The sequence below is a fragment of the Hordeum vulgare genome, chromosome 1H, assembly GCF_904849725.1.
Source record: "Hordeum vulgare subsp. vulgare chromosome 1H, MorexV3_pseudomolecules_assembly, whole genome shotgun sequence".
NCBI classification, from domain to species: domain Eukaryota; kingdom Viridiplantae; phylum Streptophyta; class Magnoliopsida; order Poales; family Poaceae; genus Hordeum; species Hordeum vulgare.
Window position 1 is genome coordinate 473604516 of NC_058518.1, and position 71501 is coordinate 473676016.

A 71501-nucleotide genomic window follows, 5' to 3' on the forward strand; every position below is an offset into this window, starting at 1 on the left:
ACTTTGACGAACTCTATTTGATCTTGTTGTTGCAACTATGTCTAACTCACAAACAGAATTTCAGCAACATCACAAGCAAACCACATAATCAAATGACATCTAGGTCTCACGGTAAACTCATATCAATGGCATAATCAACTAGCGAGCAAATAATAATAAGCCTCAAACGTCAACACTTCAATCAAAACAACATGAAGCAGTACGAATAGATGGTATCTCGCTAGCTCTTTCTGAGACCGCAAAACATAAATGCAGAGCACCTTCAAAGACCAAGGGCTAACTAAACATTGTAATTCAAGGCAATGAAGATCCAGTCATAGTCACACTCAACACAGTTAAAAGCAAAGCATAAAAATGACAGAGGTGCTCTCTAATTGGTGATTTGTAAGAAGAGGATGACTCAACAGGAACATAAATAGACATGCCCTTCATAGAGGGAAGCATTGATTTGTAGAGGTGCCAGAGCTCAAGCTTTTAAAACAGAGATAATAATTTTGGGTGGCATGCTTTCATTGTCAATGCAATGACTAAGAGTTCTCAACATCTTCCACGCTACACATGCTATAGGCGGTTCCCAAACAGAAAAGTAAAGTTTTGACTTCCCCACCACTAATCAATCACACTCCACGGCTAGCCGAATCCTCGGGTACCGTCCAAACCAACATCAATCCTGGGGGAGTTTTGTTTGTAATTATCTCTTCGATTTGAGCATGGAACTGGGAATTCCAATTACCGACCCCTTTCTCGTGAATGATAGTGAATAAACACATATCGATGATAACACGCCTAGCACGGAAGATACTGATAGCCCCCTGTCACCACATGAGCGGTTCGGACATGCAAAACAAATTATTTCTTGAAGGTTTAGAGAGTGGCACATGCAAATTTACTTGGAACGGCAGGTAGATACCGCACATAGGTAGGTATGGTGGACTCATATGGCACAATTTTGGGTTTATGGAAGTGGTTGCACAAGCAGTATTCCCACTTAGTACAAGTGAAGGCTAGCAAAAGACTCAGAAGCGACCAACTAGAGAGCGAAAACAGTCATCAAAATGCATTGAGATTAAATAACATTGAGTGCAAGCATGAGTAGGACATAAATCACCATGAACATGAATATCATACAGGCTATGTTGATTTTGTTTCAACTACATGTGTGAACATGCGCCAAGTCAAGCCACTTGAATCATTCAAAGGAGGATACCATCCTATCATACTACATCATAGCCATCTCAACATTTATGTTGGCAACCAAGGCAAACCATTATAAGCTCCTAGCTAAGTAAGCATGGCATAAGCAACTATGATCTCTAAGTTGTCATTGCAAACATGTTTCTCTCACAACAAAGCTGAATCAGGCATGATGAGCTTGTCATATTTACAAAAACAAAATAGATCGAGTTCATACCAGCTTTTCCAGGCTCAGTCACTTCATCATATATCGTCATTATTGCCTTTCACTTGCACGACCGAACGATGTGAACAATAATAAGCGTGCTCGTGCATTGGACTATGCTGGAATCTGCAGGCAAACACAAAGGAGAAGACAAAGTAATATGACTCTTTGAAAGCTAAACATGTATGCATGCAAGAGCCACTAAACATTGTAACCAATATCTTCTACCTTGACCCAAAGAAAAAGAAAACTATCTACACGTGAAATCTCCAAACAAGCAAAAAGAAGAAGAAAAGAAAATATTTTTGGTTTTTTCTCAAACTAGACAGACACACGAGAATAAAATGAGAAAAAGAAAATAAACTAGCATGGATGATAGAGTGGCAAAGTGTGAACACCGGCTAACAAAGTGAAAGAATAAGCAAGAATGTAAAGTCGGAGAGAACACGTACTCCCTCAAGCTTAGGCTTTTGGCCTAAGTTGGTCTACTCTCAAGGAGGGAAATAACCAGCTCCGGGGTACTCCGGAGTGGACTGAGGATGCCATTGTTGTGTGAGCTCCTCTGGCTCCCACTGATAAACTGGCGTCTGGTACTCGACTGGTGGCTCGGGCACGGGCACCTGTGGTTGGGCTAAGCCCCAATATGCGTAGATGTCCGAGGGCATAATAATGTATCTGCCTGCATGAAGATTGAACAAAGAAGGAGCAGGGAAAGTAATAGTCTCACGAGTACCCTGACTAAACACCAGGTTATAAATCATCCTTCTACTTATATCTCTATCAAGAAAGTCATGGCGAACCATGCTATCGTAATCTAGATATCTCTCGGGAAGAAGAATCTCTTCTTCCTCCTCCAGTCTAATGGGTATCTCAAAGTGTCTGGCAAGACGGGTAGCATAGATACCTCCATAGACGACACCTTTAGAACGATTCAGGTTCAACCGTTGAGCTACTATAGCGCCCAAGCTATAAGTTTTATCGTTATAAAGGGCTTCGTGCAATACCGCAAGATCTGGGGAACTAAGTGACCCAGCTTTCCCACGACCAATCAAACATTTTCCCACAAATAATGAGAAGTACCGAAGCACGGGAAAATAAATGCTAGTAGCTCTAGCGCAAGACACTCCTCTCTCCTCTCCTACAACAATTGTACCGATAAAAGCTTCCAAGTCCCGTGGACGAGGTTCATGAATAACCCCAACATAAGGTAATTTGCAAACATTACAAAAATCTTGGAGTGACATGCGCTGGGGGACATCATAAAGTTTAAACTCAACCATAGGAGGATTCTTCCTCGGATGGAAGTTAAAGCTTTGTACGAAGATATTAGTGAGGAGGAGGTATTGCGAACACTTATCTTCAACGAAGGCGGTAAGGCCTGCGTTCTCCACCAAGTGATAAAAGTCCTCATAAATTCCAGTTGCGCGTAAGAACGCGTCGCTTGGCCATTCGCACGCGCGAACTTCTGTGACTCGAGGGACCGGATACTTGGCCTTCTTCTCAGTCCCATCATCCTTGGGGTCATGGCTCGAAGAGCCTCTCAAGAACCTCCTCATCTTTTCCCTTTTCTATCTCTGAAATTTTCTGAAATTTTTAGTGATTCTAAGGAAAAGTGAATAAGGCTCAACGAAACTTGTAGCAACTACTCCCACAAGTGCCTAGAGACCATATGACGCATCAAAACTACTTGGGACCAGCTAGAATCAGCATGCAAAGCTCAAGAACACGGTCACCAAGGCAGCAAAAATACGCGGAGTATAAGACACTAGAGCAAAAACTAATTGGACCAATGGAGGAGTCACTTACCAAGGAGTAATTTCCCCAAAACAGTTCGGAGAACGGTGATTTGAGCAAAGAGAACGAAAATCCCAGCAAGAGGAGCAAGAACAAGGGTTTGAGCTGCGAAACGATTTTTTCTAGAGGTAGGAGAAGCAGATGAGAGCAAGAATGAGTGGAGGGGGTGCCTGTGGGACCCACAAGCCTGGGTGGCGCGGCCAGGGGGGTGCCCGTGCCCCTAGGGCTTGTGGCCCACTGGTGTGGCCCCCAGACAGACTCTTTGTCCCAGTAATTTTCAAATATTCCAGAAAAAATGATACTAGATTTTCACAGCGTTCGGAGAACTTTTATTTTCGGGGTATTTTTCCACCGGACGCTAAGACAGAAAACAGGGAAAACTAAACTAAATCTATCATTTTTCTTCTAAGCAACCTAAAGTGAAAGCTTGGAACAGAGGTTTGTGACTCCTCGATTCATGGTCATCGAAAGAAATCCGTCAATGGGGTTGATCAAGCCTCCTCGACAAAAAATTTCCGAATCGCAAAAGAGAACGGAGAATTTTTGAAAAGTCACTAGGTCACCTCAATGGGGATGTGTATCTCCCCAACAAACAAATCATACTTCATCTTGACACGAGGAATAGGGCATTCAAAGCTCCCAATAAGAATCAATGAAGTTTTTTCGATAGCATTGATGCAATGTACTCGATATTGTTTCTTCGGAAAGTGCACTGTGTGCTCATTACCGTTGACATGGAAAGTGACATTGCCTTTGTTGCAATCTATAACAGCCCCTGCAGTGTTTAAAAAGGGTCTTCCGAGGATGACAGCCATGGCATCGTCCTCGGGAATATCCAAGATAACAAAGTCTGTTAAGATAGTGGTGTTAGCAACTACAACAGGCACATCCTCGCAAATGCCGATAGGGAAAGCAGTTGACTTGTCGGCCATTTGCAGAGAAATTTCAGTGGGTGCCAACTTATCCAGTTCAAGTCTACGATAAAGAGAGAGAGGCATAACACTAACACCGGCTCCAAGGTCGCATAAAGCAATTCTAACATAGTTTCCTTTAATGGAGCAAGGTATAGTGGGCACACCGGGATCACCTAGTTTCTTAGGAGTCCCACCCTTGAAAGTGTAATTGGCAAGCATGGCGGAGATCTCAAGATCAGGTATCCTCCTCTTATTGGTCACAATATCTTTCATGTACTTAGCATACGAAGACATTTTGAGCATATCCGTCAAACGCATCTGCAGAAAGACATGTCTGATAATTTCAACGAAGCGCTCAAAATCCTCATCATCCCTTTTCTTGGATGGTTTGGGAGGAAAGGGCATAGGTTTCTGAACCCATGGTTCCCTTTCTTTACCATGCTTCCTAGCAGCGAAGTCATTCTTATCGTATCTCTTATTCTTAGGTTGTGGGCTATCAAGATCAACAGTAGGTTCAATCTCCACATCCTTTTCATTGCTAGGTTGAGCATCTTCATGAACATCAGTATTGATATTATCATTAGGCTCATGTTCATCACCAGATTGTGTCTCAGCATCAGAGATAGAGGCCTCGTTTGGACTCTCAGGGGTAGCAGCAATAGGGTTGCTAGCGTGCATGTTCCAATCATCTTTCTCCTTCTTTCTAGGATGACTAGGTGCATCAGTGCTAACTCCTTGAGACTCTTGTTCAACTCTCTTCGGATGACCCTCAGGATACAGAGGTTCCCGGGTCATTCTACCGCCTCTAGTAACGACTCTGACGGAATTGTCATTCAACTCGTTGAGCAAGTCATTTTGAACTTTAAGTACTTGTTCTACCTGAGTAGTGACCATAGAGGCATGTTTACTCAGAAGTTTAAGATCATTGACATTTCTGTCCACACAAGCACTTAAATGACTAAGCACACGAGCATTCTTTCCCAATTGTCTGCTAACATAATCATTGAACTTTGTTGTTTGGCAACAAAGTTATCAAATTCATCCAGGCATAAGCTAGCAGGTTTATCAAAAGGAATATCACTCTCATCAAACCTACGCAGAGAATTTACTTCTACTACCTGTATCGGGTTATCGAGGCCATGGATCTCTTCGATAGGTGGTAGATTTTTGACATCTTCAGATTTAATGCCTTTCTCTCGCATAGATTTCTTGGCTTCTTGCATATCTTCAGGACTGAGGAAAATAATACCTCTTTTCTTCGGAGTTGGCTTAGGAGGTGGTTCGGGAATAGTCCAAGCATTCTCATTGCACAAGATGTTATTCAGTAGAATCTCAGCTTGTTCTACGGTTCGTTCCCTAAAAACACAACCAGCACAACTATCTAGGTGGTCTTTTGAAGCATTGGTAAGTCCATTATAGAAGATATCAAGTATCTCATTCTTCTCAAGAGGGTGCTCAGGCAAAGCATTCAGTAGCTGGATGAGCCTCCTCCAAGCTTGTGGGAGACTCTCTTCGTCAGCTTGAGCAAAGTTGTATATTTCCTGCAAGGCAGCTTGCTTCTTATGGGCAGGGAAATATTTTTTAGAGAAGTAGTAGACCATATCATGGGGGCTACGCACACATCCAGGAGCAAGAGAAGTGAACCAGGTCTTAGCATCATCCTTTAGCGAGAAAGGAAACAACTTGAGCATATAGTAGTGGCGAATCTTTTCCTCACTAGTGAATAGGGTGGCTATATCGTGCAGTTTGGTTAGATGGGCTACAACCATTTCAGACTCATAACCGTGAAAAGGATCAGATTCGACCAGAGTGATTAACTCAGGGTCGACACAGAATTCATAATCCTTATCGGTCACAAAGATAGGCGAAGTAGCAAACTTCAAGTCGTATTTCATCCTAGCGTTCAGAGATTTTTCTTTCCACTTGCGCAGAAGTTTCTCAACATCATAGCTATCCTTACACGCAAGAAAGTCCTCAGCTATCTCTCCCTCCATAACATAGCGCGTATCAGGCATAACAGGCAATTAAGGCATAGTAGCAGGTTCTACTTCAATAGTATCAGTAGTTTCAGAAGCATCATCACATCTAGCAGCAGCTCTAGCAATATGTGCATCAAGGGCACCAAGTGGCAAAGCAGTATCATACATAGTATCATCAGGCATAGTATCAAGCATATCATCATTAGGCATAGTATCAAGCATAGCATCATCAGGCATAGTATCAAGCATAGCATCATGGACAGCAGAAGTACCATCATCAAGCACAGGCGACATATCAAGATTTCTAGCAGGAGGCGAAGTCGCAAACTTACTCAAAACTGAAGGTGAATCAAGTGCAGAGCTAGATGGCAGTTCCTTACCTCTCCTCGTAGTGGAAGGTAGGATTTTAGTTCTTGGATCTTTCGGATTCCTCATAGTGATCAACAGACGTCAATCCCAAGTGACTCGGAGAATATAGCTGTGCTTCCCCGGCAACGGCGCCAGAGAAAGCCTTTATGTCCCACAAGCGCATGGGATCGCAACAGTTTTCGAGGGTAGAGTATTCAACCCAAATTTATTGATTCGACTCAAGGGGAAGCGAAAGAATATTCTCAAGTGTTAGCAGTTGAGTTGTCAATTCAACCACACCTGAAAGATTAGTGTCTGCAAGCAAAATATCAGTAGCAAGGTAGTATGATAGCAACGGCGCCAGAAAAAGCCTTGGTTGACGGGATGTTAGTACCGCTTACCTAGCCTAGGCAACGGCGCCAACAAAGTCTTGCAACAAGTAACAGCGGAGTAGTAAGGAACAGTAGTAGCAGCAGCAGCAAAGTAATAAGTAACAGCAGTAGTGACAACAACACCAAAGTAACAAGTAACAGCAGTAGTGAGAGCAGCAGCAAACTGGCCCAATCCCTCTTGTAGCAAGGGACAAGCCTAGGCAAAGTAACGTAGCGAGTACCAGTAGTAAAAGACTCGTAGGCAGTGGATTGGTGATGGATGAGTATTACGGATGTGATTCATCATGTCACAACTATAACACAGAGAGATATGTGGCTAGCTCCCTGTTAGAGCATATATCTCCATATGTGGTTTTGGTAATTGATGACAATTCCTATGGAATAATGGTTGCCTTAAGTTATATTTATAGGATTTGTCCATAGGCACTTCTTGAAGTCCATCTGTTGGGTTCAAGGAGTTTATATGATGACCAAGGTGGTATTCAAGGTATTATCCAAATAATGGTCATAGAGACAAAAGGTTGATCAAGATCGTCAGACAAATAGTAAATCAAGATGATCAACACACAAAGCTACAAGATGTACCGAGAGGGATCAAGTGATCCCATGGTATGGTAAGCATTGTCGAGTACGTATTTGTGTACTAACCCATGGTATTTGTGAGAGTTTTATGTGGGGGTTAGGTGTGTTTCCATGGGCTTGCGTCTAGAGGAAGATCTCATACAACCCATGAAGGATGACGTCGAGTGGTGATCGTCATCAAGATTGCGGTGTGCAAGTTCAAGTGGATCAGCACGAAGATATCATGCTTGAAGCTTGCCGTCCATTGTGGTGGCAATGGACTTGTGAAGATATGCTGAAGGGTGGCTCACCCATAGTGAGTATGGGGGAGCAATCAACTAGTCTTCATCAAGCCAACGCAATCAAGAAAGGTGGTCCATCTTGAGGAAGCCAAGATCATCATCATCTAGCTCAAGAGGACGAGGTGCAAGGTATAGGTTTGCCCTTGATAGGTTTTCTGTTTAGGATAGATTGTTGTACTGTCAAGGGGGGCTCTCAAGTGAGTAGCTTGATCGTATCGTTCATTGAGAGCTCAAACCATTTGCATCCTTGCATCATACTTCTTGGTTCTTGTTTGGTGTTTCTCTTTGTGAGTTTTAGAGCTTATAGTCATCTTCATGACAAGCTCGAGTTCATTGAAAACGGAGTCCATATGCATGTACTATGATGTTTTCGATGTTGGAGTTTTTTCTGGTTCTTCATTCATAGAGGACTCACATCTCTATATCATTGGCATTTTCATATCTGCATGGTCTTAAGATTTCATCTTGAATCCAACATTTTGCCTGTTTGGATAGCTCTTGTCGTCCTGAATCCAACAAGCTTGGGTTTGCTCGATTCGGAGCTCGTATGCGAAAGTTATGGTTGTTTCAGTGGCGAGCGGTAGTATCGCTGGCCCTAGCGGTAGTACTGCTAGAGTTGGCGGTAGTACCGCCCCTGGTCAGCGGTAGTACCGCTCCAGGACTTTAGTACCGTCATCTTTGCAGCTGTACTACGTCAGACTTTTTGCAAGACTTTCTTGGCGGTGGTTGGCCCGGTAGTATCTTTGCGCTACCATGGGCTCAGCGGTAGTACCGCTGCAGCCAGCGGTAGTACCGCTGGGCTCATGCTGTAAGTGGGGGTAACGGTCTGATTCCTTCCCCCACTATATAAAGGGGGTCTTCTTCCCCCTTGGCCTTATCTATCCGTTGAGCTCTTGTTCTACCTCCATTGTTGACATTCTTAGAGCTTGCTTACTCTCAATCCCTCCAATGATTCTTGCTTGTTCTTGAGGGAAAAGAGAGAGGAGATCTAGATCCACATCTCCACCAATCACTTTCTCCTCTATGTGAGGGAAACCCCTTGGATCTAGATCTTGGAGTTCTTTGTGAGCTCCTTGTTCTTCCTCTCATATTTCTCCATAGCTTTCGTTGTTGTGGAGGGATTTGAGTGTGAGGGACTTGACCACTTCGTGTGTTCTTGCCATTGCATTAGTTGCATCGGTTTGAGTTCTCCACGGTGATACGTGGAAGTGAAGTTTGAGAAGCTTATTACCTTTGGTACTTAGTATCCTAAATATTGTTCTTCGTGGATGCTTTGGCGTCCTAGAAGCTTGGTGGTGTCTTGGAGCTCAAGCATTGTGGTGTAAAGCTCCGGGAAAGTGTCGGGGTCTCCAATTAGGTTGTGGAGATTGCCCCGAGCAATTTGTACGGATACCGGTAACCGCCCCCAAGGGTTGCCACGTGTACGGGTTCGGTGACCGCCCCCAAAGGTTGCCATTTGTACGGGTTCGGTGACTGCCCTCAAGGGTCCCTCAGTGGAATCACGGCATCTTGCATTGTGCGAGGGCGTGAGGAGATTACGGTGGCCTTAGTGGCATCTTGGAGAGCATTGTGCCTCCACACCGCTCCAACGGAGATTAGCATCCGCAAGGGTGTGAACTTCAGGATGCATCATCGTCTCCGCGTGCCTCGGTTATCTCTTACCCGAACCTTTTACTTATGCACTTTACTTTGTGATAGCCATATTGTCTCTTGTCATATATCTTGCTATCACTTAGTTGTTTATCTTGCTTAGCATAAGTTGTTGGTGCACATAGGTCAGCCTAGTTGTTTTAGGTTTTGTGCTTGACATATTAAACATTAGTTTTATTCCGCATTTGTTCAAGCCTAAACCTTAATTATTTTAAAGCGCCTATTCACCCCTGCTACTGCAGCAAAAGACCTTCCAACGGCGCCAGAAATAGGAGTGTTGATTGATACTCCTCAGCAACGGCACCAGGAATCCTTCAGCTGCGGCTACGCCTTAAGGGACTTCCTAGGCAAGTATGCAAAGGATTTCCCCCGTGGCCTTGGAGCCTTGCGTTGGTGTTCCCTCGAAGCGGAAAGGGTGATGTAGCGTAGCGGTGGTAAGTACTTCCCTCAGTTTAAGAACCAAGGTATCAATCCAGTGGAGGAGTATCTCAAGATCCTGCACCAACACAAAAACTTGCTCCCAACGCTATGAAGGGGTTATCAATCCCTTATAGATTGTTTGCCAAGTGAGAACTGAAAGCACGAAAGTAACAAAGCAAAGTAAAAGCGGAGGTGTAAACGACGGATGTGAATAGACCCGGGGGCCGTAGTGTTTACTAGTGGCTTCTCTCATGAAAGCAAATAGACGGTGGGTGAACAAATTACTGTCGAGCAATTGATAGAACTGTGCAAAGTCGTGACAATATCTATGCAATGATTGTTTCTATAGGCATCACGTCCGAAACAAGTAGACCGATACTTTCTGCATCTACTACTATTACTCCACACGTCGACCGCTATCCAGCATGCATCTAGTGTATTAAGTCCATAAGACCAGAGTAACGCCTTAAGAAAGATGACATGATGTAGAGGGATAATCTCAAACCAATATTAAAACCCCCATCTTTTTACCCTTGATGGCAACTACTTGATGTGTGCCTTGTTGCCCCTACTGTCATTAGGAAAGGTCACCACATGGTAGAACCCAAAACCAAGCACTTCTCCCATTGCAAGAATCATAGATCTAGTTGGTCAAACAAAACCCAAGACTCGGAGAGACTTACAAGGATATCAAATCATGCATATAAGAAATCAGCAGAGACTCAAATATATATCATAGATAATCTGATCACAAATCCACAATTCATCGGATCTCGACAAACACACCGCCTAAGAAGATTACATCGAATAGATCTCCATGAAGATCATGGAGAACTTTGTATTGAAGATCCAAGAGAGAGAAGAAGCCATCTAGCTACTAACTACGGACCCGTATGTCTGAAGTGAACTACTCATGAGTCATTGGAGGGGCGATGATGATGATGAAGAAGCCCCCAACTCCAAAGTCCCCTCCGGCAGGGTGCCGAGAAGGGTCTCCAGATGAGATCTCACGGACACGGAAGCTTGTGGCGGCGGAAAAGTATTTTCGAGGCTCCCCTGATTTTTTGCGGAATATTTGGGAATTTATAGGCCAAAAACCTAGGTTAGGGGGCGGCCAGGGAGGCCACAAGCCTGCCCACCGCCGCCTCCCCCTGGTGGCGGAGTGGGGGCTTGTGGGCTCCCTGGAGCCCACCTGGCTTGGCCCAAAAGCCCCCTGGTCTTCTTCCGTTCGGGAAAAATCATTTCGGGGTTTTTCTTTCGTTTGGACTCCGTTCCAAAATCAGATCTGAAAAGAGTCAAAAACACGGAAAAAACAGGAACTGGCACTTGGCACTGAATTAATAAGTTAATACCAAAAAAGATATAAAAGGTACATAAAACAACCAAAGAAGACAAGATAACAGCGTGAAACCATCAAAAATTATAGATACGTTTGAGACGTATCACCCCCCCTCTAGGCGACATCCACGTCCTTTCACTGTCGTTCGTCAATCTAATGTAGGCATGTATTCTGTATGTAGTCATACGTGCTTAGGGAAAAGAACTTGCATGACATCTATTGTCCATCTCTCCCGTAGCAGCGGGGTCCTAATGGAAACTACAGGATATTAAGGTTCTCCTTTTAATAAAGAACCGAACCAACGCATTAACACGCGGTGAATACATGAAATCCTCATACTATGGTCATCTCCGCGAGTAGTTCCGACTATTGTCACTCCGGGGTTGCCGGGTCATAACACATAGTAGGTGACTACAACTTGCAAGATAGGATCTAAAACACACATATATTGGCGACAACATAATAGGTTCAGATCTGAAATCATGTCACTCGGGCCCTAGTGACAAGCATTAAACATAGCCAAGTAGTAGCAACATCAATCTAGAACATAGTGGATACTAGGGATCAATCCCCGTCAAGAACTAACTCGATTACATGATAGATCTCATCCAATTCATCACCGTCCAGCAATTCTACGATGAGATTACTCACGAACGATGAAGAGCATCATGGAATTGTCGATGGAGAAAGGTTGATAATGACGATGGCGACGATTTCCCCTCACCGGAGCCCGAAACGGACTCCAGATCTGCCCTCCAGATGAAGAACAGGATGTGGCGGCGCCTCCGTATCGCAAAACGTGATGAAACCTTCTCTCTGATTTTTTTTCTAGGCGAAACGAAAGATATAGAGCTGAGATTGGGGGCGGTGGTGCCACGTGGGTGTTGGGGAACGTCGCATGGAAAACAAAAATTTTCCAACGCGCACGAAGACCTATCATGGTGATGTCCATCTACGAGAGGGGATTTCCGATCTACGTACCCTTGTAGATCGCACAACATAAGCGTTAAGAAACGCGGTTGATGTAGTGGAACGTCCTCACGTCCCTCGATCCGCCCCGCGAACCGTCCCACGAACCGTCCCGTGATCCGTCCCACGATCCGCTCCGATCTAGTGCCGAACGGACGACACCTCCGCGTTCAGCACACGTACAGCTCGACGATGATCTTGGCCTTCTTGATCCAACAAGAGAGACGGAGAGGTAGATGAGTTCTCCGGCAGCGTGACGGCGCTCCGGAGGTTGGTGGTGATCTAATCTCAGCCGGGCTCCGCCCGAGCTCCGCAGAAACGCGATCTAGAGGAAAAATCGTGGAGGTATGTGGTCGGGCTGCCGTGGCAAAAGTTGTCTCAAATCAGCCTTAAAACCTCACTATATATAGGAGGGAAGGGAGGGAAGGAGGCAGGCTCAAAACCTAAAGGTTTGACCGAAATTGATAGTGAAGTAGTATTCCATCTTCCCATTTGAAAACTCTTTTCACCTTGTGTTATTTCCTTCTCAAACCTTATGGGCCTTAGTGAAAACTTATTCCAATGCACTAGGGGCTGGTTTATCTCTTCCTTATCATGGATTTGGACTCTATTCTCATCAAACTCTTGTGGCATTACGTGTCAAGAGAGATAACACATAATAATTTGACCGGTACGAAAGGAAGACATGCAAGGGAAATGTACAAAAAGGCTCGTGCCGGTGTGATATTTGTTTTAGGATAAGCGATGTTTATCCTTGTAGTAACAAGCCTGTGATTCCGTGTTAAGGCTTGCTTCAATTATTGCGGCTGTGTTTAACTAGCCACAAAAGAGGAAAGAAAAAGGTGAAGTCAGCCATCCAGAGCTCACGCGGAAAGCAGCGCTACGCTGCGGTGCGCACACCGCACACACTGGCAAAAAGCACGGAGCTTTCGCCTCCGCCTCCGTCTCCAATCCGCCATAGACAGTCACAGTCACAGAGCCCTCCCTCCCCGCCTCCATCGTTTCCCCACGTCTCGCCTCCAGAGCTTTCCCCCCTCCCTCCCTTTTCCTTTCCACCTCCCCCCGAAACCTTCCCACTCTCAGGGCCTAAAAAAAATCCAAGCCAACAGCACCAGCACAGGAGAGGAGAGGCGAGGGAGGGGGGGAGACAGCGACAGCCCCGCGGCGCCGGCCGCCGGGGCGCCCACCGGGCCGCGGGCCGCCAGCGCATGGCATCGTCGCGGGTGATGGCCGCGTCGTCGCAGCCGCCGCCGTCCGGCACCTCCGATCTCGCGCGCTTCAGGAGCGCCAGCGGCATCGGATCCATGAACATGGACGACATCCTCCGCAACATATACGGCGAGGCGCCCCCGTCCGGCGCCGGGGACCCCGCCCCCGCGCCGGAGCCCGCCGCCCGCCGGACGGCCGAGGAGGTCTGGAAGGAGATCTCGGCCACCGGGGGCCTCTCCGCCCCCGCTCCCGCTCCTCCCCCCGCCGGCGGCGGGGGCGGCGAAGCGGGCGGCGCCGCCGTCATGACCCTGGAGGATTTCCTGGCCAGGGAGGATGACGGCATGGTTACCGCCGTGGAGGGGAACATGGCGGTAGGGTTCCCCGATGTGGGGGCGGGCGTGGCGGGAGGGCGGCGACGAGGTGGCGGCGCCGGCGGAAGGGCGAGGAAGAGGGCCCTGATGGACCCCATGGACCGCGCGGCCACGCAGCGGCAGAAGCGCATGATCAAGAACCGCGAATCTGCGGCCAGGTCCAGGGAGAGGAAGCAGGTTACGCCAAATGTCTCATGGGGGGACAATTTTGATGCATTTTGCACCGGTTTGACCTTTGTCTCAGTTGCACAATTGAGTGTGAAATTTGACGCTTTCATTTGGTTTCGGATGTAGGCTTACATCGCAGAACTGGAGGCACAGGTCACACAGCTTGAGGAGGAACATGCCGAACTGCTTAGAGAACAGGTATGTTTCTTGTTCTACCTTGGTTTGGAATGGAAGTTATGGATTCTGGGTATTGACTATTGAGTATGCATACCATGACACTATGAGCCTATGATTACCTTCAAGCGTTTGATGGCCGAACAGTCAGTTAGCTTCATTAAGATTGAGCATGTGGGTGCACTGTGATTATGGAACTAGGTCAACTAGGGCAATGTATGATTGATATATCTATGATCATTTTAAAATGGTTATATTTACAATCACATAATTCCTCGGTCCGAAATTACTTGTCACAGAAATAGATACAAATGGATGTATCTAGAACTAAAATACATCTAGATACATCCATTCCTATGACAAGTATTTCCGGACGGAGGGAGTACCAAATATGTCAGCTCTTTCACATAAGTATAGCAAGCTATTATATATTTTCTATTTTCTGTTCTTAGTTTTTGAGGAATGCGTATGAATTATGATAGTAAGCGATAGATACCTTAAAAAGGGTGTTTAGTCTTTCGTCACCATTGCATCATAGACCTGATCTGGTTTCTTTGCTTGTTGCCGCATTATGAATTATGAAGTGGTACATGTTTCCATGGGGCAACTGGGTTTGGCAGTGAGGTGTATTTTCTGGGTTTGACACTTTTTTTTAGTGCCAAGAGTTATATTGCAGCCCATATCTTTGCTCATTGGTTCATCTGTCATGGTTTGGGCTTTTTACTCATGTCAATGTCATACTGTCATCACCAGGATAACCCACCAAAGTTATGTGTCAAAGTATCTTGGAAAAATTATACTGGAGACTAATTACCTCTTTCATGCACCTGGCTGTCTGTATGTGCCTTCATCTTTAACTGTTGGTTGTACGACCGACCTTCTGCTGAATTGTTTCTATTATTATTCTGTTGCAGGAGGAGCAAAACGAGAAGAGGCTTAATGAGGTAGGTTCTTGGCAAAACATTATTGCTTACAAAACATGTTTAGACTTAGCAAGTTACTTTAACATATATGGATGACTGTGTCAAGTATATTTTCGTAGATTTCATTACTCCCTATCTTTGTTCCCCCTGTTTGCCCAGAGATATGTACAAGAGTATTTTCTTTTAAAGATGGTCTGCCCAAAATTTGGAAAGTATTTCACCCTGGAACACTTGTCAAGTTGAAGCATTATATGTTGTCACCTGTGCTTGGTGCCTATAGGCAGATAACGATAACAACATTAGCCCTACATCCTCTATACACATTAAAATCCATGTGCACAAAGGCCTTTCAATAATGGATTCGTGCATGAATTGGTCAAATTGTATTTCCCATGTCTCTACTACCAAGAATCATATCATTTTTTTGCTATCATAGCTTAAGGCTCTTTGATTCAAAGCATTCCCAGTGAATTTTGGAGGATTCTAATCCTTACGGATTATTTCTATGTGGGTTGTTTCATTCGCAAGATTGCAAACCATATGATTTTTCCTTTAGGATTCATTTGTACTAGAAGTCATAGAAGAATTTGCATCCACTCCAACCAGTTGGAAAGAATCCTATGTTTTTCCTATGGACAATTAAAAATCCACACAAATCCTGTAGGATTGAAGATGTCATGGCACTATAATCTTGCATTTTCCTCATCCCTACTTTCTGGAAATCCTGCGAATAGGAAAGGCCCTAATTTGCTGCTCGGCAATCCAAACATGGAGTGACAGTTGCTTTTCAACATCATTTATTAGAAGTATTTTGTGTTTATGCAGCTCAAGGAACAGGCATTTCAAGTTGTCGTGAGGAAAAAACCATCGCAGGATCTTAGGAGGACCAATTCGATGGAATGGTAGAAAGTAACCACAGTCCGCAAGCTCTGTTGTTATTCCCTTACAGTTACAGAATTTCTTCTTTTGCTTTCTGTTTACCCTAGTCGTCGGAAGCAGTAAGACCTGTTAGGTGAAGGACTCTAGCTCAAAAGAAGAAGAGATGTAGACAAAGGTTCTGTGCGTGGTCGGAGAGTTCACGCCATTCAGGATCGGTGTGTGGTCAGCTATTTAATTTTGCTGTCATTGTGGCTCGTATGTATGTACAAACCAGAATAAGCATGCTTGCATAAAACTTAGACTAGAGTTGCCTCAGTTACAAAGACATTTGAAGAGACCTTTTTTTTTCTTCTTCTTTTGAAACTGACATTTGAAGAGACTTGAGCAGCCAGCCAAAGCTGTTTGTTTGTGTTCAGTTTGCATCATTTATAGTTTCTTCGCCACATTCCAATGGAAAATCATCCGTGTGCAGATTTTGAGCCCGCTGCATATGGACAGTATCATATTGGTGACGACGCCTCGTTACAGTTTGAAAATCATCAGTTCATAGTATCTTATTGGCTACTGTATTTCGTTGGGCCTATGCATGCCAATTGTCAAACAGTAGGCCCCGTCTCCATGAAGAAGCATCGGTTGGTGATAGCGCAAACATTATTATTGTGAAAATGTTACAAATGGCTAGATGCAGAATGGCATGCAGGAGTAAAATGTAAGCAGCTCAACAAAAGCAATGGAAAAGAAGACGATGAAGAATCAGCGAAATGCGCTAACATGAACATTCTCGTCTTGCATTGCAGTTGCAGTCTAGATCCACAAGCTTCTCCAACATATGTAGATGGCTTATCTACCCAACAAGAAACCCTGCAATGCACAGTAAAATGCATGAACTGCGAGCTACAAAATGACTAGTACAACACGCTGGTATAATGGACGGTCAGATGGCTTGTGACGGCGGGGTGGCACTTGGATGTGAAATTAGCTACAGCACGCTGGTGGCTTGTGAGAAGGGTTCTCGTCCGCTCCCTCCCTCTGCGTTGGTACAAAAGTGACATCCATCCAATCAGTAACAACAGCTCGTACCAATCACTGCATCCAAATAAAAAAAAATGGCTGACTCTTGAAGCTCTCAGAAATACGGCTCCTGACTTTGTTCACGCTGTCCACAAGAGAAAAAAACATCTCAGTCAAAGATAGATTGATTATCTGGAGGAAACTGGATGAGAAGCTTACAAAATAGTCCCTCGGTCCTAAAATTTTTGTCTTAGGTTTGTCTAGCCATATTTTAATATTTAGATACATCTATTCCTAGACAAACCTAAGACGAGAATTTTGGAACGGAGGGAGTACTATATCAACACCCAAGCTTCGGCTGATGATTTACTTACAATCAGGGAACTGGCAGAGGGCATTCGGTCTGTTAGGCCACGAGCGAGATACCATCTCATGGAAGCTTTTTCTGCCAAGCCTATTTACACTGCCAGCTCTCCCTGCCTACACACTGCACGCTTCATTTACCACAGCCCAAACATCGCGCTGAAGAAAGTCCGAAGGCAAAGCGCGATTCTTCATTTGGCTGGCTGCTCCTGCACAACAGATTATGGACTGCTTGACAGGCTCTGTCGGAGGAGGTGGCCCCATGATCCTGCCTGCGCGCCCTCTTCATCAGGATGCAACAATAATTCGATTTAATATCAAATTCAGATACGGTCTGAATTTATCTCGTCGTCTAAATCGAACCGCAAGGATAAACATGATGTTACAATTCCTGAATTTGTAACTGGAAAGCATGTCCTGTTTAACAGACTGCTGGAAAACCAACATGTGGCTGCGGCATTCAAGGATGGCACAGGAGGATGCTCTTGATAGATGCTGCAGAGCCGTCGGGACAGCCGAGGAGACAGCCATAGAATAGTGATTTGGTGAAGATGTGAATCTAATGCAGCCAATAAGTATGACCATTCACAATACAACACAGCAAACGAGCTAACAAACACAGGGACCCAAACATGTCTGATCACATTATGCCCACCTGCACTTTGCATCTTAGCAGGAAACGCATCAATTCTATTTGGGAAAAGATATGGTAATAAAGTTATAAACATCTTGTTTTCTCAAAGATTCTGATTCAACGAGGCTTGTGACTCATCAACAGGATCTGAACAAGCATGAAAGCAATAGAAATGACACGCACTCGGATACAGGGGATAGCGCGCCACGGATAGCACAATATTTGATCCGGCATCCATTATCTCTCAAACCCACCACAACGGGCAGCACTCGGTAAAGTGAAGCGACGTTAGTGACCTAGTGTCTGTCAATCAATCATCAGGCAAATGGAAGCAGAGAAGCAGAGCAGGCATGCAGTCGAGTCCACCATTGTGCATTATACAATAATATACTGCAATAAAAGACAAGGTATGTATACTGATGGGGATGTAAGCGGCGCACCGTTTAAGCCACTCAAGCCTACTTATTATCGATCTAACAGTTCAAGAAAGTTTTTTTTTCTGGGATAATAAACTACCGAGCTAGCAAAAAAAAAGGGTTTTGCGGCGCCATTTACATCCCTATATACTGATCGTTTTATAGCACGCCCATGCAAAGATGGCCCTCAGATCTCAAAAAGGCATGCATTTCATCACATGTTAATGCGGCAGAGGCTTCAATGCTGTGACTGGGTTTATCTCAAATGGATCGCTAAAAAACCCGCATAGCACAACCATTGCAATGACAACCACAGAAGAAGCGACAACAAGCACAAAGAATGAATGAAAGAAAGAAAAGAGTGGAAGCAGAGAGATGATCCTTCCAAATGAGCAGCAGGTTCATCTGTCAGTTTTCACCCGATTCCCATTTTCCCGGAGCATGCTCCAGCGCCTAGAACAGAAAAGCCAACACCGCCATTAGCCATTCCAAGAGCTTAGACCTTGCAAATGCAAAGGGCAGACGCATATAAGGACAACTTAAGTCATCTATTCTTCAGTTAACTGATCATCATGGGGCCAATGGTAAATCCAAGCAAGAGAAAATATACTAACAGTGCAGTGCAAAAACACCGATAGTCATTTCAGGCCAGGCTCCTGCTTGAGAAAAAAGCCATTTTACACAAAGGCCCGGCCCGGCCCGGCCCGAAATCCATCTTTTTAGTCTATTCAGGCCAGGCTCAGACCTGAATATTTGATTTTTTGGCCCAGGACGGGCCGGGCTCGAGCTTGGGATTTTCAATTCGGGCTTTCTCAAGCCTGGCCCAGGGCATGCCCAGGTTTAGTCCATAGTGAAATCTCTAAAAAGGCTTATATTTAGGAACAGAGGAAGTAACACATCAAATATGGGTGTGGCTGATTCAGTGATATCGAAAATTATCTTACCAATAACTAGCCTAGATATTGGCAAAGACAGGCAGGCAGTGCACGCATGCCCGGATGAACTGTTCCACACATTGCGAAGTGGCATTCCACCATTGCGCATACATGTGCAAGCTGTCCGTTTGACAGTGAGCCCGCGCAAAAAGTTTGATTCAGATGAAAGTACCGAGAATTATGTATTACAACATGGCCCTCAGATTTCAGTTTCATCATAGGCTAATGCAGCGGGCCCCAAAGCTGGCACTGGGGCGTGTCTGGGTGGGCATAGACTATAGAGGACACAAGACGACGATGGCAAAGATGACGGCGACGACGACAGCGGTGTCACCAGAGTGACACATGAGCCGGAAGGGAAGGAAGGAGAGGTAGCACCAGCAGTATGGGCCGGCAAAAAGTCAGTGGCAAAGCTTCAGCTGAAGCAACAGCTAAGCCAAGAGCCAAGACACATGCCTCAGCGCCCAGAACAGAGAAGACAGTGCTGCATTAGCCATTTCAGGGGCTTCAACTTTGCGAATGCAACGGCTGGCCCTGTTTGGAGATCAGAACTAAGCCGATCCATCCATGCATTGATGCATGCAGGGGAGGGGGGGTCATCATAATCATCATTGGGCCAAGTGCAAATCCAAGTAACAAGCAAAATATATAGCAGTAAATGTGCTGCAAAATAAACCAAGAAAACAAAACTATACCAAGATCGATCAGATCAAATAGCCAAAGCGAAGGCAAACAACAACAACAAAAGGTACTAGAAACATAACAAACAAATTAAAGAACAAACCTGACGATGACCAAATGAAACAAGCAAATTCACAAAAGTGAAGAAACCAAATGGTAATAATGCAAAAAAGTCTTATATCATGCGTGTGCGTGTGCGTGTGCGCGCGCGCGCGCGTGTGTGTGTGTGTGTGTGTGAGAGAGAGAGAGAGAGAGAGAGAGGGAGAGAAGGAATGCTCCCTCACCCAAAATAATGCTCCCGTCCCATGATATAAGACTTTTTTGCAAGCTAACATAGCTTGCAAAAACATCTTATATTGTGGGGCGGAGGGAGTACTAACTTGGAACCACTAATAAACACTAGAGTGAAAACAACAATGCTTTGGCCAAACCTTCACCCTGGTACAGGGCTACCACTTCGAGATTGGAACTCAAATGCAAGCTGTTTTACAACAGTAATTGCTCGTGATAAATCATGAAATACCAAAGATTTTCCTCTGCTGAGGTTAAAAGCAAAATAAGCTAAGAAGTTACTGCAAAAGTAATGAAAAATCAACAGAGCAAACTTAATCATAATCAGATGAAATCACAGCAAATGCACAAAAATAAAATCTGAACATAAGAGACAGCAATACTAGTGAAGTCCCCATCAAGCCAACACAGACGGATCTGGAGAGAAGAAGCTGAAAATAAATATATCCATGCAAATTTTGCCGGTAATTAGTGTACGGTATGAAAAAGAAACAGCATGCCCTCAGGTGCCATAGATGTAGCATTCATTGATGGCACAAGATATTATCTCCCTTTTGTCCATAAGGCATGCTGTTGCATGCATCCATGCACACACACACACACACACACACAGAGGGAGGGAGGGAGAGGGGGTGAGAAGAGGATCATGTCCAAGTGCCATCTCTACATTTTCAGTTTTCATCTTTTGGCAATCCATTATAGAATCCAACACTTCTATGATTCTATCCACCATCCAGAACAAAATGAATCATCGCGATTCTGTCAAAATAGAAATTAAGCGCAAGCTACGGGCCGTGATTGGGATATTAATTGGGTCAAGGTGTAAATGAGGTTTAGCAAAGAGACATAAGGAAAAAAACAAAACAGATAACAAAGCAGAAAGAAAATCAAGAAATATAGACAAGACATTTGATCACTAAATGTGGATGTCGCGTTTACTACAGAAGAACCAACCTGCATCTGAGAATGGCAAATGGAATGTCTATGATACATATGACACGTGACACAACAATAACGATAGCACAAAGAAAGAAATAATATGAATGTATGAAAATTATCTTCAGATGAACAGGTATCATCTGTGGGAGTGTGATCCTCTGCCATCATATCTGAAGACATGGCACATAGATGTGAGTGATTTTGTGTTATTGATTGTGCATCAATGATCCATCAAGCACATACCTTAATTATGATGAAAACTGATTAGGTTGAGGGAGGGAGGTAGGGAGGGAGGGAGGGAGGGAGAGGGAGGGGGGTGGGAGGAGAGAAAGCAAGGGAGGGAGGGAGCATGCAATGTGCCATCTCTACATATTAGGTTTCATCATTGGGCAATACACTGTAGAAGGCATTACTAATTGGTGTATAGAACCAGTATCAGGATTTCATGGACAATTTCAAAGCACAAATGATAACCAAAACACTAACTTAAAACCACTAATAAACATTACAGACCAAAACGAACAATGGAAGGGTTCGCATCAAGCATATAGAGATCTGGAAGTGTAAATGCATCAAGCATATAGCATTCGTCGATGGCACAAGAGATGATCTTCAACTCACCCGTAAGGTAGATCTGCTGTCAATGCACGCGCCGACGCACACATGAGAGGGAGGGAGGGAGGGAGAGAGAGAGAGAGAGAAATGGGTCATGTCATGTGCCATCTCTACACATTAGTTTTCATCATTAGGCAATACATGCTTCTAACCATCATCCCAAATAAAATACCATCCTCATATAGTCAAAAACTCAAAACTTAGTGCAAAGCCACAAGTTCACAGTTAGGATCTTATTAATGGGGTAAGATGTAATATGAGGTTAAACTGGTAAGGAGAGTAACTGAAAGAAATACAGAAAACAGATAAAAAGATGTTTAATACTATTTCTGTAGCAAAAGCATGCCATATTCCCTACAAAAGAGCCAACCTGCATTGAAGAATGGCAAATGAACAGTTCTTGAGATGACACGTGACACAAAATAATGTAAAAAAACGAAATAAGAATATAAATGTACAAAAATGAACCTCAGATGGACTGTTAACATCCGTAGCGTGATCCTATACCATCATATCTAACACGCGAGGGATGGGTGTCGCTAATTCACTGAGACCAGTTAATTCCATTCCACCATTGCACACTACACTACAATATAACACAATGTGCAGAAGCTGTCTGTTTTACAGTGTGATCATGCAAAAGAGTTTGATGCAGACGAAAATACCGAGAATTCTGTATCACAACATGGCCCTCAGATTTCAGTTGCATAGTAGGCTAATGCAGCGGCTCCAAAGCTGGCACTGGGATGCGTCTGGGTGAACCGAAAGAGGAGAAGGACATGGCAGCTGTGCAACGGCGACGAGGAGAAGGAAGGAGAGGTAGACCTCAACAAGGGCCGGCCCTAGGTCAGTGGTAGAGCTTGAGCAGAAGCAACGGCTGACCCAGACACATGCCTCAGCGCTCAGAACAGAGAAGCCAGCGCCGCATTAGCCATTTCAGGGGCTTCAACCATAAGAATGCAACGGCTGATCCCATTTCAAGCTCAGATCTGAGCTGATCTATCTATCTATCCATCCCCGAAGGGGGGTTTCATCCTAATCATCATCGGGCCAAGCCAAGCGAAACTCCGTGCAACAGGCGAAAATATAGTGCACTACAAATGGACCAAACAAACTACGAAATAAAATCAAACCACCAGAAAACCGAAGGGGAAAATAGCCAAGGAGATGTGGCATTAAATCTGCAGACTGCAAACTATCATCATTGGGCCAAGGGCAAATCCAAGTAACAAGGTAAAATATAGTACAGTAGAACTGCAGCAGACAAACTAAGAAAGCAAATCTATTAATAGCCAAAGGAAAGCCAAGCAACAAACAAAAATATACTAGAAACATACAGTAATAAACAAATTCAGAAAACTGAAGAAGCCAAATGGCAATAATGCAAATCTAAGTATAGGAGACAGCAATGCAAATGAAGGATTTCCATCAAGCCAATCTATAGAGATCTAAACTGAAAATAAATGTATGAAACAGAAGTGTACGATTAATTTGTGATACGAAAATGAAGTTTGTGCCTTCAGGTGTTCATATATTTAGCATTCATTGATGGCATGCGAGACGACCTTAAATTCATCCAAAAGGGCATGAACAAAGGCAGATATGTTGTCAACGCAGAGAGAGAGACAGAGACAGACAGACAGACAGACAGACAAAGAGACAAGCAGAGAGAGAGAGAGAGAGAGATCATATCATGTGCCATCTCTACATATTAGTTTCCATCATCAGGCAAGACACTTTAGAAGGCATTATTATGTTTCTAACCACCATCCAGAAGAGTACAACAAAATAAATCATCACGAAATAATCAAAATATAGTTTTTGTACAAAGCCACAAGTTTACTATTCTGATCTTAACTGGGATGTAACATGAGGTTAAACTGGCAAGGATATAGAAGGAAAAACAGCAAACATATAAAGACGTTTGGTCACTAAATCTGTAGCAAAAGCATGCCATATTTGCTACAAAAGAGCCAACCAGCCTTCAAGAATGGTAAATGATGACACATGAGTACATGACACAAAATAAAGTAAAAGAAACAGAATAAAAAATATGAAACTACGAAAATGGTCCTGTGATTGACTGGTAACATCTGTCAGAGCGTGACCCTATGCCATGATATCTTAACACATGTGGCGAAGACAGGCAGGCAGTGCGTGCATATGGCTGGAAGGTGTTACACACATTGTGAGATGGCATTCCATCCCACCATTGCACACTACACAACAGTATAACACAATGTGCACAAGCTGTAGTCCTACAGTGTGACCACGCGAAAGAGTTCGATTCAGACGAAATACCGAGAATTCTGTATCATGACATGGCCCTTAGATTTCAGTTTCATCTTAGGCTAACGCAGCGGGCTCCAAAGCTGGCACTGGGGCGCGTGTCTGGGTGAACCGAAAGAGGACGCGAGGCCATGGCAAAGGTGACGACGACGAGGAGTAGAGGGACTCAACAAGGGCCGGCACTAGGTCAGTGGCAGAGGTTCAGCCGAAGCACCGGGTGACCCAGACAGCAGAACAGAGGAGCCAGCGCCGCATTAGCCATCTCAGGGGCTTCAAGCTCCCATTACGAGCTCAGATCTGAACCGATCTATCAATCCATCCACCCATCCCCGCATTTGGTTGGGGGTTTCAACCAAATCATCATCGGGCCAATCCAAGGGAAAAATCCATGCAACGAACAACGAACGCGTGGCACACTGCAGATGGACCAAACAAAATATGGAAGTAAACCTATGCCGAGATCGACAGGAACCGAGCATCCAACCACCGGAAATCCGCAGGAATCGAAGGAGGGGAATAGCCGTAGGAGACGGGGCAATGCGGCGGAGAAGTTACCACTGAGGCGGAGGAGCAGATATGCCGGCGGCGGCCAAGCGGATCGGAACGCCTCCCGGGCTCCCGGTGGCGGACGGAGGGCTCGGGTTTCTCCGACCCCGTCGACGCTGGCAAAACCCTCGCTCCAGTCTGCCCCCGTGGTCTGCGCTCTCTGTTTTCTGTGTGCGCCTGCCTTTGAAATATTTCTTTTTAGCACCGTGCCAGCCTGGCCGGCCCGTTGCATTGATCGGAGAAAGAGAGAGAGATAGGTGGTTATGTGGGCCAGAAGTAGTACAGGCTGACCGTCGCTCTTTGGTGGGCCGCTCGCTAGATGAATCGTGTTACAGAGCCTATTTTCTCGACCAATTGGACCGGGCACCTCTGGCCCGAAGACTGTGCTAGTCGCGACAACTTTGCTCTACTGAAAAAATACGAAATGCTCTTAAAAAGAGGAAAACAAGGGCATCACTAGTCATCACTAGTTAAAAGGAAAAACTTTATTTTAAACCTTCAATTCGTAGAGATCGGGTCGAACGAATCCCAACGTCAAAATCCCCGATCGATTGTATCATGAACTATGCAATTTCGGTTTAAATCAAATCTTTGGGTCATCTTTCAAACAAGGATCGTTGACCTGGCAAAGGATGACCGGGATTGGACCGGCCCAGTTCACGAGAGTGTGTGTTGCGTGTTGTTGCTTCAATTTTTTTCATTCGTTATTTTTCTTGTTTCCTTTTTTTCATGGTTCTTTTTCCTTTCGTTTTCATTTTTCTTTTATGCTTCTATTTTTTTATGATTTCTTTTTTATTTTAATGTTTCTTTTTCTCCATAATATACAAAGTTCACCGTGTGTTATCGAAATGTTCATTAAAATGTTCATGGTATATTACAAAAAAGTCATCACACGTTATAAAATATTAATGGTATATTACAAATTGTCCAATGAATATAAAGTGTTTGCTATATTTTTTTTAGTTTGTTCAGTGGTATATTACAAATTGTCCAATGAATATAAAGTGTTTGCTATATTTTAAAATTTTGTTCAGTGGTATATTACACAATATTCAATGTGTATTCAAAAATTGTTCAAGGTATATTAAAAATGTTAAATCCATATTAAAAAATTGTTCGACACATATATTTATACAGCTCTTTCACAAATGTTCATCATACATTTAAAAATGTTCATCGTATATTAAAAACCATTCAACGGATACTACAAAATCTTTTCGGTCATTTTGAGAAAGACCTTATATGCGACCTTGGGGCACGGCAACGAATAACATTGGCCCTGTTTGGATATTCTAACTCAGTTAGCGGTTAGAGTTAGATCCTAACTCTAGACTAACTCTGAACTAACTCTAACTAAAGAGGTGTTTGGTTGTAGGGTTAGACTGTTAATAAATGCATTTTTTCAATCATTTGGCTCATTTATCCAGGATTTTGTGTGGTGGAGGTAGAGAAAAAAGTAATTTTTTCTGAACTCCACCTAACTCTAACCCAAATAAGCATATTTTGAATGGGTTTGTTCTTTTGGGTGGATTAGATGCATCTAACCAACTCTAACCCTCCCGTTTAGATGTTTTAGAGTTAGTTCGGTCTAATCTAACCAACTTTAACTCTAACCTATGGATCCAAACAAGGTCATTGGTGTGGCTAAATGTCCAATACGAGCAGCAGCGGTGGCGGTGGGGTCTCTAACCTATGTATCCAAACAGGGTCATTGGTGTGGCTAAATGTCCAATGCGAGCAGCAGCAGTGGTGGTGCGGCGAGCTCCGTCAACGGCGGCCAGAGTAGCAGCGGCAGTTGTGCATGCATGTGCGCATCCAGCGGCTGGCTAGCTAGCTCGCTGGTAAGCATGCATGCGGTCAACAGCCAGAGGTATCTATAGCTAGCTCAAGCACGGCACGACGGGTCGACGGCCAACGCGAACAACACTGGCTCCCCACGCATGGCACGGGAAGCTCTTGAACCCACGCATCGCACTACGCTGGACGGACAGCAAGGAAGCAAGCAACGGCACACGGATTTTTTTTATTTTGAATGAAAAAACTAAAGTGGATCGAACCATCAGATGAATCTCAGTTGATATTTGCTGGGGTCATTTAGCCAAGAATTACATAATTTAGGATACGATTGACCGATTTGATGATTCATTTCGTCTAACCTCTACAAATTCAGTATTTAAAATAGACACTTTCCCTAGTTAAACTCTCGAACGTCGTGGAGGATATTAGAGGCTGCCTAGAGCAAGTTTCGTTTATTTTCCGATTGTACGTCGAAACCGTAATAAAGAGGCAGCGGGTAGTCGTTCTACTGGAGTGCTTTCAGATCAAAAAGGAAAAAAATTAAGTTGTTACCGCAGTAGGACAACGACCAGGCAGAAAACGGATTCCCTGCACCAAGAAAGAATCAACCCATTCCACCACCATCTATGTTCCTCCTACACATGCAGACAGACAGAACCCATGCCCTTCTCTCTCACAGCGGCATATCGCCCACGCCCGCGCGTCGTCACATCCACCACGCCCCTTCACGATTCCACCTGAATTATAGCGAGGCGGCGATGCTCGCGTCGCGTCTATCCATTCCCTTCCCGCCCACTTTCAACTGAGAGATTCAGATTCCACCCCTCTCACGTCAAAATCTCGTGTTTTGACCTTTTTACATAAGTTCAACCGGATCTGACCTCGACTGATTTTTCTTCTTCGAATATGACCATTTTCTTACCGCCGGAGCCTTGGGCGATACGGTATAACAACCTACCGCCAAGGCCCCCGACGGTAGAGTTACACGTCTATCGTAAAAAAGATTTCTAAGTTACAGATCTGGTACACGTGAGTGCCTAACGTCGAACCATTTGGCGGTAGGGTCACATGCGCTGTAGGCCATTTTCCTGCCGCCAGGAGCTTTGACGATATGTTGTTATACCCTACCGTTAAAATCTCCGACGGTATCAAAAAGGTCAGATCTGAAAAAAAATTCCTCAAATCTGACTAAACATATGGAAAAAAGATCAAAACAGTGAAATTTGCCCTCACATGCCAATCAACGTCTCACCGCACGATGGCGAGCACGGATCGAACTCCATCCAGAGGCGCACGCGATGCCCACGCCCAAAGTGCCCGGCCCCTTCACCGGCCTGATTTGATCGCCGTTGTCATCTGCTCCGGTGGGTTTGTGCTGAGACCACCCGCGCACCTAATCAATCAATCAATCAGGATATACAATGTGACACTTGTGCTGGTGTTGTGCGCGCTGTCACACGCCCAGGGAGCCAGTGAAAGCTTCCTCCTATTGCTGCCCCAGACCGAGGAGCGAGGATGATCACCATGCACCATGTATTTCAATCATCTCGTCCATCTAAGAAAGAAAGAAAGAAAGATGGTGGGTGGGTTCATTTCGCTGTCACTTATGCATTCCAGCTCAGTCAGTCACGTAGGAGGAGCACATGATAACTTCTTCAGGGAAAAAGCTGTATTCTTCTCATGCAGTCACACTCACCACGGGCCCGGCCCAGATGCGATGCCTCTGTTTTGCTACTTTATTCCTTCTCCTAGCTGTAGCACACTCACCTCTTGTCACTGCACAAAATGTTACCTCCATGCTGGAAAGAGCTCAACCCACCTGCCAAAAATTATACTACTAGTACCACACTAACATAACCTAAAGGAGATGGATCATGGAACACTCAAAAGCTTATGAGAAAGTGTGGCAGGTACATACGGCGCATGTGCAATGATTCTCCCATTAGACAAAACAACTGTGCATGTTACTCCAGCCATGCCAAAAGGGCAAAGACCGAGGAGAAGACTTCAATCATGCGAGAAAAGTGTGCAGAATATGGCAAAGCACACATGCTCAACACACCAACAGCTGTATAAAATACGTGAGCACCGAACCTCTTTCTCCTCTTTACCAGACAGCAGGCATCCATAGAAAAAGCTCGAAGACAATCATGGGAGCCGAACCTTAGGTTAAAATCCGGGAACCGCTTCCACGAAACTTAGCTTCAAGGGAAGCGATCATGGCGTGCGAGACATTACGTGCTATCAAGTCCAGTTCCAAGCTACTAGTACTACAAACAAAGCAACAATGAAGGCGGAAACAAAAGGCGTGCGCTCCGCGTCTACTTTTTCTTCCCTTCCCCTCAAATGCATCCTACGAGCTACCGCCGTCAGCCGGATTTACTCGCAGGCCAGCTTCGTGTCGAAGCTGCTCAGGCACATGGCGAAGGCCTGGAACGCCGACAGCGGGTAGCGGTAGTCCATGGTGAACATGTCCTTGGACACCTTGCCGAACTGCAGGATGATCTTGTCCTGCTCCGGCGCCGGGGCAGGCTGCGACGGGGTCGGGGTCGGGGCACCTGCCGGGGCTGGCGGCGGCTGGCTCGGCGCCGCGATCAGCTGGAAGTTCTTCACCGAGGCGATGGTCACGCGGCCGCGGAAGTTGAGGCACCAGCACTGCAGCTGCTCGTGCCACCTCGGAACCTTGTTGCGGAGCACCAGCGGCCTCTCCTTGTTCTCTCCGTCTTCGTCACGGCTTATCGCGCCTCCGGCAATGTCCGAAAGAAACCGGGAGCTGCTGAAATAACGCGAGCTGCTGAAATCGGTGGACCGGTCCATGATGGATGACTTGGAGAAGGAGCTCATGCTGCGAAACGAGTCCTCTAGGGCTCGGGCCATGATCTGGTCAGGCTGCCCAGGGACTGTGCCGCCGGGCTCGACAGAGGAGGCAGGTATGGAGTGCATGATGCAATTCATCCGCCTAGGGCCCCTCGTGCCAAGAACATTTAGCTCGTAAGACACCTGAGCTATGTTGTAGCTACCGGATGGCACCTTGGGAGACACTTTCTTGGAGTTGAATCTCCGGCTACTCCGTCCAACTGAAGGAACTATAGCCCCATTGTAGGGGGGCTGCGTGTCGTACACTACGAATTTTGTGCCGAGGAAGTTTGACCTGAAGACGATAACACAAAACACGGTTGGTTTTAGTTTTATTACCAGTGAATGCATGACAACAAAAGAAAATAGTTACAATATACATGTGTGACTAGTACCTCAGTTTCCCAATATAGGTGCTGCTTGATCTTGAGATGTTTTCAGCGTCCATTGAGATCACATATTCTGTGCAGGTTGTCTTGCGGTTCCTTTTAGCAGATAAGAGGAATTTGCCATTCTCCGCAAGTACCGCTGATTCAAAATAAAGGAAATAAAAGATCAGCATCTTAACATTGTGAATTCACAAAATAAAAACATGTGCCAACATTTAGATAAAATCATGGCCAAAATGGAGGATTTCATACTAGCATATTAGCTAGTTTTCAGCAACAGACAAGTCTTATAGGCGATGTTAGCCGAATATAGGACCATAGGAATGGTATACTTCTAAGTAAAGGTGAAAAGAGGATAGCATACCATTACTCAGGCATAGGTAGAGATGGTAAGTGGACTTTGATTTATCTCGCTTTATGAAACACTGAATCATTCCATCTCGAGGGCCTGGCTGTGGGGAGAAACAACAAGTGTGAGCGCAAATGCCTTGACTTAAGTTAAAGAGGTATGAGAATAAGCAACACAACTTGACAACTAGCACTCTCAGCCTCAGATGTTGCCATCCACTATTCCACTGTAGGTGGTAGTACGAAATAACATTCTTTGTAAGTAGAGTAGCATTTTTCAGTGAAAGGATTGCTTTCATCAGGAGATGTGGAAATTTTACCTGCTTTAGAGATACGGGGAAGGTGAGCTTTCCGCAAAACTCCGGGCTCGTCACGATCTCCCTGCACATCTCCCTCCACGCCTTGCATACGGCCGCGCAGGACACCACATGCTTGCGGGAAGGCCAGGTGCTCTCGCTTGCCTCCAGCCTCCGGACGACGTCGCGGAGGAGTTCCGGCGGGAGGCTAGCCCAGCGGCTCTCCTGCACTATGAGGTCGGCGTCGCGGAGCTCGTGCACCGTGCTCTGGTGCTTGCCCCTGTGGTGGCCGGTGAGACCGGACAGGCCGGAGATGGTCACCTCGAAGCTCCGCCTCGAGAGGCTTCCGATACCATCCCGGACATCGCGAACTATGCTGCGGAACGACATCTGCTAAGCTGGTTTCTTTTTTGCTTTTTGTGCTGGGCGGTGGCGAGGTGAACAAGCAAAGCTGGAAGAAGCGTAAGCCTGCCAAATTGTCACCGATAACCTTTCTAGACTGCTCCGAAACCGTTCCACTTGAGGAACAGGGATTACAGATCACGGTAACAGGGCAGGGATTGCTCTGGAGTGTTTCTAGACGGAAGCAATAATCAACTTGTACCTGCGAGAGAGAGAGAGAGAGAGAGAATAATCTTAGCGAGTGGTCCGGCAAGAACAAATCACTCCATCCCGTCAATCCAAAACAAAAAAGAAACGAACAAATCACTCCATTTTGAGCAGTGTTGGAGAGAAAAGAGTCGTCTGCACATCCAAAATGGCGTTGGATGCAGCGAGGAGAAGAAAGATGCAGCCGAGGCAGGGAAGGACTATCAGGCACCCCGACCCCGGTGGCATGTTGCGACATTTGGAGAAAGAAATCCCGCATCCTCGTACAGCTATCCCATGACAAACTTGGAAATAAGGCGTTTGATGGCCGAAAGATCAGAGAAGGCCCCCGTTTCACTCCAGATTGAGTGTAAACAAACATATAATAACAAGAACAAGAAGGGATCTCTAAAAATCATACTTTATGTATGTAAGATCTGCAAGGGAGAGCCGCTACCGCGGCAGTCAAGCCGGGGAACATGGTCTTTGCATGGACCAATTTAACGGACGAAGGGACAAAAGATTAAGATTTGCCAAGAACTGGTGATTTTCAGCGGACGGGACGGCATTTACTGCCGCGTCCGGACGCACGGGCTAGCTCTTGATCCGGACGGAGAACGCCCCGAAAAGCTCGCCCCGCACATCCCGGTACGAGTAGCGAAAACCGGCGCATCAATCAATCGAATCAAGGACAGAGGAAGGCTAGCTCGAGCCGAAAGTCCCCCCCGAAAACAACTCACATCTCAGCGCTTGACTCTGGAGCCGAGCCTCGGGTGCCGATCCGAAGGAGTTCCTGCGGCCGTGCCGCCGCCTCGGGTGGCGAATGGTGGCCGATCCGATCCGGCTGCTGCAGCTCCGCGCTCACGCCTCCGGCCCCTTTCTTGGGCACGCGAAGATGGAGGGGGGAGGTGAGGGGAGGTGGTTGTGAAGAGGGAGGGAGGGAGGGAGCGGAGCGGAGGGGGGGGGGGGGGGGATGAGGAAAGGCGAGGGAGCAGGAGGGCAACACACGAGGTGGGTGGGTGGGTGTGGTGTGGGTGCCTCTTGTTGTTTATCGTCCACGCGGCGGGTGGGGGCGTTCGGTTGACCGTTCCGTTCCCGCTCCGCTGCGCCCGTTCCGTCTCCCGTCCCGCCGTGTGCCGACGAGCGGTGCGGGGTGCGTGACGGCGTCAGCCTCCTTCGCCTTGGTACGTCTCCCGGCTCTGCCGCGGCGGGGAAAGCGGGTCGCGTCGCTTTCGCCGGGCTTTCTGCTGTGCACTGCACGGCTGGCCGTGGGCGCGGGGTTTCGGCTCTGGCGATAGCGGCCGCACGCTGACGACCATGCTAGCACGGCCGTAAATAGATAGATCAGGGCGAGTGAATGGACCGGACTGGACGTGGTACTACGGCTTATCGATGATGGTTTAGGCCGAAACCGTCGTGTTTGCTCTTGTCTGCGCTGAAAATCGGTGTGGCCATGCACGCCTTGCAACTTGCAAGCACGCCGCGGAGGACCGACGAAGTCGGTGTCAAAACTAGTGTTTTTTTTTTTTTTTGCTTTTTGTGCTGGGCTCGTGGGGGAGTCAAAAACGTATCAAGGTCGGCAAACAGGCGATGTGCTGCCAAAACACCAGTCAAAACTGTTGGAAAAATAGGCAATTCCGTGATTATTTTTTTAAAAAAATTACAAAACTTGATCTGTACGGCGACCTTCGCGGAGCGAGCCCGCTTCTGCGGCGACGATGGAGGCATGGACTTCGAGCTCATCTATTGGACGATGCGGGAGGCGGAGGTCTCGGATCCACGAGTGGCGAGGAAGTGGAGTCGCTTCAAATCACCGATTCCGTTCCTCCTCAACATCAATCCGCCATCGATATTGGAGACATCCCAGATCCCTCGCGAGGAGCTGCCGCCGGGGATCGACCCTCCTCAAGCCAGCTGATGCCACGGACTCCTGCCGGACATGCTTCGCGGCGGATCACTTCGCGGCGAGGACGTCAGGCGGGGAAGGAGCTGCGCAATCGCTTCGAACCGCCGCCATGGCCAGGAGATCGAGGGGAGGTCCATCCTCGTAATAAGGTACGTGCTCGTCCTCCTGTTTCTGTTCGTGCAGTTGTTCGTGCTGTTCATGATTCTCGGGGCCTTGGTTGGAATATGGATAGAGATAGTGAGACTACAATTTGTTCAAAAACAGCCAAGTCCATTGTTAGGACCCCAATCCGAGGTGTTAGTGAGATTCGATCTCTGTCGAATGTTAGGAATCTGGTAGACAGTATTAAACATGGAGTTTCTACTCCGTATACTGCAAAATTATCAGATGATTCTGGGCAACCTGATAATGGCAATAGTGATGGAGTTTCTACTCCTGTAATTGCTGTTGACTTAGTAAGATCATACAGTGATTGTGTTGGCAAATCCTTTAATCACAAAAATGTATCCCAACAATTGGATAACATTTTTGTTGATGCACCTGCTTGTGTGGGAGAAACAATTACTGATGGTGATCTTGCTGTAGTGGATGTGAATTCTAAACCTACAGGTGATTTTGAGAGTAGGATAGAGAGGAAGGACAGTGGGATTAGTCTTGAGGGGATCTGTGAGGAGTTTCAGAGAATTGACAGTCTGACAGTTGGTGGTTTAGGAAGGAAGAATAATACGGTTCTGAAAGATAACAGTATATCTATCAGCCCTGCTTGTGCGGGTGCAATGGAGAGGGATGTGGATGAGATATGGCCCTCTTTGGGCTACCAGAATGAATCTCGGCCGTTGATCTATGGATCTGTGGTGAAGAAGGATACGGGAAAAGGAAAGGCGCTTTCTAGGCCGTATAACAGGAACGAGGAGGAGGTTGAGACTTTTTATGGTCAGTTGTGGGTTGTTCCCTCCCCCAGCCGCCGCCACAAATATCGTGGCCACTTCTCCCCCACCCCCCCCTCCTCCACCTAAATCCAGATTGACTCTGGGCAACCACTTGTTCTGGATCCGGAAGGATCTCTTCCAATCCGGGTGCTTCTCAATAAAAGACTGCTTCCCTATCCTTCGCCCTGGAAGGTTTGATCCCGTCCCCACCAAGTTCAAGATCTGCGAGAAGAGTGGTGCTGGTGGTGAATCTTTTGCAGCTATGGTGAAGAAGACCATGGATCCACGGATTCAGCAACGTCCTAAGAACCAGCCTGTCAAGAAGGGAGGTCAGGGTGCTCCTCCCCCACAGCATTCAACCCCTGTTGTTGTGGGTGCACCTGCAGCAACCAAAGCCCGAGGTAATACTATTAAGGGAGGTCCAAATCAGGTGACAGCCCGTGTACCTCCTCCAGGACATGTTGTACAACCCCTTGATCCTAGGTACAAAGACATGATCTGCTTCAATTGTAGTTGGCCTGGTCACTATGTGGGAAACTGTGTTGAAGCCAAAAAATGTTTCATATGTTCTGGCAATCACAATGTGAACAATTGTGTGGCTTGGGCCAAGTTACAACCTACAGCTGAATATTTTGGAAGTGCAACAGTAGGTTTGGGATTTTATCACATTGATATCCCTGTTTCTGCTGAATCTAACTGGATGAACTTCAAAAACTGTGCAATTCTGAAGGTGTTGAAAGGAGAAGTTTCTGCTTCTGATCTGATTATTCAACTGAATGGGATCTTCTGCAAAGGTAAGGAATGGCCATGGCAAATCAGGGAGTTGGAAGAGAAGAAGTTTTTGGTGAGATTTCTTCCTTGGAAAAAAGTTGAGGATTTAATTGAATTTCCAGCATTTGATCTCCCAATTGATGGAGTTTCTGTGAAAATCTGTGAATGGGTTGGGATGATTGAATCTTATGGAGAACTAAAGAGAGGCCTGGATTCAAGTGGAAGGGATACCTCCTAAATGGTGTGCTTGGAAAGTATTTGCTCAAGTTGCTTCATGTTTTGGAATATTGGTGGATGTGGATTGGAATGGGATATTTAAGAGTTTCTATGAAAAGATTAGAATTAAGGTGGCTTGTAGAGATCCCACCAAAATTCCATTTGAAAGGCTGGTGGAGATGAAAAAGAAGATGTATATTCTGGCCTTTACTGTGGAGGGTTTTGATCGGATTGGTGATGATCTTGATGAGGATGGTGATGACCCAGATCTAGACATTGAGGATGAGGACAAACCTGAGGATGATACTGATGTGAACAAAGATTTCCTAGATGGAGATTGTGAACCTATTGATGAGTTAGATGAGGCTAATTTCTCTAAAACTCAGAAATCTGGATCTGGAAATGGGAAAGATGAAACATCTATTTCTGCAACTATGTTTCATCTCAGGCTGCTGGTGGATGAGGTGCATGAACAGTTTATCAGAGAAGCTGGAATTAATAAGTCCTATGTCCAGATAGAGGAAACAAAAGATGGAATGATCCCAGACAAAGATGATTTTGACATCCAGTCTCATATGGAATATTGCTCTGCTCAACTTAAGAACTTTGAGATGGATGTTGATGGATAGGAAGAGGAGATGGACCTGCCTGAAATGGTGTGCCTACCTTTGGAGGTGGCTACAAAGATTGGCTCTGTTAAGAGATCTCTGATTGAAAGAATGGTAGAAACTGAAAAAAGCAATGTTAAGAAGGGATATCCTACCTTGAACAGGAAATGGGGTCCTGTGCTAGCTACCAGACCAGTTACAAGACAGCATGGGAATGTGAAGATCATGGAAAAAGCTGCTGCCTACCTGAAAAAGAAGAACCTGGAGATTCCTGCTTCTTTCCAAGGTAAATCTTTTGTTAGCATTGATACTGATCTGCTTGCTGCACAAGTTTCCAGTATTGATATTATCATAGGAGATAATTGTGATGAACATGAAGATATAGTCCAAGATTTAATACCGAGAGAAAACATTAGATGTTTAGATTTTGCTGATTCCAACCCAGAAACTGTTTTACCAGAAAATTTAGATACTCCTCCGCATGGGATTGAGAATGTGTACTCTGATTTTGATGCTAGAGTTAATCTCAAACTAGGTGACGCTGCTAGTTTGGATAATTCTTGCCCGGACATTAAGCAAACCAAGAGGCTTTGTAGCCTGTCTCACCCCTTTAAAATATCATGATAGGTTCCTTTTGGAACATTCGGGGGCTTGGTTAGCCTGGAAAGATTCAGCGTCTGCAGGAATTTATTAGAGATAACGCATTGGATTTTGTTGGTTTCTTTGAAACCAAGAAAGAAGCTATAGATGAGAATAGTTTAAAAAGAATTGCGGGTAATAGAAATATGATGTGGCATCACTTACCTGCGCATGGCTCAGCTGGTGGTGTCCTTGTGGGCATTGATGGTGATATATTTGAGATTATTGGTTTTATTGATAAAGAATTTTGTGTGTTGACTACTATTAGGAACAAAACTGATAACTGTGTGTGGCAATTTGTTGCTGTGTATGGGACTGCCTATAATGATAGGAAAACTGCATTTATTGATGAACTTCATGAAGTGCTTGGCATCATTTCTTATCCTGTTATTGTGGGAGGAGATTTTAATCTCATCAGATCTGCTGCTGATAAGAGCAGTGGCAATATTAACAAATCTATTGATTTTCTTTTCAATGATTGGGTCAATAAATGGGGTCTGATGGAGATTAGTATTGCTAATAGGAAATTTACCTCGAGCAACAACCAGGAGGATCCCATTTATGCTGCTATTGATAGAGTCTTTGTGTCCCCTTCCTGGGATGCTCTTTTTCCTTTATCGACTTTGAAAGCTCTCCCGAGAATTGGTAGTGACCACACTCCCCTTCTGATTGATACACTGGCGAGGAGAATTACATCTCCAAAATTATTCAGATTTGAGAAGTGGTGGTTGGATCAACCTGATTTTAAGAACATAGTTGAGAATTCGTGGAGATCCCCAGTTTTTGTGAGAGGTGTTATAGATGTTTGGATGTGTAAATCTGAACATCTTAGAAAAAAGATTAAAGGTTGGAGTGTCAATATCGATTCTGCCATTAAGAGAATAAAGAAAGACCTGATTCAAGAGTTTGACATCTTAGATGTGTTTAATGAGAATGATCGCACTTCTGCGGAGGACAAGACTAGGATGAAAGAAATCAAGTTGGAATTAGAAAGTATTATGAGGAAAGAGGAGACTGCCTTGTGGCAGAGATCTAGAGATCGTAGAATTAAAGATGGGGACAAGAATAATGCGTATTTCCACGCTCTATCTAATCATAGACATCGTAAGAATCACCTAACGGAATTAGTTGGAGAACGTGGGGCTGTGCACACCACGGGGGTGATGTTAGACGTGGCAACTTCTTTTTATAAAGATTTATTTAGCCACGAAGAAAGACATAGCATTCGTCTGAGACCTTCCTTTTGGAGGGAAGAGGAGTTGATTTCTCAAGAAGAAAATGAGAATCTTCAGAAAAACATCTCAGAGATGGAAGTAAAAGAGGCCATTTTTGGCTCTTATAGTAATGGTGCTCCTGGTCCTGATGGGTATTCCTTTCTATTTTATCAAACTTTTTGGGAACTTTTAAAAACTGACTTTATGGCTATGGTTAAAGAGTTTGAGGAGGGTAGGTTAGATATTCATAGACTCAATTTTGCGTTGATTGTTTTGATTCTTAAAGAGCCCGGAGCCAATACTATGAAGAAATTTAGACCAATCAGCTTGAGTAACTGTGCGGTTAAAATTTTCTCTAAGATTCTTACCAACAGATTGTCCCCCATTGGTGATAGGTTAATCTCTCCTAATCAAACTGCTTTTATTAAGGGGAGATATATCCTTGAAAGTGTGGTGTTAGCTCATGAAGTGATCCACGAGGTTAAAAAATCTGAGATGCCTGGGCTTGTGCTCAAATTGGATTATGAGAAAGCTTATGATAGAGTTAACTCGGAATTTCTGTTTGAGATGCTGGAATCCCGTGGTTTTGGGGCTAAGTGGATCTCTTGGATTAAATGCTTGTTATTACAGAGCACCTTTAGTGTGCGGATCAATGATACTACTGGTCCTTACTTTGTTGGAGGTAAAGGGCTTAAACAAGGTGACCCTATCTCCCCTATACTATTCAATCTGGTTGCTGATGTATTTTCTAAAATGCTCATTAAAGCTTCCTCGTGTGGATTGATCTCGGGCCTATTAGATAATATCATTCCCGGGGGAGTTGTTACTCTCCAATATGCAGATGATACTCTCCTCTTTTTAGAGGATTCATATGATAAAGCTAGGAATTTTAAATGGATCTTATCATGTTTTGAAAATTTGTCGGGGATGAAAATCAATTTTCATAAAAGTGATCTTATTACTATTAACGTGGCTGAGGATAGAACTAGGGTTTTTGCCCAGATATTCTGTTGCAATTTGGGACCTTTTCCTATTAAATACTTGGGAGTCCCTTTACATTATGATAAATTGAGAAAAGAGGACCTCCAACCTTTGATTGACAGAATCATTAAAGGTATATCTGGCTGGTTAGGTAGATACTTAACATACAGAGGCAAGATTGTCCTGTTGTGTGCTTGTATTGTGAGTATTCCAGCCTACCTAATGGTTGTCATGAAATTTCCAAAATGGGCTATTAAACCTATTAACTCCCAAATGTCCCACTTCCTATGGGGGAACATGGGGGACGAACATAAATATCACCTAGCCCATTGGGGTATGGTTTCTAGGAAGAGTTTGGTGGGTTGGGGATACCCAACATTAGGGAATTTAATATGGCTTTGTTAGCTTCATGGGGGAAGAGATTTTTTAGTGATGTGGACAGTGACTGGAAGAAGATTCTGAGATATAAATACAATGTGTCTAACCCAAACATTCTGTGGTCTAGACAGCAAGGAGGCTCTCCCTTTTGGAAGAGTGTAACCTGGGCTTTGAATGCCACTAGAACCTTATATAGATGGAAGATGGGCAATGGTGATCATATTAGTTTTTGGCATGACATCTGGGCTGGAGATTGTTCTTTGAAAGTAAGATTTTGGAACCTATTTGACATTTGTAATCAACAAGATTGTACAGTGTCTCAGGTTTGGGATGGGACATCTCTTAGATTGTCTTTTAGAAGGTGTGTCGACAATAATGGTATGGAGGAATGGAATAATCTCATTGACTTTATTAAAAGCTTTTGCATAACTGATGTACATGATACACCAATCTGGGAGCTGGAATCCAATGGGATCTACTCTGTACGTTCTTTCTACAGGTTTATAAACTTTGGTGGTGTGGTTTCTCCTTTTGGAGATAGCTTGTGGAAAACTATGTGCCCTCAAAATATTCATGTCTTCCTTTGGCTATGTCTGTATAATAAAATATTAACCAGAGACAATGTGGCTAAAAGGAAACATCTTGATGATCTGACATGTTTGTTTTGCAATGAACCAGAGTCCATACAACACCTTTTCTTTGAGTGATGTTAATGTGGGTGTTATTTGGACAACTATCTCTGATTTTTTTTCAGCGCAATAGGATGCTTTGTTTTCATGATGTAGCTTCCCTTTGGAAACTGGATAAGAAGGAAAAATTGCTCAATATGATTATTGTTGCCTCCTTGTGGAGTGTTTGGACATTAAGAAATGAATTTTGCTTCCAGGGGCGCACTTGGAGAGGACTGGGCTGCGTCCTTGTCAAGTTAAGAGGGATTTTGCAACAATGGTCGGCTCTCTGCGACGCTGCTCAACTGGTTATCCTGAAGAATTTCCTCGCTGTGCTGGACAGGCGTCGGGGAGAGCTTCTGAGGATCGCCTGGAATAGGGATCGGAACTAGTTCTTCTCTTATCTTTTGGTTGTAATATATAAGAGTTGTTCGATGGCTTAAAGGTGTAGCTGGGTGATGAGTACTTGTCTCCTTTTTAGATAAAAGGTGATAGGAGGATGATTTTGAGGCTTGGAGGACGTATCGTTTAGATGCGGTGTTGTTTTGCTGTGCTCTGCTTCAAATAAAATGGGGCAGGGGGAAACCCCTTTCTTTAAAAAAAAAGTACCATTCTTAGCGCACAACAATGTACCATACTATATTTTTTAAGAACAACAAGCTTTATTTCATATCATAATGTTTTGAGAAATAAAGGTTGTTTGAAGGCCTATATATAGGATAGTGGCCATCCTCACTAAGTTATGTGCCTCGATATTACTAGCGTGTTGCTTGTAAACAAACTCACAGCTAAGGAAACTCGACTTCCTCTCATGTATATCATTTAAGATCATGCAATATTCTCCTCGGTGCAATTGGATTTTCAGGTCGTTGTTGACTCTCACAGAGTTGGATGCTATACGCACTTTGGTGATAACACGGCCATTAATGGAGACTAAAGGCGAAAATCGTCTCTCCTTCATTCCTCATCGTCCTGCTTGTTCCCTATCAACTAGACATTGAAGACTTGGAGTGTTCTTCTTTTCTTCCTCCCCACAATCCTGTTCCCCCTTCCAATTAAATAGTCGTGCCCTCGGATGACTCCACATCTCTTCTTTTTATTTTCTGCTCTTCTAACTTCAGTGGATCTAAGTGTGAGTGCCAATGGGTCGGGAGGTTAGGAGAACTGTTGATCTGAAGAAGGGGGGGTCATTTAGTTCATGATGTTGTGTTCTCGTTCGTGTTGATTGCAACCTGCAGATCTGCTGATTTGGCCACATACATCCACATTCAGGTGCTTATGTTCCTTGTTTTAATCAGTTTATGCTGCTTGTTCTTATTTAGTGACATGTCCTCTCAAGGTACTTATCTGGTCGTAACAAAAAGGAAGAGAAAAATATTAAAAGATGGAAGGTTTTACTTGATCATATTCCAAGTTTAACCGTGAAAGGTTCGTCAAATACTTAGTGGGAGAGTCAAAAGATCTAAGTAGCAACCATTTGGACATGAGTTTTTGTTTTGCAGCACAAAATGAAGTCTCCATTAAAATTTAGGAATGCAAGTTTTCGTGGAAAGTGAGCTTTTATCGAACTACATCACTTCATTACTATCAATGAGTTCACTTGATCGTCAATAAATTGCATTGTTAGTTTTAGAGTCCAAATTAAGAAGATCCGAAGGAGTTCCTGCGGCCGTGCCGCCGACTCGGGTGAGGAGCGGGGGGCGATCCGATCCGGCTGCTGCAGCTCCGCGCTCATGCCTTCGGCCCCTTTCTTGGGCACGCGAAGATGGAGGAGGAGGTGAGGTGGGTGTGAAGAGGGAGGGAGGGAGCGAGCGAGCGGAGGGGGGAATGAGGAAAGTCGAGCGACCAGGAGGGCAACACATGAGGTGGGTGGGTGTGGTGTGGGTGCCTCTTGTTGTTTATCGTTCGCGTTCCTCCGGTCCACGGGGGCGGGGGAGGGGGGCGTTCGGTTGACCGTTCCGTTTTGTTCCGTTCCCGCTCCGCTCCGTCTGTTCCGTCTGCCGTCCCGCCATGTGCCGATGAGCGGTGGGTGCGTGACGGCGCCAGCCACCTTCTCCTTCTCCTTGGAGTGGTACATCTCCCGGCTCTGCCGCGGCACGGAAAGCGGGTCGCTTTTCGTGGCTTTCGCCGGGCTTTCTGTTGTGCACTGCACGACTGGCCGTGGGCGCGGGGTTTGTGCAGTGGCGATAGCGGCCGCACGCTGGCGACCATGCTGGGGAATGGGTTAGCGCGGCTGTAAATAGATAGATCAGGGCGAGCGAATGGACCGGTCTGGACGTACTACTCCCTCCGTTCCTAAATATAAGTCTTTTTAGGGATTCAACTATGAGACTACATACATAGCAAAATGAATGAATCTACACTCTAAAATGTGTCTATATACATCCATATGTAGTCTTTTAGTGAAACATCTAAAAAGACTTATATTTAGGAACGGAGGGAGTACTATACTACAGCTTATCGATGATGGTTTAGGCCGAAAGCGTCGTGTTTGCTGTTGTCTGCGCTGAAAATTAGTGTGGCCATGCACGCCTTGCAACTTGCAACACGCCACAGAGGACCGTCGGTGTCAAAATTAGTTTTTTTTTCTTTTTGTGCTGAGCGCCTGGGGGAGTCAAAAAACTATCAAGGTCGGCAAACAAGCATCAACTACAAGAGGTAATCAATACTACTAGCATCCCTAGGTATCAATGAGAGGTTTGATACAAAGATTAAACACAAGAGACTAACTAGGGTTGTAGATTGGATGGTGGTGACGAAGATGTTGATAAAGATGATGATACGCATGATGAACAGAGTGTTACTGGGGATGAATACTTCTACAAGTGTAATTGGTGCAGTGAGGTCCTATAAAAATGGTTTTTAACCCCTTTCTGCGATGCAGTTTTTAAACCGTGGCGTTTGTTTGTGTGGGAGATAGGGGGGTCCATCCCACACGACACATAACTTGTTCGCGATGATGACTGATGGTGCAGATGCTCTGCCAAATATAATCGTGCGCGACGTAGTAACATATCGCACACACTATACTATAATCGTGAGAGTGGCAGAATCTTAAACCCAGTTTATGCGTTGCTTCATAAGGGGCTGATTTGGATCCACATGTTTTCTCACACCAAAGAGGGATAGCCACCTAGGCACAAACCAACAGCCCCCCCAGTTCGCGTCCTGATGCCTTGTGAGCCCCATGTTGGTCCTCCAACGCCACTGTTCTCCTATATGGTGTGTTTTACCCTAGAAAAAAACAAAGATAACTTTCGGGACGAAGCGCCGCCATCTCGAGGCGGAAACCTGGGCAGAGGCCCTTTTGCTCTCCGACATAGCGATTACGCCGGAGGAATTCCTTTCTTGGAGGGGAAAATCGAAGCCATCGTCATCACCAACGCTTCCTCCTTCGTGGGAGGACCAATCTTCATCAACATCATCACGAGCATCATCTCATCTCCAACCCTAGTTCATCTCATGTATTCAATCTTTGCTTCAAAACCTCAGATTGGTACATGTGGGTTGCTAGTTGTGTTAATTACATCTCGTAGTTGATGCTAGTTGCATTACTTGGTGGAAGACATAATGTTCAAATCCTTAATCATATTTGTAACACCTTTGATGTTGAACATGTTTATGAGGTGTGAGGAGTTACTATTGTTCCTGAGGACATGGGAGAAGTCTGGTTATAAGTAATCATCTAAAGTTGGCATTCGTTCGATATTTTGATGATATATATGTTCTTATTTCCTCTAGAGGTGTCATGTGAACGTTGACTACATGAGACTTCACCATGTTATGGGCTCATAGGAAGTCATTGTGGAGTAACAAGTAGATGATGGGCTGCGAGAGTGACAGAATCTTCAACCCGAGTTTATGTGTCGCTTCATATGGGGTTGATTTAGATCCACATGTTTCATGTTATGGTTAGATTTACCTTAATTCTTCTTCCGTAGTTACGGATACTTGCGCAAGGGTTAATCATAAGTGTTGTTAGTTCAAGTAAGAACAACACCTTAGCATCGTTCCACCCACATATCAAATCATCAAAGTAGCAAACGAGAATCAACTTAATATGATGAACATGACTAGACATAAGTTCTCATGTGTCCCCGAGAGCGCTTGCTTTACATAAGAGAACTTTCAAGCATGTCCTTTGCTATAAAAAGGATTGGGCTACCTTGTTGCACCTTTGGTACTATTGTTACTCGTCACTTGTTACGAATTACCTTGCTACAAAACTATCTATCATTGTTTCTTACATCACTTGCAAAGAATACCTTGGTAAAAACTCTTTATCATTTCCTTACGCTCCTCGTTGGGTTCAACACTCTTATTTATTGAAAGAACTATGATTGATCCCCTATACTTGTGGGTCATCACCGCGATATGCAAGATGTAGTCTCTTTTAGGTATGAGCTTTGAGTAACGATGAACTAATTGCTATCAACATAACAATATCCATAAACGTAAGAAGCATAGTCATTCATATTTAAAATATACGAACCTTAAAGAATGTTATTCCCTACTCATTTTGTCCTATTAGCATGGCATGACTCTGTCTTCACAGCATAAGTATAAACCATGAGCACCACAGTGTCAAATGAGGCAATTGGATCATACTTCTAACGCGCTTCAGCATTTTCAACTCCACTCAATTAAACACCAAATGAATTTGTCTGATTATTGCAATCTTAATTATCGAGGCAACCCCGTGCGATGGATAGGGCCTTCGGTTGGACAACCGACTCTTGAGCTGGATGCGTGCCAGTCAAGATGTAATTTGGACACATCCCCCACTTTGGTTCGTAACAAACACATATCAATGGGTGACTTCAGCGCACAAATTAAAACCATGTTTGGTCCCTTAACAAAAATATTGTTGTAAGCATTAATACCTCATACACATGCCTATTTTTATTATAAGTGTTCTTCTTGTGTGAGTTTGATTTATAAGCTTGTTTGAGACCCTAGCTTAAAGGGCACTGTCTTCTCATGGGTTCGATAACTCAGGGTCACCTCTCGGAAAAAAGCAAGAATAGTTTCTCCTCCATTCACGGATCACCAAGGGAAGTAACCAGAGATGTAGAGCACCAACTCCTCCTCATCCCGCAAGTTGCTTTCGGAGCCGAAGTCATCGTCCTTCATGCGGTCGTACCAGTCCGTCGGGCTCTCTGCTGTAGTTGTGGCTGGACCTGGCGATAATTGTGACACTAGAGACCGACGTTCCAGAAGATTCCCCTTTATTTCCGTTTCCATCGTGTGACTAGTTTTATTTTGTGGCATCATCATGTAGTTTGCATCATGCCTTCTTGCATTGCATACTTTCCTGTTGTTGTGGTTGTGTTGATGTGGGTGTCCTTGTTGTGATGTGCAAGTGTTGTGTTGATGTGCTTCGTGTTTGTTTAGGTGTGGGGGCAACAAGTGCATGTCAAAACCCACATGTTGCTCCACTAGGGGAAAACCCTTCTCTCTCTCTATGTTATTGTGTGGCAGGTTTAAAAGGCTTTGTTTCTCCCCTTCAAGAAAAACATGTTCATATTTCCCTTTAAAAAAATCCTTTTCATATTGTGGAGGCAACCCCTCTGGTTTCTACTCCATTTTTTTTCCTTTTGGTTTTAGTTTAAAATTAAAGTCCCATTTTATTTATAAAAAAAGGGTTTTATTTTATTCTTCAAAAAGGTTTCATTTTTATTCTTTAAAAAAATCCCAATCTATTTCTTATAGTTGGGGTTTATTTTTCAAGGAGCCCAAAAGCTTTTATTTTATTTCCTTTTTCTTTAAACCTTTTTCTTTTTGCGGTGTGTTCTGTGTTTAAAAAAAAACAAAGACCAGATGGGGAGAGGGAGAGAGCAAGCCTGCCAGGCCCAAGGCCCAGCTCCCCCGTGTCCTAGCGTCCCGATCCCATTCACCTCCCCTCCAGCCCGTTTCCCCTCGTCCTCCCGCAGCCGCCGAGGCCTTGTCCTCTCCCGGTCCTTCCCTTTCTTCTTCCCCTCGCGCAGCCCCTGCCCCCGCAGCGCACCCCGCCTCGTCCAGGGCCTCGATCCCCATCGTGCTCTGCCGCGCCGCGCCGCCTTGGTCCGTGCCGAGCTGTTGCCTGCTTAAGTCGTCGCCGTGCGTACCAGGTTGCTGCTGCTAGCTTGCCTGATGCGTGTTGGGGAACGTAGCATAAATTCAAAATTTTCCTACGCTTATTCAGATCTTCCTATGGAGAGACCAGCAACGAGAGAGGGGTAAGAGCATCTTCGTACCTTTGAAGATCGCTAAGCGGAAGCGTTGCTAGAACGCGGTTGATGGAGTCGTACTCGCAGCGATTCCGATCTAGTGCCGAACAACGGCACCTCCGCGTTCAACACACGTGCAGCCCGGTGACGTCTCCCGCACCTTGATCCAGCAAGGAGGAGGGAGAGGTTGGGGAAGAGAACCAGCAACACGACGGCGTGGTGTTGGTGGAGAGACGAGGTCTCCCGGCAGGGCTTCGCCAAGCGCCGGCAGAGAGGAGGAGGAAGAAGTGCAGGGCTGCGCCGAGGGAGAGGGAAAACCGTGTCCTCCAAAGGCCAAAAGTGCCCACTATATATAGGGGAAGGGGAGAGGGGGTGCCACCCCTAGGGTTCCCACCCTAGGGGGTGCGGAAGCCCTCCCAGATGCGGTTTGTGGCGGCCAGATGGGGAGGAGGGGTGGCGCACCCCTCTGGTGGGCCTAAGGCCCACTTGAGTTAGGGTTCCCCCCCTCTTTTTCTTTCCCCTGCGCCATGGGCTGAGTGGGGAGGCACACCAGCCCAACTAGGGGCTGGTTCCCACCCCCACTTAGCCCATCTTACCTCTTGGGGTCGCAGCCCCCCTTCGGTGGTCCCCCGGGACCACCTCCGGTGGTCCCGGTGGTCCCGGTACGTTACCGGTGATGCCCGAAACACTTCCGGTGTCCGAAACCATCCGTCCTATATATCAATCTTTACCTCCGGACCATTCCGGAGCTCCTCGTGACGTCCTGGATCTCATCCGGGACTCCGAATAACTTTCGGTAATCTCGTATAACAATTCCCTATAACCCTAGCGTCATCGAACCTTAAGTGTGTAGACCCTACGGGTTCGGGAGACAGGCAGACATGACCGAGACACCTCTTTGGACAATAACCATCAGCGGGGTCTGGATACCCATGGTGGCTCCCACTAGCTCCACGATGATCTCATCGGATGAACCACGATGTCAAGGATTCAATCAATCCCGTATACGATTCCCTTTGTCTGTCGGTATAGAACTTGCCCGAGATTCGATCGTCGGTATACCTATACCTTGTTCAATCTCGTTACCGGTAAGTCTCTTTACTCGTTCCGTAGCACGTCATCGTGTGACTAACTCCTTAGTCACATTGAGCTCATGATGATGTTCTACCGAGTGGGCCCAGAGATACCTCTCCGTCACACGGAGTGACAAATCCCGATCTCGATTCGTGCCAACCCAACAGACACTTTCGGAGGTACCCGTAGTGCACCTTTATAGTCACCCAGTTACGTTGTGACGTTTGATACACCCAAAGCACTCCTACGGTATCCGGGAGTTGCACAATCTCACGGTCGAAGGAAAAGATACTTGACATTAGAAAAGCATTAGCATACGAACAACACGATCTAGTGCTAGGTTTAGGATTGGGTCTTGTCCACCACATCATTCTCCCAATGATGTGATCCCGTTATCAATGACATCCAATGTCCATGATCAGGAAACAATGATCATCTATTGACTAACGAGCTAGCTAACTAGAGGCTTGCTAGGGACACATTGTGATCTATTCATTCACACATGTATTACTGTTTCCTGTTAATACAATTATAGCATGAACGATAGACGATTATCATGAACAAGGAAATATGATAATAACCATTTTATTATTGCCTCTAGGGCATATTTCCAACAATGCGGCCGTTGTTGATGTGCTGCTGCTTGTGCTGCCGGGTGTAGGCTAGTTGCTAGCTAGCTGATGTCGTTGCCTGTGCCTTGCTTGCCATTGCAGGCTGCTCCCTTGCATGCTGCCATGTTGCCGTTTTGTGCCATAGCTGTTGTTTGCCTTGCAATTGCTGTGTGTCGTTTGCTGTAGTGCCTTGCTGCTTGCTTGCTTGTTGTCGCGTTGCTTGCTCTCGCTTGCTGCTTGCTGTCGCCGCTGCCGTTGCCTGCTTGCCGTTTTACTGCTGGGTGTAGATGATGTAGCTGCTTGTGCCAAGGTAGTTTGTTGCTGCTGTTAGTTGCTAGTTGCTGTTGCTAAGTTGTAGATGCTAGCTGTAGCTGCCAGTTGGATTTTTTTGCTTGCTTGATGTCGTTGCCGATGGTCGTTGTTGTTGTGTCGCCGCCGTCGCCGTCATCCCCGCCACCGTGAGTCATCGACGAGTTTGGCGAGTACCACGACGTCCTCGACGACCCCGAACATCTTCGGAACGTGTTCGACTACCGACGAGAAGACCTGTGTAGCGACGACAAGAGAACGACTACCGTCGACGAGACCGTGTACAACTACTTCCACGACGACCAAGACTTCCACGACGTCCACGACGACCGTTGTTCCCCTTCACCGACCCGAACCCCTCTGTTTGCACGCGTCGAAGGTATACCGATGAGACGTGTCGTGTACCGAACACATATGATGTATGAGTTGAATATATGTATGCACCGTATGTTGCCCGTTGCCCGTTGTCTTCTTTCGTCGTGCCTCGACACATGGGAACCCGAGATACGGGATCACCCCATGTTTATTTAACGTTCCCGCACACGCTTCCTAAACGTTGGCACCGATTTCTCGACGAGTTATCGGGATAGGAACGTTGCCTTGGCATCGTTTCCGTCTTGCCGCCATGGTTGCCTCTCGCTCGCCGTGGCGCACATGTTTCCTTCTCTTCTTGCCCGTGATGTTTGAACTCGCATGCATGACGCATTCATGGCATAATTGTCTTGTGTTGCATGTCTCTTGCAACGTAGCTCCGATCTATGTCTCGCGTGTTACCCTACTAGGATGCCACGTAGAACCGTCGCTTCACCCCTTGCCATGTTAAAAACATTTAACCTTGCCGATAAATTAACGGGAGTGAACTAATAATTAAACGTGGAGTTTTGTCGATATGCAACCCGTTGCATATCGAGCTTCACTTAATGTTTGCGTGAGGTGAATTGCCATGCCATCCCTTGCATCAATGAACTAATCATGCATCATAGTAGATTATGCATCATGTTGTGCATCGTGTGGTGAATATCTGTGTTGATGTTTGTTTCCGGTTTGCTCCGTCTCGATAGACTTTCGCAAGCGTGTCGGAATGTGAGGACCCGTTCAACTACGTTGGTTCGCCGACTTCACGGAGTCGTTCTTCTTCCAAGCGGGATTTTAGGCAAGATGACCATTTCCCAGATACCATTACTATCATTGCCATGCTAGCTTATCGCTTCTATCGTTTATGTCTCGTTGCCTACCACATGTTTAATATCAGCCTCTCAACAATGCCATGAAAACCTTCAACCTGTTCAACCTAGCAAACCACTGATTGGCTATGTTACTGCTTGCTTACCCTGTTGATAGCGTTGCTAGTTGCAGGTGCAGTTGCTTCCATGTGATAACATGGGTTCCTTCTTATATCACCATATTGATGCTATTTAATTTAATGCACCAATATACTTGGTAAAAGGTGGAAGGCTCGGCCTTTCTAGCCTGGTGTTTTGTTCCACCTTTGCCCCCTTAGTTTCCGGCTACCGGTGTTATGTTCCATAATTGAGCGCTCCTAACATGATCGGGGTTGTTATGGGGACCCCCTTGATAATTCGTTTTAGATTAAAGCTGATCTGGCAAGGCCCAACATTGGTACTACATTTGCCTGATCACCTAATAAACTTGCATAGGGACTTTCCGGACCCCGAGGATAATTTAATCAATCCCCGGGCCAGTGCTCCTCATGAGTGTTGGTCCAAAACAGAGCACTGTGCGGGGCCACCGCGAGGAAACTCGAGGTTTGGCACTTGTACGCGTCGCTTATCCGTCATGTCCTCAGAACGAGATACGCGGCTCCTATCGGGATCGTCGACACGCCGGGCAGCCTTGCTGGATTAGTTTTACCTTGACGAAATATCTTGTGCATCGGGATTCCAGTGATACTTTGGGTAATCTCAGAGTTGAGGTTTTCCACTAGGGAATCCGACGAGATCGCGAGCTTCGTGATTGAGGATTTCTATGCGGCTTGTGGTAATTTGTGATGGACTAGTTGGAGCACCCCTGCAGGGTTAAATCTTTTCGAAAAGCCGTGCCCGCGGTTATGTGGCAACGTGGAAACTTTGTTTAACACTGGTTCTAGATAACTTGAAGTTAACTTAACTAAAACTTGCCAACTGTGTGCGTAGCCGTGACTCTCTCTTTCGTGAGTTCCTTCTCCGATCGAGGACACGGTGGGGTTATGTCTGACGTAGGTAGGTGTTCAGGATCATTCATTTGATCATCAGTAGTTCACGTCCGTTATGCGTAGATCTTCCCCCTCTTATTTCTTGTACTCGTAAGTTTAGCCACCAAATATATGCTTAGCCGCTGCTGCAACCTCACCACTTAACCATGCCTCATCCATTAAGCTTTGCTAGTCTTGATACCTTTGGAAATGAGATTGCTGAGTCCCTTGTGGCTCACAGATTACTACAACACCAGTTGCAGGTACAGATAAAGTTACTTGACGCGAGCGCGTTGATTGTTCATTTGGAGTTGTTTCTTCTTCTTCTTCTTCATCGATCTAGGCAGGGTTCTGGGCCGGCAGCCTGGGATAGCAAGGATGGACGTCGTTCTTATTTTCTCGTTTGTTTCTGTCCGTAGTCGGACCCTGCTCTTACTCTTGATGATTATGTAATGTACTGATGTGACTCTGATGTAGCTTGTGGCGAGTGTAAGCCAACTCTGTATATATATCTCTTCTTTTTCAGTACATGTACTTGTGACGATATGCATTCTTGCGACACGACGAGATGCGCTTCTATCCCTGACGAGGCCTTCGTACCAAATTGAGGATAGGGTCGCATCTTGGACGTGACAAGTGGAGGACATGAAAGAGATTGGAGAGGAGATCGGAGGGGAGCAGAGAGAGCGGGAGGACTGAGGGTTTGAGGGGGGTTCATGTGATGCGAGTTTTTTGTGTGGTGGCAGTGGTGGGGCGGCATTGGCCATAGCGGTGTGGTACAACGTGACAACAATTTTTGGGTGTGTCGAAGCCTTCCCATATCCACCACACATATATGCTGGATATGGGGTTGCCACACAACCAGGAAATTTGGAATTTGGGTTGGTTGTGGGGAGCACGGTTGGATGCGGCTTTTTGGTCCACACAGTGTGTCCCGATCTTTTGGGTGGCTTTGAGGGCTTTCGTTGTAGATGCTCTCACATCGTAAGATTAAGTGCTTCCTAAAATTACAAATATCAGACAAAGTTATAGTTGTGCTCCATGCCTTAATGTGGTTGGAACTTTAATTTGTTCTCGGCCTCTACTATTGAGTTCAATGGTATTGGATGATTCAATACAAAACGAGTCTTGTGTGAAATGAGTTGATTTTCATATGGATTCGTGACAATTGTTGTACTGAACTTTCATATGTTGAGTCTCTAAACTTTCACAAATTGAGTTGACTATAATAGTGTGTCTTTTTCTTTCAATTTTTGTCTTTTTCTAGAAACGCCAAGTATGCATAGTAATCGCACACACGCTAGGGCCGACTGAAGTATAGAGTCGTGCAATTTTAAGATTGGTAAAATCACACACAGAAACAACATCTAATATTGTTGTCGATTTCAACAGGGACGGTAATGTTTTTGGTTAGAAACTTGCATCATTTGTCTCCAAATTTTTTAAACTCGGCACGTCCTAAAACCATAATAAACAATCCAAGTCATAAACATATAGTTGTCCACTCACCTTTCAGCTTCGCAACTTGACAGCAAAGCTAGAATTTACAACGCACAAACCGTACGTAAAAAAAAACACCTTTTACCGTGTATGGACGGGTACATGGAAGCACAAAGCAATCACTTTCAACTTTGTCCGCAGCGTCCACGCTTTCTGTTATTCGGGAGAGCTTTGTCCACCGAACTTCTAAATGCTGCTGTTCGTGATTAAATAAACGCACGTCGCAGAATCCGTGCTGACAGGGTCGGCGGGAGCGGGACGCCGGCCGGCGCGGAATGTGAGGGCGCTTGAAAAGCCGTGTGTGTTCCCGGGCCGGGGCCGGAGCCGTGCATGCCGCGCTCGGCGCTCACTCATTTAAGGCTATCTCGAATGGTCGTATGATCATCGTTGATAAAATTGCTACATAAATAATTTTGATGTCATGACACATAATATAAGAAGAGAGAATGAAACCGTATGAACTTGAAGCAACGGTTCATGCACAATCTCCGAGGCAAACATGATTATTTATTTAACATTTAATGAACTCACTTAGTTATTTTACATACGGTTAACATACACTTTATTGAAGAGCTTGTATGATGTGTTGTTGGTTGATGATGTGAACACTTATAACAACGATTGAACATACGGACTGTTGAAGATGCTCTTAGCCGTAACCAAAAGCACCTTTCACTTATTAAAAGGCCGTCATTAAGAAGAAGATTAGCAGTACTACTCCAACTGACTATTGATGAAGTACTTTTCTCAACTGTGCTGATCGAGCTTTCATTCAACTAGCTACTACTGTAGGAAACAGTGATGGAGCTTTCATCCACAACTTGGTGTGGTGCGCCGATGGTATATAATACTGTACAGAACTACTTCATACGTTTCTAAATACAAGAACTTTTAGAGATTGCATTATAAACTACATACGAATGTATGTAGACTATGGATTCATTCATTTCGCTTCGTATGTAGTCTTTTATTAAGCATGTATAATCGTGCTATATTAGTAGTGCTACGTAGCATAAATGATGAGATGGAGAAGAAAGAATGCATGAGGAAAGGTTTGTCTTTTCTTATTTAAAAGAGAACACGAGGTGACCTCAGAACATAATATGTCTCATCATATTTTTAGGAATAACTGGTTATTAAAGATAAGGCTAAGAGGTAATTCATTGTAGACATGTTTTTTATCATCCCTAAATTACATGCAAAACTTAAGTTAAGATCATTTTATCAATCATTGTACATGCCTTTAATTTTTGTTAAAAGATACTCCCTCCGTTTCTAAATATAAGACCTTATAGAGATTTCACTACAAACTACATACGAAGCAAAATGAGTGAAGTAACCGAGGAAGTATATATTTTGTAGACCATGTAGAGATTTCACTATAAAGTATACTTTAAAATATGTCTATACACATCCGTATGTAGTCCATAGTGCAAGGTCTTATATTTAGTAGCGGAGGAAGTATATATTTCGAAACGGAGAGAATACAGTAATAGCTGCCCGTGCTGACCGCTGAGTCGTACGTAGCCTCCTAGGCGTCCGAGTTGAAGCCTGTCTCTTCGCGCGCCGCCCGGGGCACCGGCGCCGGAGACCGCCACGTGCACCGGCCCTCGCCCGTGCGCACGCCAGCGCCCACCCTCAACGGAAACTTCCCAACCATCTCCATCTCTCCGGAGAGAGCCAGCTGCAGTGCCGTGTGCGTGTGCCGTGTGAACAGGCGCGGGACGCGTGACGTACCGGAAGCTCGTCGCCGTCGCGCTCATCACAAACACTACAGTACATACAGATACACAAGCAGTTTGCTGGGATGCCGCCCGGTCATCCTCGGCGTGGCTCCGTCCCGTGACCGTGAGCGACAACTCCGACGTACGTATGCGCGTGGTGCGGCGCTGTCGGCGTTTGCACGGGGGATGGACACATCAGCACATGGATACATGATGACGGCGGTGACAAATCAACGCCATGGCCGCCGTTTGGTGGGTTGTCTTGGAGTCCTAGATTGGCACCGTCTCGGTAGCATGATCGGCAGCGAGTGTCGTCGTCGATCGTGCGGTGCGTGGAATCTTATCTGCGCACCACCGGACGGCCGACCGGGTGGCCGTGGCGGCGAATGATCAAGGGATCGCATCGTATCGCCGGTGTAAAGCGCATCGATCGCACCCTCGACAGGGGAGCACCTACACATGTCGGAAGGCCGCTAGCGTGCGTGTACGGTTCGTTATAATGATGCAGTTGCAGTCCCACTAGTAGTAGCCGCTCCACGGGGGACGGAGACACGGACAGTAATATGGATCACGGGAAAGTTGATCTCACATGCACTCGTTTCATTCCTACTTCAAAGATGTACCGTAAGCTGGATGGTAATTAAATGCTAGACATACAAAGAGTTACATAAGGTTACACGTTGATTAGCATTCTTTGTTTCTAAGAAACAACTCCTCCTGATTTTGAAGGATGTGAGGCCCTTATTCTTCTTAATCTCCAATCAAAATTTACCTTTTTGTAAAACCTATGTAAACTTTTGTAGTATGTGTAAAATTGCTGTGGAAAGCGTCCTTTTCATGGCTCAGCTCCGTTACGAGGACACTGGATGGACCACGACAGTGAAGCGGCGTCAATGAAACCGAGCCCATCATTCACTGGTCAAAATCGACCGCGACGGCCGGGAAATTAATCGCGCATCTAGGCATTGGACTGTCACACATGGTGCTGTACGAGCTTCGTAGAAATTCTCTCCTCCTTGACCGCAACACATCTTCTCTCTCAAACGCACGCCTTGTTTTCAAGAACGTCTGAACAGCGGACTTTCAGGGTATGTACGCTACAGAACCGTGATTTTTTTCTTCAGAATATGAGATCAGTGGAGTTACCCCAATAATTCGGCACATATTGTTCACCAAATCCGCTTCCCATTCGATATGTTTAGGCAGCATCAGACAATTTATTTACGATACACCAACCAAGGACAATTCATAATTCCATAAATCAAAGTGGACCGAACAATCTAGAATAAAATGAAACGACTGTATGTATACAAGGCCTGCAGCGCCAACACAGTGCAGCTCAGGACTACTCCTGAAAATGTCCCAAACAAACTCTGAAACTTAAAATCACCGACACCAAATAAATCAAAGCGGAGCATGCATGTAGCAACAAACACATTCATCTTAACACTTGAATTCAAGCGACGCTCGCCGGCGTGGACGGCGGGAGTTCGCCGCCGCTGCCGGCCTCCTCCCCCGCCGCTTCCTTCTCCTTTGGGAGTTCCTTGCCCTCGGTTTCCTTTGGTTCCTCATGCTCTTTCCTGTCAGCGGCTGTGGCCGTACCTTCCTGCTGCATAGTGGCAGTACATAACATGGTTCAGCAGGTTATTTTTTACTCTACATATTATGCACATCAAATTTCTTATACTGCACTTATTAGTTACTAGGAAGTTTAGCAGTTTATTTTGAGTAATTATGGCCAAAAGAACTTTAGACCACAAACTACCAAGTTGCTTTTCCACAAGTAAAAATTATGTATCTAGAGAACGAATGTTCTCCCTACAATCTTCCACCGTGAACCAGTCGACGCCATTGGATTTTGATTGAAAGAAAAAGCTCTGACTTCCAAAAATTTATTTCAGAAGTGTCAAAGCTCCGACCATGGTGTGTCAGAAAGATTTACTGTGTTCTATAAGCCGCCTGAAAAATACTTATATTTTTAAAATTAAATACTCATTTCCATGTTGTCTAAGTGGGGTATTATGGTGTTTGATGGTGCAAAAAATGTGCATCTATAGTTGTCCAAACTTAACACGGCACATTAAAAACAAATAATTAAGCTGCGGATTCCTCAGTGAATAAATAATGCCCATGTTGGGGCGGTATAAGAATTTCTCATCTTTCCTTTTTGGGGTAAGAATTTCTCATTTATAACCTACAGATAAAAGCTACTCCCTCCGTTCCACAATATAAGATCGTTTTTCAAGCCGAGGAAGTAATTTTTTTTTAATAAAAAATCATTGATTGATAATTTTTTGACTGGAAATAATTGTTTTAGATTAGCACTAACACACGAACTCAGCTCAAAGTGCTCGCATTATGGAAGCATTTGCGATACCAGATGGTGTCAAGTTGACTGTTGTAGTGCTTTTGGGCCACCAAACCCGCACCCCGCACAAGCTTTCGGGCCTACCCAGTGCAGAGCTTGTTGTTTCTTTTCTTACATGTTTTGTGACCCTATAGACCGTTCTCCGGCCGGGGTTTTCTCTGTCACTTTTACCCCCTTTTATGCATTTGTGTTCATTGTTTTACGTTCTCTATTTCTTGATTATTTTTTAAAATTCTTCAACATATTTTAAAACATGGAAACATTGTAAATGATGAATATGTTTACCAAATTATTACTCCCTCCAATCCAAAATAACTTTGTGATTTTTTAAGTTATTACTCACTTATTTTGGATCATATAGGGAGTAGCATATTTTACATGGCAAACATTTTTAGACTGCGAAACATTTGAGAATTTCACAACGTTTTCTATATTCGTGAACATTTTTTGAAGTTACTAATTAATATAAATCCTCAAGCATTTTATAAAATTACAGTACTTTGGTATTTGTGAAATAAATTTTATATGCAGAAAAGTCAGGGAAGACCGGCTCAAGAAGTGCTTAGCTAAGTTTTTCTTTTCTTTTGAGGCATAGAAGTGCAGCGTGCAACGGCCCAGATCCTCAAATCGCTGCACACAACACACCTAAACTCTAATGAAGAGTGAACGATTCTCAAAAAGTAAAAATAATAATGAAGAGTGAACAAAAAGACATGCACTTGCTAAACATCGTGCTGCCGGTACGCCTAGGAGTCTAACCAAGAAAAAAATAACGCGCTACAGAAAACAACATCATCCCTGGAAATACATTATTAACGTGCTATAACACGCTATAGCGTGCTATTAATAAAACATCGTATGTTGATTTATTTAATGAGATAATTTCTTACGTACAACGTGTTACTAATGAGAACGAATGTTTGGAGCTCGGCCTTCATGGAGACCAATTTTTTTTAAAAAATATCAAAATTAAAACTTTCCGGTTTTAAAAAAATCTGAAAAAATTGCAAGTAACGAAGGATGTTATGTGTATGCGTGTAAAATTTTAGGTTTAAATACCTTGAAATACGATCTGTATAAAAAAATAAATTCATGGCCTGAAATGATGAATAGTGTCATGCATAAAAAAGCATCAGATCTGTCATCTTTTACAGCCCTCATTTCAATGTTTTTTTTCTGAAAATTTACACACATGTGTGTTATGCCTTCACTTATCTCTGCATTTCTTTTCAGAATTTTCAAAATGTAAAAATATAAATTTTCATGAAATTTAAATATCAAATTTAAATATCTCTATGGAGGCCGAGCTCCATTCACACTTTCCGGTTATTAACGACGCTATAGGGCGAAAATTGGAAATGGTGCACGGGCACCATGGTGTCCGTTTTTAAAAATCATTTTCTATAATGTAAAAAAATCTGAAACTTTTTGTAGACACACATAAACATGTACTCCCTCCGTTCCTAAATATAAGTCTTTTAAGATATTTCACTAAAGTCTACATACGGAGCAAAATGAGTGAATCTACACTCTAAAGTATGTCTATATACATCCGTATGTAGTCCATTAATAAAACCTCTTTAAAGACTTATATTTAGGAACGGAGGGAGTATGTTACATATCTGCAAAATTTTAAATCATTTTAATTTCACATGTGGCATGTAAAAAATGATAAATATGTATTTATAAATGGTCTTCTTTTTTTGTTATTGGACCAAATTTTTTTATTTTTATACAGCTTACAAATTACATTTTTTCAAAACAAAATTTCACTGATTCGTAATGAATACATAGAAGTTTCCACCAAGTTATTTTTGAACTTTTTTCTTTAAACTTTTAAATATGTTTTTCGATTTTTTTCAAAGAAGAACACGAAGGTGTCCGGGCACACAAACTTGGCTCTCCGCTATAGGGGCGCTATATTTTCCAGTGAGTCTAACATAGAAGAAAAGAAGCACTCCTACTTGAATTCGCTAGAACTTGGAGAGAGATAACAAAACCACTAGCTGCGCCGTACCTCGACGGCCCTGCTAGTTTCCTCCGCAGGTGCCTGTGCCTGTGCCTCTTCCACCTCCGCCGGCGGCGCCACTTCCTGTTCCGCGCCGGCCGCCGGCGTCGGCAGCTCGGCGGGCGGGGGAGCGTCGTCGTCGCCTAGCGCCTTGGGCTTCAACCCGCAGTTCCCCATCCTTCCTTTTGCTGTCTCTTGCGCACGCAGCGCAGCAGGCGAGTAAGAAATGGCGAGCGCCGGCGGAGGAAACTTGGAAGCGTGGCGACAGGTTGAAGGCGGCGTTTTATAAGCCTGCGGCCTGCAGGTCAGAGTTTCCGGCATCAACAATGATCTTCTTGCTGTGATGCTATCGTGCGTGTGAGCTGGTATGATTGGAACTAGCTAGCATCGACGGAGTAGCTGTGATTAAGAAACTGTTAATTTTAGCCGGCCGTATTAGGGGCATACCATTTGGCGTCGAACTGTCGATGTGATACGTACGGACCGCGTCAAGGGGATCCGTGGCATTGTTTCGTGGGCGTAATGCTACACCTACAAAGGCTTACGTAAAGATTTTACGTACAAACTGATGTGTAAGATTATGATTGGTAATTGAGGGATGAGGGGCCCCACCCCCACTGAAAATCAGGGGGAAGATAAGAGTTAGTTTGAAAGGTTAAGTAAACCTTTGTAAGTTTTTGTATGTCTAGCATTATTGGTTTCGTGGGCGTCCCTACAATTTCCTTTCTTGAACCGGCTCCAAAGGTCTCGATTAAAAAATCTCTTGATAATTTTTCAGATAACCTGTGAATATTGTTAATAGGCAATCCTCGCTTTCAATATATTAAGTTGACGGCAGTAATGGAACAAGGTATGATGTCTGTTAATATACATGTTTCTGAGTTTCTCTGGCTAATCAGGCAATGCACTCTAGACGTGGACAATCGGATGAACAACTAATGCGGTTGCAGATGCATGCATGCCTATTTTTGACACCCGGCCCTCTGACCCGGCCTCTCCGTTCTCCAACCACCGTTAAAGCATTCCATGGTTACCAAGAGCGCGATCATCCTAATCCTGCTCCTAGCCACTCATACCCCAACCATCCTGACCTATAAAATCCACTGCCAAGCATCAGCTACCATCAAGCAAAAATAAGACACTCCAAGTGCCAGCCAATAAAACCGTGATCAATAACCTCCCGTCACCTCGCCGGTCTTCGCCGCACCACCGCCCGCCCGCCCGTCCAAAAAATGGAGATGAAGAAGATCGCCTTCGCCGCCCTCATCGCCGCCGCCTCGGCCACCGCCGTCATGGCCTCCGAGGCTCCTGCCACCAGCGACGCCTCTGAGGTGGCCATCGCCCCCGCCGCCCTCGTCGCCTCCCTCGTCGCATATTTCCTCTACTGAAGGGACAGTAGAGGAGGAGTTAATTCGATTACTAGCATTGCATTGGCCGCATGGGTGTATACGTGCGGATGATGTGGTGTAAGTTTTATTATTTTCGTATTGATAAGCACGGTTAACCGCTGGATGCGTACGTGTTACCCGTACTCGTGTTCTCGGATTTTTAGCCGCTGGATGCGGATGATGTTACACCAAAAAATGGTGTATCTCGTGGATGTTTAGCCGTGCTCAACATGTTTATCTGCCCTTTTTTGTCACGTCACGTCAACCTGTGTAATTTGTGGGATTTTTTAATTCAATATCTCCTAGTTTGCTTTCTATTTGGTGTTAAATTCCTCCTGCCATTGCATCTTCCATTTTCTACATGCCGCTCGTAGCAAGCCCAATTATATCTACATCAGTGATGACGGTTTTATTCCGCCGACATTGTCATATAGCAGGTTTTCGATCATAAGCGGTTCCAGTATTCCATTAACTTATACCCCGTCGTCCCATAATACAAGATGTTATTGCAACATGTGACTCGGTTTTCTTTGGTATACTTGGTAAACACCTTATACTTGTGCAAGTGTTAGGCTCGCAACTCATATAATTTCTTTCTTTTCTTAGAGGTTCTAAGAAAAAACTAATGAGGATAATTTAAATTTAAATTGCAAACTCTGTTTGCAGAGTGCGTTCGTCGAGCTGCTGCCCGGAAAGTTTGTGATTGTAAACATTTTATCTTGAGAAAACCGTCTATGTCATTAAACTAAAGTGAGATCACACCGAAACTAAAGAAAGACACATGAACATGACAACTGGCATGGTAACTTCGCAAGAATTAAAGTTCACGAAAAATTAAAAATATAAATGTTTTGCTTGGGCTCACTACACATGTCATTTCCGACCTCTCACTCACTCGAGACAACAACCGGAGAAAGAGGGGAAATGCCTTCTTCGTTACCATAGCTAGAAATGCATTGCCACCGCTAGGGCACACAACATGACACAAAACGGTGTCGCATGCCGACCAAGGATCACCCCCTTGCCTTCCTGACCTCAGATATGGCACTACCCATCAACAATGTCAAGGAAGATTGCCACACAAGCCATCCTCGGGACTCTTCCCTTGCTCTAGGCAAACCATGTTGTCTCGCAGCAGTCGTCGACCACTTCCAGATCAGAGTCACATCCTCTTTTACTGTGTTGGAGGATACACACATCGATGAAGATAGAGTAGGAGGATATAAGAGCATCTACAATCAGACATTACAAATATGACCCCCTGAACGTCCGCGGACGCGCCCGATTAGTGACAGTGCGTGTCATCTATTTATCCGTCCGCGCAATTATACACCTAATTTTTTCCTCATATATATGGTCACTTGCACGTGATTGGTGGAGAGGAAGAGAAAGAAAGAAAATAATGAATAAAAAAAGAAAAGGATGGCCTGGGGTAGGGCCGCGTCCTATGTGGCGGACTTAGTGGGTGTGCCCAGGCGCGTCCGTGAGCCCTTATATCCTCCCCATGTTTGAGATGGATATGAGGGTTCGCGGACAGCCCCGACATATAAGGATGATATGAGGGATTCAATTGGATCACCTTTTTTCCTTCTCTCTCTTGTCCGGAACGCGTCCACGAGCGTATGCGGGATCATTTGAGGGGTCCGACTTTAGAAGCTCTAAACCTCTGATTAAATTACGACCAAACATTCAAGAGACCTTATCCCGCCAATTGAAGGACCCGCGAGTAGAAAATGCAAAAGAACCCCAAGACGACACGGTGAGGGATGCCACCAGTATGAAAATGGGCTGATGTAAACTTTATTTGGTGCGCCCCTCCCACCATCTCAACGACACCCCTCGACGTACTACCCCTACAACTATGTAGTACTTCCTTTATACCAAAATAATTATAATTAAAGAGAACTAGTACAAGTTTGGAAAGAACTAGGATCCGGTCCAACTGGAGCAGCAAATGAAGGTAGGAATGATCTAAACCGCCGCCTTCTTGTTGGATGTGGCATGTTTGTCGTGAGAGGAGAGTCGAGAGAAAACAATTCGATTTTATTTGTTTTAAACTTGTTTACTGTTAGTTATTTAGCCCAAAGTAATTGTCTCAATCCAATCCGATAACGGTAATGCTATACGTACATAAGTTTACAGGGGTTTTACAGGCAGGTGGATTTTGATTAAAGGTTAAGAGGGATGAGGCCCCACCCCCCTCGAAAATCAGTTAGCCCAAAGTAGTCGTCTCAATCTAACCCGATAACGATAATGCTATACGTACATAAGTTTACAAGGGTTTTACAGGTAGGTGGATTTTGATTGAAGGTTAAGAGGGATGAGGCCCCGCCTCCTTGAAAATTAGGGAGGGAGAGATTAGTTAGAAAGAAAGAATCCTAGTCAGTGTAACCGTGTGTAACTCTTTGTAGGTTTAACATTTTTGATCTGATAAAGTCGATAATCATAAACAAAATAATCTTTTGTACTATTCAAAAGGAAACCACCAAAATACTACACAGAATCCTATGTGTCCAGCGAACTTAACAGACGGACAGTTACATAAGGGAATGCATCTCCATGCGTCCGTAATTAACCTGTAACACGGAGTGACAGTCTGGCGGATGAATGCATGGAGGAGACTAAGCACGCAACAAGTAGGTAATTAGCCCGATCAACCACCAGCATATCATCGTCTCTTGCGAAGTTTGGCGATAGCTTCCTTCACCTTATACGAGACGAGCTCGCCAAGCCTATAGCACAGCACGTAGCCGCAGATGTAGAGGCCTTCAAACACCTCCTGCACGGCGCCCTTCCTCCTCGCCACTCTCTCGCCTCCCTGCTTCCCGTTGGCCTCCCGCAGCGCCTCGGGCTCACCCGCCGTCGTGCCGTCGTTCGACCTCGCCGCCGGGCAGCTCCGCAGCCTCTGCTCCCCGCGGGTCACATGCAGCAACGGCGACGAACTAGGCGCGACGGAGGTGACGCGGGGAAGGAACTTGCAGCATGTCTTGTTCGGAACTGCCGTGTTCAGAGCAACCCTGTTCGATTTGGTGCCCTTGTAGAGGGGATTGGCCGAACGAGACCTGAACGGGAGTGGAGTTGATCTGGAGCACATCTCTCTTGTGTGTCGGGGAAATCTGTTTGGCACTTGGCAGTCGACAAGGTATTTCAACTAATTCAGGTTACATGCATGACTCCATTGCCGATCGGGTGGTTTTATACTGCTCCAGTATCAATATCAGACAAGCCGGGTGATTCAGAGCGGATTAGTGATAACCGGCAACCACCTTGGCGCTTTGCTAAACCTGACAAACACTTCGGTGTTTACAATGTAGTGTTAATTCATTTTCATCTTGAGCATGAGCTGGTCCATGACATCGGCTGGTACTAAGTTATTTACCCAAAATTATCACATTTGGAGCAAGGATAACAACTTGGTACCACATTTAAAACAGGGCAAAAAAAACCATCAAAAATAAAACTAATGCGTAACGCGGAGCACTGATGCTGGGGTTTGACCGCGAAAACAATAAAACCGACAGGTGGAGCAGGGCTGACGTGGCAAAGACCGAAAAGTTTGACTAACTCAGTGGCAAGTAAGACAAAGGTGAATGATTCGATCGTATCATTCAAGCGTGGTGCCTCATAGCGCCCTCTGAAGAGAATCTCGGATGGGGAGAAGAGAAAGGGACGGTGTACCAACAGGAGGGGGGAAATGGCGACCGTGGCGGATGGACCGATGACGCGCGTGGCCCTCTGATGGCGCCCGGCCGGCGAGCCGCATGGACCCGATGCCTCCGCAATCCCTGCCAGCGGCGCCCTCCCTCTGCTTTCCCCGGTCGGCGCGGCGCTGGGCGGACTGGGCGGAGGAGCTCGACGATGACGAGCTGGAGCCTCGCTCGGATGGGGAGGGCCGGCTGGAGATGCCAGTCTCTCTGGCGCCACCGCAGCTCGGCCTATTCCTGGCCGCGGCGCGCCCTGCCCGCCGGCGGCCGGTGAAGGTGGTTGGGCGGCGGTCCCCGGCGCCCAGGCTCTGGCGGCCTCTCCCGGTGGCGCCCTCTCGCTCCTCCTCGGCCCGAGTCGATGTGCTGCCCGGGCTATCCCCCGTGGCGGCCGTCGGTGAGGGCGCCTGCGAGGCCCGGCCAGGCGCTGGTGCCCTGCCCCCTTGCACGGCGGCGGCACCGGTGCCGACGGCGGGAGGATCCCGTGCGATGCGACCTTCCCCGTGCCCTAGCGCGCCGGGCAAGCCTGCGGGCGGGTGGGCCGTCAGCCCCCCTCTGGGCCGTTGCGGACTGGGCCGTCGGTCTTCTCAGCTAGCGAGGTGGCATGGGCCGCCCGACGCGCGTCGCGCGTGCTGGCGCGGTTAAACCAACGGTGGGCTTCGGCCCACCAGGCCCCTCCCCAGCCGGTGAAACGCGGCCTAGGCCCGAGGCGGCCGGGCATGCACGGGGCTAGGTTTCCCCCTCCAAACCATGCGCCGCCGCCACCTCGTTCCCTTGTCTCGTCCCCGTTTCCCGAGCGCGCTACCCCTCCCTCTCGCGGCGTCGCTCGTGCCTCGTCCCAGCCCGTGCCCGATTCCCCCCGGCGGCTGGACGGCACCCTGCTGCCCGACGCCTCGACCTAGCCCCCCTGCGCGCGGCTCGTAGGCGCCGCGGCCGCCCCCTCTGCCCCCACTCGGTCGTCCTCTCCTCTCGGCCTCCCCGCCCCGAGGCGCTCCTACAGGGAGGCCCTGATGACTAGACAAGTTGGGGATGGCCAGTCCCGGCCGACCAGGGCCCCCATCCCGTGATGGCTGCCCGTGACCTCGCCCCGGAGGGGGGTGTTGGCGCTGGCTTGTCTCGTTCCGGCCGCGTGGGTACCAACCGGCTAGGGAGGTCCCCGGAATACTACTCCGGAACCTCCCTCCGCCGCCCCCCCGCCTCCTCGGGACCCGGACCGGGACCCCCGCTTGCCCCTGCCGGGCTCACCGGGGGACTCTCGCCGCCGGGAGGCCGCCCGGTCGTCCATCTCCGACGTAGACCGGGAAGCGGCCCTGCGGGCGGAGTTGGTGGCGCGTCCCCCTCCGGTGTCTCGGCCCCGGGACACGCCTTCTCCTCGCGCTCCCCCGGCTCGAGCCCCTGCTCACAGGTCCTCGGCATCCACATGGCGGCGGGATCGCCAGGGCCATCACCGGGAGGAGTGGCGAGGCAGTCCGCATATGCGGCGCAGTGATGAGGACCGCCGCTCTGACTGGTGCTCCACCTGGGCGGAGGGTGCGGACTCGCGCCGGGACGACGGGCCTTCTAGGCGCGTGTCCCCAGAGATCCCGCATGTGGCTCCCCTGCCCGCCCCGGCTCCGGCAAAGAAGAAGAAGAAGTCAAAGAAGAAGAAGGCCGCTACTGCTACTCCCGGGGGGTGCTGGTTGCCTGACCCCGCCCGGGGCTCTTGAGCAGGAGGCTCCGGACCCCCCCCCCCCCCCCCCCGCTCGGGTTAGTCGCCAGCGCTCCCGTGAGGACACGATGTGCATCAACTGCGGATGCGCAGGTCACTTCCGCTCGAAGTGCGAGGCCCCCCCGCGCTGCCCCATGACCCTCGCCTATCTTGGGTATGGTACTGAGCGGGGGAGTTTCTACTTCATGGATGCGGAGATTGAGGAGGAGGCGGCTCGGCCTCACCTGGCGACGGTCACCCTGGCTCCCGAGCAGGCCACCCCGAATGGGTTGTTGATCTCGGCCGACGTCATCCGAGCCGAGCTTGCGGCTTACATTGGCGACTTTTGAGACTCCGAGTTCGCATGGGAGGTGACTGAGACGGCCCCTCTCATCTTCTCGGTCCCTTTCACCTCGGTCGAGCTCCTCCGGTTCTGCTCACATGACCTCATCCGCTGTCCCATCAACAAGTTCATGATTTTCGTCCAGGCGGCGGCAGCGGAGCCTGACCCCGTCCCGCCCCTGGAGAAGGTGTGGGTCCTCGTCTATGGCCTCCCGAGGGGAGGCAGTGTGGCTCCGAGGGGTGGCAAGCTTACTCACATCCTGAAAGCAATCTCCGAGCCGATGGGCAAGCTGATCACCGCCGACCTGGCATCATTTGAGGATGATGGTCCCGCCCGCATTGAGATCCTTTGCTCGGCCCCTGCTGAGATTGATGGCCTGCCCTTGGTCTTCTACTTCGGTTCCAAGGGCAGGCGCCTCACCTTAGAGCTTGAGTTCTTGGCTCCAGTGGACTCGCTGGACCCGACCACGGTTGGTCCAGAGCCTGGCGACGGGGGGCTTGACGACGAGGGGGGCTCTTCGGAGGAGGGTTCATCTTTGGAGGGAGATGATGATGCTGGAGGGGCTCCGCCCGAATTGTCTGATGCTCGGCGCAACCCCGACACCCCGGCCGCTGGACCGTTGGGGCTCACACGGGGTACCCCAGTGGTGGCTCTGGTGCCGGTGGCGGCGGTAGGCACTAGGCTGCCTCTCCCTGTCTCTGCTGGCCCGGTGGTCGCCGCCGAGGAGGAGGTGAGTGTGGGTGTGGAGGTGTGCCCTGCCTCGTCCCCACGCTCGCCCAGGGTGGTGTGCTACTCGCGTTCTCCGGGGTCCCCTCCCTCCCCAACCTTGGGGTCCCCGGACCCGGGCCACCCTACGGCCGTCGACCCTGGCTGGGTGTCTTAGACCCCTCCCGCGCCCCGCTCTAGGCCCTGTGAGGGCGCCTCCCCCGTGGTGGCAGCGCGACAGAGCGCGCGGATCAGCCAGTCCCGGATCCTTCAGGATGACCACATCCTGACGATCCCTGAGCTGGCGGCCCGCCGTGCTGCTGTTGGAAATATGCCCTAGAGGCAATAATAAATTAGTTATTATTATATTTCTTTGTTCGTGATAATCGTTTATTATCCATGTTATAATTGTATTGATTGCAAACAAAATACTTGTGTGGATACATAGACAAAACACTGTCCCTAGTAAGCCTCTAGTTGACTAGCTCGTTGATCAAAGATGGTCAAGGTTTCCTGACCATAGGCAAGTGTTGTCACTTTATAACGGGATCACATCATTAGGAGAATCATGTGATGGACTAGACCCAAACTAATGAACGTAGCATGTTGATCGTGTCATTTTGTTGCTACTGTTTTTCTGCGTGTCAAGTATTTATTCCTATGACCATGAGATCATATAACTCACTGACACTGGAGGAATACCTTGTGTGTATCAAACGTCACAACGTAACTGGGTGACTATAAAGATGCTCTACAAGTATCTCCGAAGGTGTCCGTTGAGTTAGTATGGATCAAGACTGGGATTTGTCACTCCGTGTGACGGAGAGGTATCTCGGGGCCCACTCGGTAATACAACATCACACACAAGCCTTGCAAGCAATGTGACTTAGTGTAAGTTACGGGATCTTGTATTACGGAAGTAGTAAAGAGACTTGCCGGTAAACAAGATTGAAATAGGTATGCGGATACTGACGATCGAATCTCGGGCAAGTAACATACCGAAGGACAAAGGGAATGACATACGGGATTATATGAATCCTTGGCACTGAGGTTCAAACTATAAGATCTTCATAGAATATGTAGGATCCAATATGGGCATCCAGGTCCCGCTATTGGATATTGACCGAGGAGTCCCTCGGGTCATGTCTACATAGTTCTCGAACCCGCAGGGTCTGCACACTTAAGGTTCGACGTTGTTTTATGCGTATTTGAGTTATATGGTTGGTTACCGAATGTTGTTCGGAGTCCCGGATGAGATCACAGACGTCATGAGGGTTTCCGGAATGGTCCAGAAACGAAGATTGATATATAGGATGACCTCATTTGATTACCGGAAGGTTTTCGGAATTACCGGAAATGTACCGGAATGACGAATGGGTTCCGGATGTTCACCGGGGGGGGGGGGAGCCCATAGGCCTTAGGGGTGTTGCACCAGCCCTTAGTGGGCTGGTGGGCAAGCCCAAAGAGGACCCTGCGCACGGAGATAAGAAAATCAAAGAGAAAGAAAAAAAGGGGAAGTGGGAAGGAAGGGAAGGACTCCACCTTCCAATCCTAGTTGGACTAGGATTGGAGGAGGACTCCTCCTCCCCCCCTTCGGCCGAACCCCTTAGGGCTCCTTGAGCCCCAAGGCAAGGCCCCTCCCCTCCCACCTATATACACGGAGGTTTTAGGGCTGATTTGAGACAACTTTTCCACGGCAGCCCGACCACATACCTCCACGGTTTTTCCTCTAGGTCGCGTTTCTGCGGAGCTCGGGCGGAGCCCTGCTGAGATTAGATCACCACCAACCTCTGGAGCATCGTCACGCTTCCGGAGAACTGATCTACCTCTCCGTCTCTCTTGCTGGATCAAGAAGGCCGAGATCATCGTCGAGCTGTACGTGTGCTGAACGCGGAGGTGTCGTCCGTTCGGCACTAGATCGAGCGGATCGTGGGACGGATCGCGGGACGGTTCGTGGGACGGTTCGCGGGGCGGATCGAGGGATGTGAGGACGTTCCACTACATCAACCGCGTTTATTAACGCTTCCGTTGTGCGATCTACAAGGGTACGTAGATCTGCTTCATAGATGGACATCACCACGATAGGTCTTCGTGCGCGTAGGAAAATTTTTGTTTCCCATGCGACGTTCCCCAACAGTGGCATCATGAGCTAGGTTCATGCGTAGATGTCATCTCGAGTAGAACACAAAAGTTTTTGTGGGCGGTGTTGTGTGATTTGCTGCCCTTCTTAGTCTTTTCTTGATTCCGCGGTATTGTTGGATCAAAGCGGATCGGCCGACATTACTCGTACGCTTACGAGAGACTGGTTTCATCGCTACAAGCAACCCCGTTTCTCAAAGATGACTGGCAAGTGTCGGTTTCTCCAACTTTAGTTGAATCGGATTTGACCGAGGAGGTCCTTGGATGAGGTTAAATAGCAATTCATATATCTCCGTTGTGGTGTTTGCGTAAGTAAGATGCGATCCTACTAGATACCCATGGTCACCACGTAAAACATGCAACAAGAATTAGAGGACGTCTAACTTGTTTTTGCAGGGTATGCTTGTGATGTGATATGGCCAATGACGTGATCTGATATATTGGATGTATGAGATGATCATGTTGTAATAGTTAATATCGACTTGCACGTCGATGGTACGGCAACCGACACGAGCCAGAGGGTTGTCTTTAAACTAACGTTTGTGCTTGCAGATGCGTTTACTATATCGCTAGGACGTAGCTTTAGTAGTAATAGCATGAGTAGCACGACAACCCCGATGGCGACACGTTGATGGAGATCATGATGATGGAGATCATGGTGTGGCGCCGGTGACAAGAAGATCGTGCCGGTGCTTTGGTGATGGAGATCAAGAAGCACATGATGATGGCCATATCATGTCACTTATGAATTGCATGTGATGTTAATCCTTTATGCACCATATTATGCTTAGAACGACGGTAGCATTATGAGGTGATCTCTCACTAAAATTTCAAGATCAAATTGCGTTCTCCCCGACTGTGCACCGTTGCGACAGTTCAGCGTTTCGAGACACCACGTGATGATTGGGTGTGATAGACTCAACGTTCACATACAATGGGTGCAAAACACTTGCATGCACGGAGCACTCAGGTTAAACTTGACGAGCCTAGCATGTGCAGACATGGCCTTGGAACACATGAGACCGAAAGGTCGAGCATGAATCGTATAGTTGATATGATTAGCATAGAGATGCTTAGCACTGAAACTATTCTCGACTCACGTGATGATCAGACTTGAGATAGTGGATTTGGATCATGTACCACTCAAATGACTAGAGAGATGTACTTTTTGAGTGGGAGTTCTTAGGTAATATGATTAATTGAACTAATTGCCATAAACATAGTCTAATGGTCTTTGCGAATTACGATGTAGCTTGCGCTATAGCTCTACTGTTTTTATATGTTCCTAGAGAAAATTTAGTTGAAAGTTGATAGTAGCAAACTTCGCGGACTGAGTCTGTAAAACCGAGGATTGTCCTCGTTGCTGCGCAGAGGGCTTATGTCCTTAATGCACCACTCGGTGTGCTGCACATCGAGAGTCGTCTGTGGATGTTGTGAACAGCCGACATACATGTTTCTGATGACTACGCGATAGTTCAGTGCAAAATACTTAATGGCTTAGAAGCAAGACGCCGAAGACGTTTTGAAACGTCACGGAACATAAGAGATGTTCTAAAGAGATGAAATAGTGATTTTATGCTTGTGCCCTTGTTAAGAGGTATGAGACCTCCGACAAGATTCTTTGTCCATGAAGTAAAGGAGAAAAGCTCAATCGTTGAGCGTGTGCTCAGATTGTGTGAGTACGACAATCGCTTGAATCAAGTGGGAGTTAATCTTCCACATGAGATAGTGATGGTTCTCCAAAGTCACTGCCACCAAGCTGTGAGAGCTTCATGATGAACTATAACATATCAAGGATAGATACAATGATCCTTGAGCGATTCGCGATGTTTGACACTGCGAAAGTAGAAATCAAGAAGGAGCATCAATAGTTGATGGTTAGTAAAACCACTAAGTTTCGAGAAAGGCAAGGGCCAGAAGGGATACTTCGTGAAACGTCAAAACAGTTGCTGCACTAATGAAGAGACCCAAGATTAAACCCAAGCCCGAGACTAAGTGCTTCTGTTATGAGGGGAACGGTCACTGAGGCGGTGCAACTCTAGATACTTGGTAGATAAGAAGGCTGGCAAAGTCGAAAGAAGTATACTTGATATACATGATGTTGATGTGTACTTTACTAGTACTCCTAGTAGCGCGAAGGTATTGGATACCGGTTCGGTTGCTAAGTGATTAGTAGCACGAAATGAAAGCTGCGGTATAAACGGAGACTAGCTAAAGGCGAGGTGACAATAAGTGTTGGAAGTGTTTCCAAGGTTGATGTGATCAAACGTCGCACGCTCCCTCTATCATCGGGATTGGTAGTAAAACCGAAATAATTGTTATTTGGTGTTTACATTGAGCATGAACATATTTGGATCGTGTTTATTGTAATACGATTATTCATTTAAAGAGAATAATAGTTGTTCTATTTGCTTGAGTAATTACCCTCAGTGGTTTATTGAATCTCGATCGTAGTGTTACACATGTTCATAATACTAGTGCCAAAAGATACAAAGTAATAATGATAGTACCACTTAGTCGTGGCACTGCCACTTGAGTCATGTTGGTATAAAATGCATGTAGAAGCTCCATGCTGATGGATCTTTGTACTCACTCGTTTTTGAAACGTTTGAGACATGCAAACCATACCTGTTGGTATAAATGCATGAAGAAACTCCATGAGAGATGGATCGTTTGGACTCGCTTGATTTTGAATCACTTGAGACATGCAAAACATGCCACATGAAACAAGAGAGTAACTTGTTGGGAATAATACATTTTTGATGTGTGCAGTCCAATGAGTGCTAAGGCTCGTAGTGGATATCGTTATGTTCTTACTTCACTGATGATTTGAGTAGATACATGAGTATTTACTTGATGAATCACAAAGTCTGAAATATTGAGAAGTTCAATTCTGTTTCAGAGTGAAGTTCGTTGTAACAAGAGGATAAACTGTCTACGATATGATCATAGAGATGAATATCTGAGTTACGAGTTTTGGTACGTAGTTAATACAATGCGGAAATTGTTTTGCAGTTCATGCCACCTGGAACACCATAGTGTGATGATGTGTCTGAACGTCATAGCCACGCCCTATTTGATATGGTGCATACTATGATGTCCCTTATCGAATTACGACTATCGTTTATGGGTTATGCATTAGAGACAACCGCATTCACTTTAAATAGGGCACCGCATATTTCCGTTGAGATGACACAGTATAGACCGAGGTTTAGAGAAATCTAAGCTGTCGTTTCTTGAAAGTTTGGGGCTACGATGCTTATGTGAAAAAGGTTTCAGTCTGATAAGCTCGAACCCAAAGCGGATGAAAGCATCTTCACAGGATATCCAAAACAGTTGGATTCATCTCCTATCTCAGATCCGGAAGCAAAGTGTTTGTTTCTAGAAACAGATCCTTTCTCGAGGAAAGGTTTCTCTTGAAAGAATTGAGTGGGAGGGTGGTAGAACTTGATGAGGTTATTGAACCATCACTTCAACTAGTGTGTAGCAGGGCGCATGAAGTTGTTCCTGTGGCGCCTACACTAATTGAAGAGGAAGCTGATGATGGTGATCATTAAGGATTGGATCAAGCTACTACAAACCTCGTAGGTCGACAAGCTTGCATACTACTACAGAGTGGTACAGTAACCCTGTCTTGGAGGTCATGTTGTTGAACAACAATGAACCTACGAGTTATGGAGAAGCAATGGTGGGCCTGGATTCCAACAAATGGCTGGAGGCCATGAAATCCGAGAGAGAATCCATATGTGAGAACAAAGCATAGACTTTGGAAGAACTACTTGATGGTCGTAGGACTATTGAGTAAAGATGGATCTTTAAAAGAAAGACACACGATGATGGTGATAAGTCACTATTAAGAAAAGCTCGACTTGTCGCAAAGATGTTTCTGATAAGATCGAAGAGTTGACTATGATGAGACTTTCTCACTCGTAGCGACGCTAAAAGTCTGTTGGAATTATGTTAGTAGTTGCCGCATTATTTGTGAAATATTGCACATAGGAAGACAAAACATTGTTTCCTCGACGGTTTCCTTGAGGAAAGATTGTATGTGATACAACCAAAAGGTTTTGTCGATCCTAAAGACACTAACAAATATGCAAGCTGCAACGATCCTTTTATGGACTGGTGCAAGCATCTCGGAGTTGGAATATACGCTTTGATGAGATGATCAAAGCTTTTGGGTTTGTACAAGGTTTATGAGAAAACTTGTATTTCCAAAGAAGTGAGTGGGAGCACTATAGAATTTCTGATAAGTATATGTGGTTGACATATTGTGGATCAGAAGTAATGTAGAATTTCTGTAAAGCATAAAAGGTTGTTTGAAAGGAGTTTTTCAAAGGAATACCTGGATTGCGCTACTTGAATGTTGAGCATCAAGATCTATGGAGATGGATCGAAACGCTTGATAGAAGTTTCAACAAGATGCATGCCTTGACAAGTTTTCGAAGG

At 46.0% G+C, this 71501-nt stretch overlaps 3 protein-coding genes and 1 long non-coding RNA gene across 5 annotated transcripts; 1 reads left to right on the forward strand and 3 right to left on the reverse strand.

Annotated features, from left to right (window-relative positions):
• The first annotated feature begins 12918 nt into the window (after positions 1-12918).
• Positions 12919-16106, forward strand: LOC123446630 (bZIP transcription factor 12-like). Of its 2 annotated transcripts, XR_006631418.1 has the most exons (5): positions 12919-13824; positions 13942-14013; positions 14743-14826; positions 14904-14933; positions 15738-15864. XR_006631418.1 is itself a non-coding variant. In XM_045123206.1 (4 exons), exons 1-4 carry the CDS (start codon positions 13276-13278, stop codon positions 15816-15818), a joined length of 732 nt encoding a protein of 243 aa, XP_044979141.1. In that variant the 5' UTR covers positions 12939-13275; the 3' UTR covers positions 15819-16106. The 2 variants fall into 2 exon arrangements, 1 of the variants encoding a protein (XP_044979141.1); XM_045123206.1 differs by lacking the exon at positions 14743-14826 and having other exon boundaries at positions 12939-13824; positions 15738-16106.
• Positions 16107-16146: 40 nt separating this feature from the next.
• On the reverse strand, positions 16147-24685 carry LOC123446646. Its single transcript, XR_006631419.1, has 3 exons — positions 24521-24685; positions 17177-17448; positions 16147-16947 (listed from the first exon to the last, which is right to left on the reverse strand). It is a non-coding gene; the product is annotated as an uncharacterized LOC123446646 (long non-coding RNA).
• Positions 24686-28459: 3774 nt separating this feature from the next.
• LOC123446653 (tubby-like F-box protein 8) lies at positions 28460-31802 on the reverse strand. The gene is made up of 5 exons (XM_045123219.1): positions 31526-31802; positions 30222-30801; positions 29918-30005; positions 29560-29692; positions 28460-29459 (listed from the first exon to the last, which is right to left on the reverse strand). The coding sequence occupies exons 2-5, from the start codon at positions 30585-30587 to the stop codon at positions 28688-28690; spliced, it is 1359 nt and encodes a 452-aa protein (XP_044979154.1). The 5' UTR covers positions 30588-30801; positions 31526-31802; the 3' UTR covers positions 28460-28687.
• Positions 31803-53994: 22192 nt separating this feature from the next.
• On the reverse strand, positions 53995-57599 carry LOC123415741 (skin secretory protein xP2-like). Its single transcript, XM_045106754.1, has 2 exons — positions 57099-57599; positions 53995-54322 (listed from the first exon to the last, which is right to left on the reverse strand). The coding sequence occupies exons 1-2, from the start codon at positions 57408-57410 to the stop codon at positions 54170-54172; spliced, it is 465 nt and encodes a 154-aa protein (XP_044962689.1). The 5' UTR covers positions 57411-57599; the 3' UTR covers positions 53995-54169.
• Between the last annotated feature and the right edge of the window lie 13902 nt (positions 57600-71501).

What these genes read in the sequence shown, in the direction of transcription:
- LOC123446630 (XM_045123206.1), top strand. Translation starts at nt 13,276, where the DNA reads ATGGCATCGTCGCGGGTGATGGCCGCGTCGTCGCAGCCGCCGCCGTCC. An exon ending in CCGAACTGCTTAGAGAACAG is followed by an intron (nt 14,014 to 14,903) that starts GTATGTTTCTTG and finishes ATTCTGTTGCAG; the next exon opens with GAGGAGCAAAACGAGAAGAG. An exon ending in ACGAGAAGAGGCTTAATGAG is followed by an intron (nt 14,934 to 15,737) that starts GTAGGTTCTTGG and finishes GTGTTTATGCAG; the next exon opens with CTCAAGGAACAGGCATTTCA.
- LOC123446653 (XM_045123219.1), bottom strand. Translation starts at nt 30,587, where the DNA reads ATGTCGTTCCGCAGCATAGTTCGCGATGTCCGGGATGGTATCGGAAGC. An exon ending in TCCCCGTATCTCTAAAGCAG is followed by an intron (nt 30,006 to 30,221) that starts GTAAAATTTCCA and finishes TTCTCCCCACAG; the next exon opens with CCAGGCCCTCGAGATGGAAT. An exon ending in ACCTATATTGGGAAACTGAG is followed by an intron (nt 29,460 to 29,559) that starts GTACTAGTCACA and finishes TATCGTCTTCAG; the next exon opens with GTCAAACTTCCTCGGCACAA.
- LOC123415741 (XM_045106754.1), bottom strand. Translation starts at nt 57,410, where the DNA reads ATGCCGGAAACTCTGACCTGCAGGCCGCAGGCTTATAAAACGCCGCCT. An exon ending in AAACTAGCAGGGCCGTCGAG is followed by an intron (nt 54,323 to 57,098) that starts GTACGGCGCAGC and finishes GCCACTATGCAG; the next exon opens with CAGGAAGGTACGGCCACAGC.